The 70,095-nt window shown below is 44.9% G+C and overlaps 2 protein-coding genes and 3 pseudogenes across 2 annotated transcripts; all 5 read left to right on the top strand.

Moving 5' to 3' along the window:
* Window positions 1–24,337: 24,337 nt before the first annotated feature.
* Window positions 24,338–25,171, top strand: LOC137012228 (chemokine XC receptor 1-like). Its single transcript, XM_067375363.1, has one exon. The coding sequence runs from the start codon at window positions 24,338–24,340 to the stop codon at window positions 25,169–25,171; it is 834 nt and encodes a 277-aa protein (XP_067231464.1).
* Window positions 25,172–33,811: 8,640 nt separating this feature from the next.
* On the top strand, window positions 33,812–34,647 carry LOC137013146 (C-C chemokine receptor type 8-like; annotated as a pseudogene).
* An 8,303-nt stretch (window positions 34,648–42,950) lies between these two features.
* Window positions 42,951–43,783, top strand: LOC137012227 (chemokine XC receptor 1-like; annotated as a pseudogene).
* A 1,911-nt stretch (window positions 43,784–45,694) lies between these two features.
* On the top strand, window positions 45,695–46,484 carry LOC137012226 (chemokine XC receptor 1-like; annotated as a pseudogene).
* A 10,405-nt stretch (window positions 46,485–56,889) lies between these two features.
* On the top strand, window positions 56,890–57,995 carry LOC137012225 (chemokine XC receptor 1-like). The gene is made up of 3 exons (XM_067375362.1): window positions 56,890–56,959; window positions 57,107–57,847; window positions 57,943–57,995. The coding sequence occupies exons 2-3, from the start codon at window positions 57,160–57,162 to the stop codon at window positions 57,993–57,995; spliced, it is 741 nt and encodes a 246-aa protein (XP_067231463.1). The 5' UTR covers window positions 56,890–56,959; window positions 57,107–57,159.
* The last annotated feature ends 12,100 nt before the right edge of the window (window positions 57,996–70,095 follow it).

Here is a 70,095-nt window from a genome sequence, read left to right as displayed (position 1 = left end):
CCTAAGGTCCCCACTAGGGTCCCAGGTCCTATCGTTTTGGAGGCTTTTTATCCCCCTCTGTTTACTAATCCGGATCAGGAAAAACTTAATCTGCTGTGTCCTGTGAGGGCATTGGAAGCTTATGTTCACAGAGCTGCCCTGTGGAGAAAATCAGACCAACTATTTGTATGTTATGGGTCCCCGAGTCGAGGGGGCCCAGCGTCTAAGCAGAGGATGAGTAAATGGGTGGTTGAGGCCATCTCATTGTCGTATAAAGCCCTGGGGCGTCCATGCCCCTTGTATGTTAGGGCACACTCAACTAGAGGTATGGCTGCTTCAAGAGCTCACATGTCAGGAGTTTCCTTGGCGGATATTTGTGGCGCTGCTGGATGGTCATCACAGCACACCTTCATCAGATTTTATAATCTTAATGTGAGTAGTACTCCGGGTGCTTTGGTGTTACAAGATAGCAGCCAGGCACTCTGAGGCACGGCGTAGTGGGGACAGCGTTCCCATCACGTCACTGACGTAGCGTCGATAGTTCCCACGAAAGGGAACGTCTTGGGTTACGAGTGTAACCCTTGTTCCCTGAGTAAGGGAACGAGACGCTACGTCACGTTGCCGTACCTCCAGCATGCCTGGAGCGCTTACTTCAGACATATCACAGAAGCTAGCGTTCTTTGTTTCTGGGCATGCTTTATAGGTTCCGGTCCGCGACGTCGCCCGCCTCTGACGTCACGTTCTCTCATTGGTTGGATACAATAGTGCTTCACGAACACAAAAATGCAGAGGATTCCCATCACGTCACTGACGTAGCGTCTCGTTCCCTTACTCAGGGAACAAGGGTTACACTCGTAACCCAAGACGTTTTGTACATTGTAATAGAATAATTTTCCCCACAGCAGAAGCTTTAAGAGAGTATTCCTTATGAAAATTACCAAAAAAACAAAAAAAAAACAAACATGGTTATTATAGTTAAACTATGGTAACCACAAATTAGCCAGGGTTTTGCTACAATAACCATGTTTAAGTAAACTTAAGTAAGTAAACTTTTATTTATATAGCACCTTTCACAGATAAAATCACAATGTGCTTTACAACGTGCAACATTTATAATAAAAGAACTGTAAAACTTAGAAAACTATGAAAAAAAAACAAAAAAAAAACTACTAAGCCCAATCAGTGTCAGACACAGACGAGGACACAGATGAAGTAAGTGCAACAGTGTTTATTAACAGAGGTTTCAGACACAGGTGAAGACACAGGTAAAGAATCTTGACACGTAGAACTGGTGAATGGTATAACAATGTAAACTTTCCTTGGCAGATGACGATGGTGACACAGATGATGACGGAGGACTCAGGACTGGAGATGAAGACGATGAAGACAACAGTAGGTACAATGTTCAGGTAAGACGAGGTCGAGTGACGTGTAGGGATCGGTGCAAGACCAGACAATGAGTGAATGGGACTGGTGTGCTTATATGTGGCTCTGGTGATGATGCACAGGTGTTCAGTATTCCGGTGATTGTGAACGAGTGGGCGTGGCGTAAGTGTCCGTGTCTGAAGGTGCAGGTTGTGTAGCCGTGACAGTACCCCCTCCTCCACGACCGGCTCCTGACAGCTGGGAACGACGGCGGCGACGGGGTCTACCACGGCTTCGAGGAGCGGGACGGTCGGGATGTTCCTGGTGGAACTCGGTAAGTAGACTGGGGTCAAGGATATCCTGGCGGTTGACCCAGCATCGCTCCTCTGGGCCATAGTTCTCCCAGTCCACTAGGTATTCCTGTTGGGACCCACGTCGCCGCGAGTCAAGGATAGCTCTCACCCGGTAGATGTTGGTGTCTTCATCGATGGCAGGAGGAGGAGGTACGGCATCATCACCAGGCTCTGTGGAAGGAGGAGACAAAGGGTCAGTGAAGGGTTTGAGAAGAGAAACATGGAAGGATGGTGAGATGCGGTACTGTGCTGGGAGTTGGAGACGGTAGGTCACTTCATTCAGCTGCCTCTCGATGGTGAATGGTCCGATGTACCGGGGACTCAGCTTACGGCAAGGCAGCCGGAGGTCCCGAGTGGAGAGCCAAACTTGTTGTCCTGGTTGATATTGAGGAGTGGGTCGTCGGCGGGCGTCAGCTTGCTCCTTGTGCCTCCCGACTGCCTGCTGGAGGTGCACGTGAGCTGAGTCCCAGACCCTCTCGCTCTGTCGGAACCAGTGATCTACCGCTGGGATCTCCGAGGGCTCACCCGACCATGGAAACAAGGGAGGTTGGTATCCTAACACACACTGGAACGGGGTGAGCCCTGTGGTGGACTGCTGGAGGGAATTCTGGGCGTATTCGGCCCAGGGCAGATACTGGCTCCAACAGTCCTGGTTACGGTGACAGTAGACCCTCAGGAACCTCCCGATTTCCTGGATTTTCCGCTCAGTCTGGCCGTTGGTCTGAGGGTGGTATCCTGACGAGAGGCTGACGGATACCCCTAGGAGGCGGAAGAATGCGGTCCAGACCCCGGAAGATGAACTGTGGTCCGCGGTCAGAAACGATGTCTTCAGGTAAACCGAAGTGGCGGAAGACGTCGTGAAAGAGTGCCTCTGCCGTTTCGAAGGCCGTTGGTAGTCCCTTGAGAGGAATGAGCTTACAGGATTTCGAGAATCTATCCACCACAACGAGTATACAGGTGAATCCTTGAGAGGAAGGCAGATCTGTCATAAAGTCTATTCCAATGTGGGTCCAGGGTCGTTCTGGGATGGGCAGAGGCACAAGCTTTCCCTCAGGCAATCTCCTAGGGGTATCCGCGATGGCACAGACTGAGCAGCCCCTGATGTACCTGGAGATGTCCTGAGGCATGGATGGCCACCAATAATGTTGTTGAAGGAGCGAGAGGGTCCTTCTCCTGCCTGGGTGTCCAGAGCCCGGAGATGAGTGAGCTAAGTCCATGAGGGTGATACGGTGCTGAGGTGGTACGTATATCCTACCCTCTGGACCTCCCGGCGGAGCAGGTTGGAGGAGGTTCTCTTGTTGGATCTGTTGGTTGATGGTCCACTGGATTGGGCTTACGATCATGGCTGGAGGGAGGATAGGCTCTGGAGGTTCAGGATCGGGATCTGCTTGATGAAGACAGAGCATAGATAGAGCATCGGCACGGTTGTTCTGATCTCCTGGACGGTAGGTGACTTTGAAGTTGAATCTGGTGAAGAATAAGGCCCATCGGGCTTGGCGATGGTTGAGTCTTTTTGCGTCTCGTAAATATTCAAGGTTGCGGTGGTCAGTGATAACTTCGAACGGTTCCTTTGCTCCCTCCAGCCAATGTCGCCACTCCTCCAATGCGAGCTTGATCGCCAGGAGCTCACGATTGCCAATGTCGTAATTCTGCTCCGCCGGGGATAGCTTCTTGGAATAGAAGGCGCATGGATGGAGTCGTGGAGGATCCCCCTGCCGCTGGGACAGTACCGCTCCGACCCCGGTGGAAGAGGCATCTACCTGGACGATGAACTGACGGTTTGGATCGGGATGGACCAGGATCGGAGCGGACTTGAAGGCGAGTTTCAACTGATGGAAGGCGTTCGTGGCCGTGGGGTTCCAGGACAGAGACTTGGGCCGGTTACGGAGAAGAGAGGTGAGTGGTGAACTGAGCATGCTGTAGTTGTTGATGAAACGGCGGTAGAAGTTAGCAAAGCCCAGGAATCTCTGAAGCTCCTTAATGGTGTTGGGTTGTTTCCAGTGAGTGATGGCTTCCACCTTCCCCTGGTCCATCTTCACACCATTGGAATCAATGACATATCCTAGGAACTGGACTGAGGAGGTGTGGAATTCGCATTTTTCCAGTTTAAGGTAGAGTTTGTGTTCACGGAGCTTCTGGAGGACGAGTTTGACATGGTTCACATGGTCTTCATTACGATGAGAGTAGATGAGGATGTCGTCGATGTATACAATGACGAACTTGTTCAGATAATCTCGGAAAACTTCATTCATATAATTCTGGAACACAGACGGACTATTGGACAACCCATACGGCATCACCTGATATTCGTAATGCCCGGATGGGGTGATGAACGCTGTCTTCCACTCATCCCCCTTCCGTATGCAAATCAGGTTGTATGCACTCCTCAAGTCCAGTTTTGAGAAAATGGTGGCTCCACGTAATTGTTCCAGGGCAGCTGGGACCAGAGGAAGGGGATAGTTGAACTTAACTGTCTGTGAATTGAGATGGCGATAGTCAATACACGGCCGCAAGCCTCCGTCCTTCTTGGCCACGAAGAAGAAACTCGACGCGGCAGAGGAAGTCGATGGTCGTATGAATTCCTGCTGAAGAGCCTCTTGGACGTACTCCTCCATGGCCTTCTGCTCCGGGATGGACAAGGGGTATACTCTTCCCTTTGGTAACGTGGCCCCAGGCAGGAGGTCGATGGCGCAGTCCCATGGCCGATGAGGTGGAAGTTGAGTTGCCAACCGCTTACTGAAGACATCCTGGAACGCCCGATAAGCTGAGGGAATGGTTACTTGGACTTGGGTTTCTGGACTTTCAACTGAGGTAGATTGGATAAGTAGTGGTGGTTCTCTGGATGAAGATGATGATTGAAGAACTTTTACAGGTAAGGTGATGCAGTGTTCATGGCAGTTCTTACCCCACTTGAGGATTTCACCAGTTGGCCAATGGATGTGAGGTTGGTGTTGGTTTAACCATGGGCGTCCCAGGATAATGTCAGCGGTTGACTCCTCCAGCACCATAAATGTGATGTCCTCCACATGCAAGTGACCGACGCGAAGGATGAGTGTGGGGGAGAAGTAACGGACATGACCTCGGCCCAGCGGCTTTCCCTGTATGGTCGTTATTTCCAGGTCGACGGGGCTGCGTTGACGTTTGGCATTCAGGAGATTGAGAGTTTGTTGGCTGATGAAGTTCAATCTTCATATACCACGATCCATTGTTTAACTTCTTCACGTAATCCATGACGAAAAGCGGTGATGAGAGCGGTTTCATTCCAGCCGCTTATATAAGCGAGGGTGCGGAAGCGCACAGCATATGAACTTACAGTTTCATTCCTTTCTTGGCGAATGTTGAATAGCTGATCGTGAATGGATAAATCCGCTGTCTGCTGGCCGAAGACTTCCTTTAACTGGGAACAGAATGAGGATACAGAACCAAGGATCGCAGAATTTGCTTCCCATAATGATTGGGCCCATTGTAGGGCTTTACCTGATAATAGGTTAATGATGAACGCCACCCGGCTTCTTTCGGTGGTGAACAGATGAGCGTTGGCTTCCAGGAAAAGAGAGCATTGTAGTAGGAACCCGCTGCAATCCTCCGCCGCGCCGCTGTATGTCGCTGGTTTGGCCATGGGACTCGCAGGGGCAGCTGAAGAAGTGAGCGGTGGAGTAGGTGTTGATGATGACGGTGTGGTGGTTGTGGTATTTTGAAGGAGTGAGGACCGTACAGCGTTGACCAGTTCCAGGAAGGGATCCGTGGTGCGGTCCCCGCCTGTGCCTGAAGAGCTCTGCATCTGGTCTGGTCTTCTGTCAGACACAGACGAGGACACAGATGAAGTAAGTGCAACAGTGTTTATTAACAGAGGTTTCAGACACAGGTGAAGACACAGGTAAAGAATCTTGACACGTAGAACTGGTGAATGGTATAACAATGTAAACTTTCCTTGGCAGATGACGATGGTGACACAGATGATGACGGAGGACTCAGGACTGGAGATGAAGACGATGAAGACAACAGTAGGTACAATGTTCAGGTAAGACGAGGTCGAGTGACGTGTAGGGATCGGTGCAAGACCAGACCAGAGTGAATGGGACTGGTGTGCTTATATGTGGCTCTGGTGATGATGCACAGGTGTTCAGTATTCCGGTGATTGTGAACGAGTGGGCGTGGCGTAAGTGTCCGTGTCTGAAGGTGCAGGTTGTGTAGCCGTGACAATCAGCTAAAAGCCTGTCTAAATAAAAGTGTCTTCAGCTGCTTTTTAAAAGAATCAACAGAATCAGCCACTCGCAGTGACAGGGGCAAGGCGTTCCAGAGTCTGGGGGCGACTGCTTGGAAGGACCGGTCTCCCCTAGTTTTAAAGCGGGTTTTGGGGAACATTAGAAGGTTTTGACCTAAGGACCGAAGAGCGCGGGAGGAGGAGTAAGGGGTCAACAGGTCAGTGATGTACTGGGGGGCCTGTCCGTGCAGAGCTCTGAAAGTCAAGACTAAAATTTTAAAATCAATTCTAAATTTGACTGGAAGCCAATGAAGTGAGGATAAAACCGGTGAAATGTGAGCCCTTCTGTTGGTTCCTGTTAAAAGCCTGGCTGCAGCATTTTGCACCATTTGAGGACGACTCAGAGAAGATTTGTTTAAACAGGTACAAAGAGAATTACAATAATCAAGACAAGAAGAAATAAAAGCATGAATAATCATCTCCAAGTCAGCTTTAGACACTAATGCTCTCAGTTTAGAAATGTTTCTCAAGTGGTAAAAACAGTTTTTGACCAACTGTCTAGAATGACTGTCCAGAGACATAGATTGGTCAAACAGAACACCAAGGTTTCTGAGGCTCGACTGGACGGAAGAACCCAGGGAACCAAGGTGCTGTTTAATTTGTGGTAGTTTCTGGTCTGGAGCAAAAATTAAGGTTTCAGTCTTTTTTGTATTCAGTTGTAGGTAGTTATTGTTTAACCAGTTAATTATGGAGTCTTTAAAAGAACAGTACAACTGAATGTCATCAGCATAAAAGTGATGACACATTTTTAAAACCGTGAATTATTTCACCAAGAGGGCGTATGTACAGTAAAAACAAAATAGGACCTAAAACTGAGCCCTGAGGAACTCCATATGACAGAGGGGACACCTCAGACAGAATATTGTTAATACACACAAAATGATCTGTCACTCAGGTAAGAGGAAAACCAATTAAGAACTGATTCATTTTGCAGACGATTTATCAATATATTATGGTCTAGTGTGTCGAATGCAGAAGATAAATCCAACAGGATCAAGACAGAGTACTGCCCAGAGTCAGCCGCCATCATAATATCATTTGATACCTTCAGCAGGGCAGTCTCAGTTGAATGACATTTACGGAAGCATGACTGAATTTATAAAATGATTTCCATCAAGAAATGCCGTCAGCTGCTCCGCCACCACTCTTTCCAGGATTTTAGATAAAAATGGCAATTTAGAGATGGGCCTGTAGTTGTTTGGTTCAAAAGAATCCAAATTAGGCTTCTTCAGAATGGGGGTGACAACTGCTCGTTGATCAGCCGATACATATTTTTTGCCGATTCCAATTTTCTTTCTAAGAACTATAAATGACAACATATACAAACAAAAATCTACTTTTCATTAAAAAAAGTAAAAGTCAGTAATAAAATATAAACAGCTCAAATAAATGCAATAGAATAAAGAGAGCTATGAAACTAAATTTTTCGGGTTAACTGGGTTTTTATTCAGGTAAGAAATACTACAGAAATTAAAGTAATCAAATATAAAATAACACATTGTGTTATTTGGCATTGGTTACCTTAATTTCTGTAGTCTTTATTGCAAACAATTCTTACCATTCAAGTTATAAAACATATTCAGTCAAGAGCAGCAAGTGATTTTCTTTGTCTTTTGTTCGATTAACATGACAGACAGCAGCAGGAATATTGGACTGCTGTCCCTTTAAGAGTTTATGAACGGTGTTCTACGGACCTAATACCGTTACACACGACATGGGTTCACTTTCTTAGCTATTTAACGATTCAAAACTGACTGTGTTTATCTGTATACTCGCCAAGATTGCCTGTGACGCTGGTTTTGACATACTTTTGTATGTATTTGACAGTTTAAGCGCTGGAAGGCGCTTATTTTGGTACTTGTGACTCTGTTTGATTTCTGTCTCTGTTTGAGACTGAGCGTGGCTTGTTCGCTCCACTAATATAGATCAGTAGTGCGCACGCTTTCTGTGTGAGCGCGAGGCCTGCGGGAATGACTAAAATTAATGCACAATACAAGCACTACTTAACCGGAGTGAATGAGACCAGAGAGATCGGCGCCCGCGCGGGTGTATGTCACTTCACCGTGACAGAGAAGAGAGCACGCAGCTGATGTTCCCTTTCGTGGGAACTATCGGCGCTACGTCAATGACGTGATGGGAACCCTCTGCATTTTGTGTACGTGAAGCACCTCTGTATCCAACCAATGAGAAGATGTGACGTCAGAGGTGGGTGACGTCACGGACCAGGAAACTATAAAGCATACCCAAAAACAGAGAACGCCAGCTTCTGTTGTCTTCAGCAAGCGCTATCTGCATTTTGTCTGTCTTATTTACTGTTGTTTGTCCCTGCACATTCTGCACACACTGATCTCTTCGTCTGAGGACAAGAGTTTCACAAGCACAAAATAAGACAAAATATATATATATAAATAGCGGAAAAGCAGCAAAAGTTTACGAAGTGTGTTCCTCCCTGTCCGCGCTTCATTACGGACAGGGATACACACGATATGTGTGTAACATGCCTGGGAGTTGAGCACGCACAGGCAGCTCTCGAGGGAGCTGTCTGTGTACACTGCGAGAGGCTCACTCTCAGAGTGCTGCGTTCACGCCGGGCGCTCTTTCAGGAGGGCGCCGCGGCGAGTGTTCCCCGTGGGTCCGGTCCCACTGCTGCTGAGGCACAGCGAAGGCTGCGCTCGTGGGGTTCACAAATGGATTTAGCAGAGAGGGGAGAGACGGGTCCTGCTCTATCGCTCCCCTTACCTGCTGAACCCAGTGTCTCTCCTCTGGTGGCGGAAGCACGCGCTGCGGTTTCTTCCCCCCGGAGAGAGACACCGGCACTCAACATATCTTCCTCCGAAGAGATTGATGTGGAGGGTGCCGAAGAAGGAGATGAGGGACCGCCATCCTCATCTCCAGCGCACGAGGAGCTTTTGGAGGTAGTGACCAGGGCAGTTGAAAAGTTAAGCATAGACTGGCCCGTAGAAAAAAGTGAAAATCAGCCTAAGAGCAAACTTGATGAAAGATTTCTTCCAGCGCGGTCACTACCCCAGCGCCGGGGTCTGCCGTTCTTTCCCGACCTCCACACCGTGGTGTCGAGGTCGTGGAAGAGACCAGTCCAATACCGTGTTTACAGCCCCCAAACGTCATTATACAGTAACATCATGGGGCTGAAACACCACGGCTATGGGGCGATGCCTCGGGTGGAAGAGACGCTCGCGAGCTATCTCTCTCCCAAGTCTGCGTCGTCCCTTAATACCCCGACGTTGCCCACTAAGCCATTAAAAACAACCTCCAGCTTAGTGGGCAAGGCTTATTCAGCGGCAGGTCAAGCAGCAGCATGCCTGCATACAATGTCTATCTTGCAGGCATACCAAGCCGACCTGCTGGGGGAAATAGATGAGAGCGGGGAAGCATCATTTGAAGCCATACATGAACTTAGAGGGGCGACAGATCTAGCTCTCCGGGCCACCAAGGAGACGGCCAAATCAATCAGCCGCTCTATGGCAGCCCTGGTGGCCACGGAGAGTCATCTATGGCTCAATCTATCCGATATAAAAGAAAAGGATAAAAACGTCCTGATGGACGCGCCGCTGTCTCCTGGTGGCCTGTTCGGCGACGCAGTGACATCTATCGTCGACAGGTTCCAGGAGACACGCAACCAGTCAGCGTTTCAAAAGCTTCTCCCCCGTCGCTCTCATCCCCCCGAGACTGCTGGGCGGGACTGCTCCTCGGCGCACAGGGCGCAGCAGAAAGCCAGTGTAGCCACCCGGGCTCCCCTGCAGAAAGCTTGGGGACCGGGGCGGTCAGCACAGGCGAAGCCTTCCGGGGGTAGGGCGGATCTGAGGACCGTCATTATCTCCTGGAAGGCTTCCAAGAAAAGGTCCTGACGCCAGTCATTTGGGACCTTTGAGGGCAGTCCCCACCGGGGTAATTCAATTATCATCTCGGGCGCCTGTTCTACCCCGGTGCCCTCAGGGGGCCGTTCTGCCAACCCTGCCACCCAGTGTGCGTCAGGGCGCAGCGGTCTCCACCGATCCTCCGAGGGGGATCGGTCAGCGCTCGATTCATTTGTGTGCCGGTGCGCCGCGTCAGATGAACGAGCCAAGTGCTCAAAAAACACCAGAGACCAGTCTCGAGAGACTGGTTCCCTTAGTAGAATATATGGAAGAATGGAAACGTCTCCCGAACATTTCAAAATGGGTGCTGCTCATGATACAACAGGGTTACAGAATTCAGTTCAGTTCTCGACCGCCCAAGTTCAATGGGGTTCTCCACACAGTGGTAGCCCCAGAGCAGTCTCTGGTGATGGAACAAGAAGTTACAATGCTTTTGCAAAAAGGAGCTATAGAGAGGGTTCTTCCTCCCAGCAAAATGTCGGGCTTTTACAGCCGCTACTTCATTGTTCCAAAGAAGGATGGAGGGTTGCGTCCGATCATAGATTTACGTGTGTTAAATCGATCTGTAAAGAAGTTGAAGTTCAAAATGCTCACACTCAAACAGATTATCCCACAGATCAGGTCCGAGGACTGGTTTGTGGCAATAGATCTGAAAGACGTGTATCCATCCATCCTTCTAACAGGAAGTTCCTCAGGTTCGCTTTCAGGGGCGAAGCTTACCAATACAGGGTCCTTCCTTTCGGCCTATCTCTATCACCCCGCACGTTCACGAAGTGCGTGGATGCAGCGCTGGCTCCGCTGAGACTCCAGGGCATCCGCGTGCTGAACTATATCGACGATTGGTTGATACTAGCTCAAACAGAACGACTAGCAGTTCAACATCGAGATGTTGTTCTGTCACACATGAAGAAGCTTGGGTTGAGACTCAATGCCAAAAAGAGTGTACTGGTCCCGAGTCAGGCGCAATTGACTCCTGCTCGTGTGAATTCCATTCTCGGGGCCGTGAATGGGGTGAAGTTAGGCCAGTCACTCACTGTAAAACAGAGACTGTTGGGTCTGATGGCAGCTGCGTCCAACGTTATTACTATTGGCCCTCTGCACATGAGACCCTTAAAGTGGTGGCTCGGGACCAAGGGGTTTTCCCCCGAGGGGAAATCCTTTTCGTATGATCAAAGTCACGTGGCGATGCCTTCGTGCTCTGGTCATGTGGAAAAAGTCTTGGTTCCTGTCCCAAGGACCCGTGTTGGGAACTCGTCGTCGTCGCGTAATGCTAACGACAGATGCTTCCCTCACGGGCTGGGGGACGATCATGAGTGGTCGCTCAGCTCAGGGTCTCTGGGAGGACCATCAGCTCTCCTGGCACATAAATCGGCTGGAGATGATGGCGGTGTTTCTAGCACTAAAACACTTCCTCCCAGACCTGAGGGGACACCATGTGTTGGTCTGCACGGACAACACTACGGTGGTCTCATATATAAACCACCAGGGGGGTTTGCAGTCTCGCCTGCTGTGCAATTTGGTCAGCCGCATCCTCCTGTGGGCCCAGGGAAAACTCCTTTCATTGAAAGCAGCATATATTCCTGGGCGGTTGAATGTGGGAGCAGACGCTCTGTCGAGGCAGGGCGCGAGGCCGGGGGAATGGAAACTCCACACCGAGGTGGCGGAGTTGATATGGAAAGCCTACGGACGAGCTCAAGTCGATCTATTTGCCACAGAGGAGTCAACTCAATGCCCTCTGTGGTACTCTCTGGAGCACCCAGCACCCTTAGGGCTGGATGCTATGCTACAGACGTGGCGAGGCTACATCTGTACGCATTCCCCCCAGTCTCATTGCTCCCGGGATTCTGGACAAGGTTCGCTAGGAGAGGGCCGACCTAATACTGGTGGCCCCTTACTGGCCAACAAGAATATGGTTTGCGGACCTAATATCTCTCCTTCATGGCTCTCCAATGGAGCTTCCTCTCAGACAGGATTTCCTGTCACAAGCAGGCGGCACGATTCTCCATCCCCGCCCAGAAATGTGGAAGCTATGGGCCTGGCCTCTGAGGGGGCAAGGCTCATAGAATCTGGTCTCCCAACCGAGGCTGTGGAGACCATCCTTCAATGCAGAGCTCCCTCCACGAGGAAGCTGTATATGTATAAATGGAAACTGTTTGCCACATGGTGTGGCCAGCATAATATGTACCCTGTCCACTCTCCTATTAGCTGTGTGCTACAATTCCTTCAGGAAAAAATTTCAGAAGGCTTAACCCCTTCAACATTGAAGGTATATATCGCAGCCATCTCTGCTTATCATAATCCTATAGGGGGTTCCACGGTGGGTCGAGACCCCCTAGTTATACGCTTCCTCCGTGGTGCACTGAGGTTGAGTCCGTCGTTGCGCACAAAAACTCCAACCTGGGACTTATCTATTGTGCTCCAAGGGTTAGCTGAGGCTCCCTTCGAGCCAATAGAAGAAGTGTCAGATAAATTTCTAACACTAAAAACAGTCTTTCTGTTAGCAATTTCTTCCTTGAAAAGGATTGGTGATTTGCAAGCGCTGTCAGTCGCTCTATCATGTTTAGAATTTGCGCCTGGTATGGTCAAGGCTTTCTTACATACTAGACCGGGCTATGTGCCAAAGGTCCCCACTAGAGTCCCAGGTCCCATTGTACTGGAGGCTTTCTGTCCTCCTCCATTTGAAAATCAGGATCAGGAAAAACGTAATCTGCTTTGCCCTGTGAGGGCGCTGGATGCCTACACCCACAGAGCTGCCCTGTGGAGAAAAAACAGATCAATTATTTGTATGTTACGGGTCCCCTAGAAGGGGGGGCCCAGCATCCAAGCAGAGGATGAGAAAGTGGGTGGTCGAGGCCATCTCACTCGCATATAAATCAGTGGGACAGCCATGTCCCTTAGCCGTTAGAGCTCATTCTACAAGAGGTATGGCCGCTTCTAAGGCTCTTTTGTCAGGAGTGTCACTGGACGACATATGTGGTGCAGCTGGATGGTCATCCCAGCACACTTTTATCAGATTTTATAATCTTAATATAAGTTCTACTCCAGGTTCCTTGGTCTTGCAAGATAGCAGCCAGGCACTTGAAGATACGGCGTAGTTGGGACAGCGTTCCCATCACGTCATTGACGTAGCGTCGATAGTTCCCACGAAAGGGAACGTCTCGGGTTACGAGTGTAACCCCTGTTCCCTGAGTAAGGGAACGAGACGCTACGTCGCGTTGACATACCTCCTTCATACCTGGAGCGCTTTGCTTCAGACATATTCCAGAAGCTGGCGTTCTCTGTTTTTGGGTATGCTTTACAGTTTCCTCGTTCGTAACGTCACCCGCCTCTGACGTCACATCTTCTCATTGGTTGGATACAGAGGTGCTTCACGAACACAAAATGCAGAGGGTTCCCATCACGTCATTGACGTGACGTTATTGCCTGATTGTTATTGACGTTATTGCCTGATTCTCTGACTTAGTTTGTTTGCTGGTTTCCATGGCTGCAATACGTGGTGTTTTCTGCCAACTGGCAACCTGTGAGGTTGAAATACTATTGGATAAACTGGCAGCACATGGTTCCCTTTTGATACTCCCACTCATACTGCGTATGGGAAAAGCTCCTTTTTCCTCCTTGCTGAAGCCTTTTTCAATAGCGCAGTGTAACTGCACGTCTATTGGTTCAAAGGAATGCAACTCTTTGAACCAATGACAGCGCAGCGTAGTCGTGCGAGCCTATGGCGAAACAGCACGCCAGCAAGCCCGCCAAAGGGCGTGGCTTATGGCTATATAAGCTGGTGTTTCGCCATGGGATTCAGTTCTCTCTCCTTCAGCGACGACTGCACATCTCTTCGCAGTGTCCTACTGAATGCCTTCTCCGCCATCGAGGAGGCACCGCAGATGGACTACCTGAGACCACCGACTGCAGCAACTGCCGCTCTCGAGGCGCCCGCTTCCCGCTAACGGCCGCCTCTCAGCGAGTCTCCTGCCGCCATCCGGCGAACAATGTATGGAGCTATATCCAGCGGTTTTGGCCGCCTAAAAGAGCAATTTCTCTGCCGTTTTCACGGCGTTCTCTCGCTCTGCGGATCTTCGCTCTCTAGCAGCTGTTCACCGCGCCGCCCCCGTTCCGCCTTCAGCTCGTACCCTGCCGTCTTCTGCGGGGTGAGTACAAGCTTTTCTTCTATTCTCGCTGGTGTTTTCGTACGCCGCTCCTCCGAACACGTAATTTGCCGGGTCCGCCCCGCAAACCGCGTTCGCCGAGGACACATGCTCTCACTACGGGAGCACGAGAGCGAGCTCTCACTCTCAGCTGAATTTGACATGATGCTCTCCCCTGTTAGGCAAGACTCATGATACATTTTCAGTCTGATTGAGGGTATTCTCTGTGCACGTTCTTGCCGGTCACGCTCCCGCAAGCGTTCATTGAAAAAAATGACATGAATTTCTTCCCCGGCTTGTGCGAGAAACATGTTGTATACTCATTTCTCGTAATGTTAGCGATTGAGAAATATAACATGCTGTTCCCCCTCCTCTCGAGTGAGACCTGTTATATATATCATAAGCTGACATAGCAGTTTTCTGCCTAAGTTTGTTTTACTCAGCGCGTTGCTTGCCGGTGTCATCCCGCAAGCCGCGTTCATTGAGAAATGACATGACTTTCTTCCCCGGCTCGGGCGAGACTTGTTATATATATCATAAGCTGATATAGCAGATTTCTGACAAATATTTGATTCCCTTTCGTGGGAACTATCGACGCTACGTCAGTGACGTGATGGGAATCCTCTGCATTTTTGTGTTCGTGAAGCACTATTGTATCCAACCAATGAGAGAACGTGACGTCAGAGGCGGGCGACGTCGCGGACCGGAACCTATAAAGCATGCCCAGAAACAAAGAAGCTAGCTTCTAGCGCTATTTGTATCTTGTCTGTCTTATTTACTGTTGTCTGTCTACCATCTCGCCAGAAAGTGATCTCTTCGTCTGAGGACAAGAGTTTCTAACAAGTGAAATAAGACACATAAAAGACACATATATATATATATATATATATATATATATATATAAAGAAAATGACGGAGAAAAGCCAGCGTTTCACTAAGTGTGCACCTCCTTGCCCGCGATTCATCGTGGAGGGAGATACACACGAGATGTGTGTGAAATGCCTGGGAGTTGAGCACGCACAGGCAGCTCTTGAGGGGGCTGTCTGTGTGCACTGTGAGCAGCTCACTCTCAGGGCGCTGCGCTCACGCCGGGCGCTCTTTGCGGAGGGCGCCGCGGCGAGTGTTCCCCGCGGGTCTGGTCCCGCTGCTGCCAAGGCATACCAAGCTGATCTGCTGGGGGAGATTGAGGAGACTGGTGAAGCTACTTTTGAAACGATTCAAGAGTTGAGAAAAGCCGCAGATTTAGCTCTCCGTGCCACCAAGGAGACGGCCAAGTCAGTAGGCTGCTCTATGGCAGCCCTGGTGGCCACGGAGAGACATCTGTGGCTCAATCTCGCAGATATTAAGGATAAGGACAAACATATCCTTATGGATGCACCGCTTTCCTCCGACGGCCTGTTCGGTGACGCAGTTGCTACTGTCGTCGACAGGTTCGAGGAGGCGAAAAAACAGAAAGCGGCGTTCCAAAGATTCCTTCCCCGGAAATCTCATCCCCCTGAGGCTGCTGGGCGGGAGCAGACTCAGCCGATAGCCGGCTCCTCGGGATACAGGTCCCAGCAAAAAGCTAGTGTGGCCGCCCGTGCTCCCCCGCGGAAAGCTTGGGGACCGGTGCGCGCTGTACAGCAGAAGCCTTCTGGGGGTAGGGCGGATCTGAGGACCGTCATTATTTCCCGGAAGGCTTCCCAAAAGAAATCCTGACGGTCATGGGTCAGGGTTTCTGAGGGCAGTCCCCTCCGAAGGGGTTTGACGATTAACATCTATCGTTCCCCATCGGTGCCCTCAGGGGGCTGTTCTGCCAACCCTGCCACCCAGTGTGCGACAGGGCGCAGCAGTCCCCGTCGATCCTTCGAGGAGGGTCGGCCAGCACTTGACTCGCTTATCTGCCGGTGCGCCGCGTCAGATAAACGAGCCAAGTGCTCAAAAAACACCAGAGACCAGTCTCGAGAGGCTGGTTCCCTTAGTAGAATTTTTGGGGGAATGGAAACTTCTTCCGAATATTTCGAAATGGGTGCTGCTCATGGTAGAACAGGGTTACAGAATTCAGTTCGGTTCTCGTCCGCCCAGGTTCAGTGGAGTGATTCACACAGTGGTAGCTCCAGAGCAGTCTCTGGTAATGGAACAAGAGGTTACGACGCTTTTGCAAAAGGGGGCTATAGAACGGGTTCCCTCTACCAGGCTTTTACAGCCGCTACTTCATTGTTCCAAAGAAGGATGGGGGGGTTGCGTCCGATCATAGATCTTCGTATACTAAATCGATCTGTAAAGAAGTCTGTTCCGAGTCAGGTTGCCAACTATCTTGGGGTAATCTGGGATTCCATCACGATGCGGGCGCAATTGACTCCCGCTTGTGTGACTTCCATTCTCGGGTCCGTGAATGGGGTGAAGTTAGGCCGGTCACTCACTGTGAAACAGTTTCAGAGACTGTTGGGTCTGATGGCAGCTGCGTCCAACGTTGTTACTTTTGGCCTTCTGCACATGAGACCCTTACAGTGGTGGCTCAGGACCAAGGGGTTTTCTCCGAGGGGAAATCCTTTTCGCATGATCAAAGTCACGCGGCGGTGCCTTCGTGCTCTGGTCATGTGGAAAAAGCCTTGGTTCCTGTCCCAGGGACCCCTGTTGGGAACTTCATGTCGTCGCGTAATGCTTACAACAGATGCGTCCCTCACGGGCTGGGGAGCGATCATGAGTGGTCGCTCAGCTCAAGGTCACTGGGAGGTACACCAGCTCTCCTGGCACATAAATCGGCTGGAGATGCTGGCAGTGTTTCAGGCTCTGAAGCACTTCCTCCCCGACCTGAGGGGCCACCATGTGTTGGTTCAGACAGAAAACACTACGGTGGTCTCCTACATAAATCACCAAGGGGGACTGCGGTTTCGGCCACTATGCAAACTGGTCAGTCACATCCTCCTGTGGACCCAGGGGAAATTACTCTCGCTAAAGGCGGCGTATATTCCGGGGTATTTGATTATGGGGGCGGACGCTCTGTCGAGGCAGAGCGCGAGTCCGGGGGAATGGAAGCTTCACTCAGAGGTAGTGGAGCTCATATGGAAAACATTCGGTCGAGCGGAGGTCGATGTCTTTGCCACAGAGGAGTCAACTCAATGCCCTCTGTGGTACTCTCTGAGGCACCCAGCTCCTCTGGGGTTGGATGCCATGATACAGACGTGGCCGAGGCGACGTCTGTATGCTTTTCCCCCAGTCTCTCTGCTCCCGGGAGTTCTGGACAAAGTCCGTCAGGAAGGGGTAGACCTGATATTGGTGGCTCCTTTCTGGCCAACAAGAATATGGTTTGCGGACCTAGTATCACTTCTTCACGGCTCTCCTCTGGAGCTTCCAGTCAGACAGGATCTCCTGTCCCAAGCGGGCGGCATGATTTTACCGAGGTTGTGGAGACCATCCTTCAGTCCAGAGCTCCATCTACAAGGAAGCTTTATATGTATAAGTGGAAGGTTTTCGCTACATGGTGTAGCCATCATAGGGTGGACCCGGTCCACTCATCTGTCAGCTATGTGCTTCAATTCCTCCAAGAAAAAGCTTTCAGAAGGCTTAACTCACTCCACATTAAAAGTGTATGTGGCTGCTATTTCAGCCTATCATGTTCCTATGGGTGGTGTCTCGGTAGGTCGAGACCCCTTAGTTGTTCGCTTCCTTCGTGGCGCACTGAGGCTGAGGCCTGCAGTACGCCCAAAATCTCTGACCTGGGACTTAGCCATTGTGTTACAAGGGTTGGCTGAGGCGCCCTTTGAACCTTTGGAAGATGTGTCAGATAAAATGCTCACATTGAAGACTGTGTTTTTACTGGCCATCTCATCCTTGAAAAGGATAGGTGACCTTCAAGCTCTTTCGGTTTCACCATCATGTTTAGAGTTTGCACCAGGCATGGTTATGGCCTTTCTACATACAAGGCCTGGTTACATTCCTAAGGTCCCTACTAGGGTACCAGGTCCTATCGTTTTGGAGGCTTTTTATCCCCCTCCGTTTACTAATCCGGATCAGGAAAAACTTAATCTGCTGTGTCCTGTGAGGGCATTGGACGCTTATGTTCACAGAGCTGCCCCGTGGAGAAAATCAGACCAACTATTTGTATGTTATGGGTCCCCGAGTCGAGGGGGCCCAGCGTCTAAGCAGAGGATGAGTAAATGGGTGGTTGAGGCCATCTCATTGTCGTATAAAGCCCTGGGGCGTCCATGCCCCTTGGATGTTAGGGCACACTCAACAAGAGGTATGGCTGCTTCAAGAGCTCACATGTCAGGAGTTTCCTTGTCGGATATTTGTGGCGCTGCTGGATGGTCATCCCAGCACACCTTCATCAGATTTTATAATCTTAATGTGAGTAGTACTCCGGGTGCTTTGGTGTTACAAGATAGCAGCCAGGCACTCGGAGGCACGGCGTAGTGGGGACAGCGTTCCCATCACGTCACTGACGTAGCGTTGATAGTTCCCACGAAAGGGAACGTCTTGGGTTACGAGTGTAACCCTTGTTCCCTGAGTAAGGGAACGAGACGCTACATCACGTTGCCGTACTTCCAGCATGTCTGGAGCGCTTACTTCAGACATATCACAGAAGCTAGCGTTCTTTGTTTCTGGGCATGCTTTATAGGTTCCGGTCCGTGACGTCGCCCGCCTCTGACGTCACGTTCTCTCATTGGTTGGATACAATAGTGCTTCACGAACACAAAAATGCAGAGGATTCCCATCACGTCACTGACGTAGCGTCTCGTTCCCTTACTCAGGGAACAAGGGTTACACTCGTAACCCAAGACGTTTTCTATGTGCATTGCTTGCCGGTGTCATCCCGCAAGCTGCGTTCATTGAGAAATATAACATACTGTTCTCCCTCCTCTCGAGTGAGGCATGTTATATATATCATAAGCTGATATAGCAGATTCTGCCAAAAATGTGTTTTTCTAAGCGTGTTGTTTGCCGGTGTAGTACCGCAAGCCACGTTCATTGAGAAATATAACATGCTGCTCCCCCTCCTCTCGAGTGAGACCTGTTATATATATCATAGGCTGATATAGCAGTTTTCTGCCAAAGTTTGTTTTTCTCAACGCGTTGCTTGCCGGTGTTGTCCCGCAAGCCGTGTTCATTGAGAAATATAACATGCTGCTCTCCCTTCTCTCAAGAGAGGCCTGCTATATATATCGTCAGCTGTTATAGCATATCTTTCTCTTTAACACTTGCTGGCCCCGCCCTGCAAGCTACATTGAGAACATATGCGCTCACTGATAAGCGAGCTCTCTGCTCACTATCGCTCGAAACTATCGTATGTTCACTTTGCTTGCTGGCTCCGCCCTGCAAGTCGTGTTCATTGAGGTAGAGCGGTCTCCACACCGCTCGCAAAACCCTTTTACGTCAGTGCAAAGACCCCTGCACAGCAGTCTGTCACCAGACGCTATCCAGCCCCTTGTCACACGGGTCGAGGCCTGGCAAGCCATCCCCGGAGTGTCACAGTGGGCCATTGGGACCATATCCCGCGGCTATCGGTTCGCCCGAAGAACCCCGCGCTTCAGCGGCGTGGTAACCACTTCAGTCAAAATAGACGACGCTCATGTCCTCCATGCAGAAGTGATGTCTCTGTTAAAGAAGGGAGCCATAGAAATCGTTCCCCCCGCAGAAAGCGAGTCGGGCTTCTACAACCGCTATTTCATTGTCCCCAAGAAAAATGGTGGTCTCAGACCCATCTTAGATCTCAGACTTCTGAACCGCTCCCTCATGAGATGGAAGTTCAGAATGTTGACATTGAAGCAGATCCTCGCGCAGATCCGCCCCGAGGACGGGTTCTTCTCACTGGACCTGAAAGACACGTTCTTTCATATCCAGATAGCCCCCCACCACAGGCGATTTTTGAGATTCGCCTTTGAGGGTGTGGCCTATCAATACACGGTCCTTCCCTTCAGTCTGTCTCTAGCTCCCCGCGCTTTTACCAAGTGCATGGACTCGGCGCTTCTCCCTCTGTGAAAGATGGGAATCCCAGTCTTGAACTACCTCGACGACTGGCTCATATTGGCCCAGTCTCGTACCGAGCTAGAGCACCACAGATCCGTGCTCCTCAGCCACCTTCAGTGCCTGGGACTCAGGGTCAATTTTGCCAAGAGCTCGCTGCTCCCCAGCAAACGTATCATGTTCCTGGGCGCAGTCTTCGGCTCAGTCCAGATGAGGGTTGCAGTCTCACCAGAGCGCGCTCTGACAATTCGGAAGCTCTTGGCATCTATCAGGAACAATGTCCGCTACTAGGGGTGTAACGATACATCGATATAGATCGATACATCGATCTAATGTCTAACGATCCAATGCATCAATGCAATGCGTAAAAAATCGATACCTGTGGGCTATTTATAGAGGCATCTTTGTTTTAACACTCTCCACATTTTTCACATAATATCAGTCTATGCATTATCGCCAACGCGTGCATTCTCATTTAAACTAACTTTCAGAACTTGTGAAAGACACTCGGGACAGTAGATGGAACTGTCACTGGCTGATCGGTACAGTAGATGGAACTGTCAATGGCTGATCGGGCCGGTGCTAAATCTTCACGAAAATTTATAATTTGCTTGTGTTTAAAGCCTTGCAAAAAGCAGGGCACACACATCTCAAACAGTGTCCATTAGATCACAACACTGGAGAATAGAGTGCTATGAATCGTTCTTCACACACACAGTAACTGAAATTAAAACTTTTAAAAGAATATGGTCAATAAACTGCGCCACGCGCTGTTACTCTGTGTTGCTTCAAGCACATCATTCTGCACACGGGGTGCGCATAAGTGCTTTGTGCCGCTCTGTATTGGAGCCTTTATAATAAATTTGCACAATGAAAGAATGTTAATAGCCTGTCTTGTTTTGTCCTACCTATAATATGTTGTTGCTTCATTAAAAACCTGCGCTATACATTTAAAAGAAATGTCTTTAAATGTATTTAAATTTAAATTATGTGTGTGTGTGTGTAGCCTATGTATTCCTTATTTATCAGTTTTTTGACATTACACATTTTAGCACAGAACTAAAATACTTTCTTGACTGTTGTCATGTCATAAGCTGTCATTAGATTACTGTGTGAATTTTTTTATTTGTGGATGACCCAATCAGGGTTCAGGATGTGAAATTTTGAAATAAATGTTTGTTATATAAATTGGTTGCAGTGAGTTAATAAAAATGTAACTGGTTGTGTAAAATAGTCTCAAAATATCGAAATATTAATCGAATCGAATCGTATCATAATCGTATCGCAGAACTTTTTAAGGTATCGGAAAATATCGAATCGCTGGCTATGAGAATCGATATTGTATCGAATCGTGATGAACTGTCCGATTTACACCCCTAGCCGCTACCCTCTGAAGATTATTCCAGAGGATGTTAGGACTGATGGCTTCCGCCTCCCCGGTACTGCAGCTCGGCCTCCTCCGGATGCGGCCTCTGCAATACTGGCTGAAACTCAGGGTTCCACCGCATGCTTGGTGGCACGACCGCTTCCTAGTCAAGGTCAATCAGGCCTGTGTCACAGCCCTGAGACCTTGGGCCCTTGCCGCGTTCCAGAAGTTCCTGAGAGGACACCACGTCCTGGTCCAATCGGACAGCATGACGGTCATGTCATATATAAATCATCAGGGAGGCCTGTCGTCCAGCTGCCTTTGTGCCCTGACGAAGCGTCTCCTCGAATGGGCAACTCTCAGGCTGCGGTCGCTCAAGGTGACGCACATACCTGGGAAATCGAACCTGGGGGGAGACATGCTGTCCCGGAGCAACGTCCCCTCAGACGAGTAATGGCTCCATCCCCGGACGGTGCAGAAAATATGGGAGATCTTTGGGAAGGCAGAGGTTGACCTCTTCGCCTCAGAAGACGACTCTCATTGCCCAACCTTCTTCTCAAAGAAAATGGATGCGCTGACCCACGACTGGCCCAGGCTCCTCCTTATGCCTTTTCCCCCGATCATGATGATTCCTATGTGTCATCAGACGAATCAGGGAAGACAAACACAGAGTCCTCCCCTGAGACGGGACTTCCTTTCTCAGGCAAACAGGATGATCTGACGCCAGCCAGCATTATGGGCTCTGCACCTTTGGTCCCTCGATGGGAGCCGGTAAGCCTCCACGGGACCATTCTGCACACCATCTCTCAGGCTAGAGCTCAGTCTACCAGGCGTCTCTACGCTCAGAAATGGTCAGTCTTTGTTGACTGGTGCTCAGCACGCAATGTTGACCCTGTGGAGAGTGACGTATCCCAGATACTGTCTTTCCTCAAAGAGCGACTGGACAGAGGTCTCACCCCATCCAAGCTCAAAGTCTACGTTGCAGCCATCGGAGCATTTCACGCCCCCATCACTGGCCAGACAGAGGGCAGAAACAGCCTTATTGTGCGTTTCTTGAGAGGTGCTAGGTGGCTTAATCCCCCTAGACCACTCACAGTTCCCACCTGGGACCTTTCCACTGTCCTTGCAGCCCTCAAGGGTCCGCCCTTTGAACCGCAGCGGTCAGCCGACCTCCGGCGCTTAACGATCAAAACCGCGCTGCTACTAGCATTAGCATCGGTCATGCGTGTTGGTGACCTGTGAACCCTGCATGCCTTGAATTTGGGCCCAACGACTCTAAAGTCGTTCTGAAACCCAGACATGGCTATGTCCCTAAGGTGCTCTCGACTCCATTCAGAGCAGAGGTCATTTCCCTCTCTGCGCTACCTCCTTCTTCGGATGAGCGAGAGGTAGAATTGCTTTGCCCCGTCAGGGCATTGAGAGTCTATGTTGAGCGGTCCAAGCCACTTAGGCAATCTGTCCAGCTCTTCGTCTACTTTAGTGACTGCAAGGGGTCTCCGGTCTCACAGCAGCACCTCTCGCATTGGATAGTCGACACAATTGCTCTATGCTACTCCTCTATGGGCCTCGATTGCCCCATAAGAGTAAGAGCTCACTCCACTAGAGGCATGGCCTCATTATTAAGACATCTGTGAGGCGGCCGGCTGGTCCTCGCCGTCCACGTTTGTCAAGTTTTACAACTTGGACATCCCGACCTTACATGCTCGGGTCCTTCCCATGGCGAAACACCGGCTTATATAGCCATAAGCCACGCCCTTTGGCGGGCTTGTTGGCGCATTGTTTCGCTATAGGCTCACGCGACTACGCCGCACCGTCATTGGTTCAAAGAGTTGCATTCCTTTGAACCAATAGACGTGCAGTTACACTGCGCTATTGAAAAAGGCTTCAGCAAGGAGGAAAAAGGAGCTTTTCCCATACGCAGTACTCGTTCCCGTATCTCAGGGAACCGAGGTTACGTACGTAACCGAGTACGTTTTTTCACAGACCAAAACAAAAACAGACATTCCGACACGGAACGCATATTTTCAAAGTAGAATATCTGGCTGTAGTTTTCTGAGAAACAAGTAGGTGAACTTAGCATGTTTTCTAAATATCTGCAAACATATTAGGGTATTTTTATGCTTTATTAAAGTAAAAATCTTACATAGAGCCCCTTTAATTAATTGATTTTCTTAAACTTTTGAAACAGCAGTGGTGTTAGAGTAGGGATTTATTGGGGATGCTATAACACATATTTTGAACAAAAATAAATGCATGCATTGTACAAAATTTAAACTGATGTCCCTGTTTTAGTGTTACAAACTACTTCATGCTGCTCTTCTCGGTTACAGACAGACATTAATTTACACCATAAGCATAAGTTAGAAATTCAGAACATCTTCAAATTCCATAAAATTAAAGTTAGAGCTATAATGTAAAATCATGGCATTGCAGACATTAAAGGAAACAATTCTAATCATGTGTAAAAACTTTTACACCAGCCATTAAAATCAACAGATGAAATCAGGAACGTAGTGCAATTATTTTATTGTTATTTTGTGTCAACAATTGGAGTAAACACACTTTAACTTCATTCTACTTACAAGCTCGTCTTACGTCACTTCTTTCACAAATTTTACATGTATTTCAGTTGCCACATTGGTGACTTTCTGTACAGTGCCCCCCCCCCCCCCCTTACTTTAAATATTTGCATGTTTTTGTTTTTTTTTTGGTTGTTTTTTTTTTTCCTGTCATGTGCTTATATTAATATATATATATTTCGTGAAGTCAGTCTATGAGCACAGAGATGCATATATACATCCAGAGAGACTGAGCTTTCACTATTCAGGTGACAAACTTCTCTTTTAATTTAATTTTCTTGTTTTTAACCTCAACGATACTGCAACAATGTCACTTTGTTGACTGAAATTACAAGGGGCAAATTTACCTCTTTAAGCTATTGAGTAAAACAACTTTGAGCTCTTTTTTTCTTTTAACAGAAGTAAAAGTTTAAAATTACATCACCACATTTTGTGAGCTGCTGAACTGAGAAGACAAACACAGAGGACATGAATAACTTCACCACACCTGAAAAATGTACAAACTTCACGACCCAGTCCTCTGGGCTAATGGAGAATCTAGAAATCTGTATGTACAGCATCAATTTGTTTTTTAGTCTTCCTGCAAACTCCTATGTTATATGGCTCATCATCACAGGACCACTAAGTGGAGTTGCATCAGAGTTCTTCATCCTCAATCTCTCTGTTTGTGAGCTTGGTATCTGTCTGAATGGTTTGGTTTTTATACTGTCAAGGTGGATCTCAAGCCTTGAGATAATAGATGTTTTTTTAATAGGACTTTCATTCACCGGTCGTCCTCTGTTTCAGTGTCTGATCTGTGTTGAGCGTTACCTGGCAGTGGTTCATCCTGTAACCTTTCTGAAGTACAAACCTCTCAGATATAGAGTGATCTGTTGCACTGCTATTTGGTTTATTAGTCTTGGCTCATGTTTGGTCTGCATGTATAATTTAGCCTCAGACAAAATTTGTGCACATGCATGGTTCTTGACCATGCAGCTTACACTGATCATCTCCATCCAGTTATATTGTCTTGTAACTGTTCTCAGAGCTCTGAAGCAGTCAGGACCAGGAGAGAGAAGGAGAGAGAGAGAGGAGGAAAACCACATGAAGAGAAGAGCGTTTCATCTCATTCTAGTAACTTCTGTGACCATGATTATCCTATATTTCCCACTTGCAATCACAGGAATCTCTGTCATTCTGACAACAGACTATTCTCCAACAGTTTGGTTCACTAGTTTGACTTGTTTTATTCTGGCTGGTTTTGTTCAGCCTGTTCTTTATCTGCACAGAACTGGAAAACTCTCCTGCCTCTGTTCATCATAAAATCTGCAATTTTAATATTTTACAAATTTAGGCTTACAACCAGGATTAGGTGCTTCTACATCAATGCAATTCACCTATCATTTTAGGGAGAAGTTATGGGTAGGGACAGGGTGAATTTTTCACTAAATTTCAGCACTACATTTTTGGGCAGGAATGTTGTTCCAGGATCAACAAAATATGTTCATCCAGGAATATATGTCTTACTTGGCAAAATCAGCATGACAATATGTCACTGGGCACGTCTGTTTTCTTCAGCTGTCCAGTTATCACAAATGGCAACACTGTGTCAAAAAGATAACATGGAAATGTGTGTTAAACATTGTGATTCCTGTGTGATTATACTTCAGTTTCACATTAAAAGCTCTGTCTAAATGTACCTTGTCATAATGTTTATGTGGCCTTTGCAGTGTGAAGTGCATGGCAAAAACTGTTTTTTTGACTTATTTATACAAAGGTGAAGTTAATTCTAAGTCTACTCATCAGATATGTTATATATAAATGCTTGCTACCAGTCTGTAATTTTTCCCAGTAATGATTAAAAAAACTGGAGATAATAGATCATGACTTTATTTTGCCAACGCATTTTGGCACACAGGCCTTCGTCAAAGCTAAAAGGTTACAGGTGTGTGTAGGAGACAAAATTCAAACTTACAATGAACCAATGAAAAAAAAAAAAATGTATATAATAGCATCCACCAATCGCAAAATTTAAAATTACAGTAGTTACTATAGTTACTGGTGAAATTAGGAACAGCTTTCAGGTTAATATGCATGTTTGTACTGTGGTCATAATATAATATTATGGCCATTTTATTACATATTTTAGAAGTAAATAAAAATTGTGACAAAACTCTATGAAATAGTGAATAGATGTTCAGGGTAACGTGAAAAATATAAATAAATTAACTATGAATTAAATAAAAAAAAAACATTAAAACATACATTAAAATAATTATATATAAAAAATATAAACAAGCAATGACTGTATCTTTGTACACTCTTAGAAAGGATGTGTCAAAACTGACTCAAAATGTGTGAGTTTAGGGACAACACTTGTTGTGTTAATTCTGACTTCTGACACATTCATTGAGTCAATGATTTTCACACGGTGAATGTGTCAGGAAGGTTAACCAGAGGTGTAGTGATGAACTTCTGCTGTTAACAGGCAGAATCATTGTAGGAAAGAGGAAAACAACAACAACAAATAAAACACCTTTGCTACTTCTGAACATGAGGATCAAATTTGCAATGGTCTCTTTGTCAAGTCCAGTCAAAACCTCACTTATACATCAGTGCTTGTGTTTTGGGACAACACAACACAACACAACACAACACAACACAACACAACACAACACAACACTTGTGTTAATTCTGACACGTTCACTGTGTCAAACATATACATTCAGAATGTCTCAAAAAGCATATGTTAAAAACCGACTCAAATTGGCTATATTCTTACACATCAGTGTGTGAGTTTAGGGACAACACTTGTTGTATTAATTTTGACACATTCACTATTATGGTTTTAACACAGTAAATGTGTCAGGAAGGTGTTCTGCTGTTAACAAGCAAAATCACCAAAGAAGAAAATCACATGTTTAAGCTACCATCATGGAGATCGGTGTTTGCTTTAGTTGGGCTCTTGACCCTTGACTTTTTAATATTAGATTTTGTTTGGGCTGTTGTATCTGGATTATAAAAGCCAGACAAGCAAAGAAAAAAGATGATCAGGTGGTGTTGGTTATGTTTCCACATGATCATTATTTTGAAGTCTGTATGTCAGCAGCGTTTGAAATTGCTGCCCATAATTATTCTCAAGAAAACAGTACGTTTTGTCCATTTAAAATGGCTGTCAGTCAAATGCATGTTAAGGCTGGAACACACCAAGCTGATGCAGACAAACTAGTGGCGACGAAAGCAGATTGAGGATTTGGCTTACGTTGGCAGCTTCTGTGTCCAAAGTTGGCCTGACACACAAAACCAACGCTAGACAGCCGACGGCCAAGTAGCACGTCAGTTCTGCGCCTGCGTGAGTTGAAATGCCTTTCCGAAACAGCAGGTGGCAGTATCTGAACAGCTAATCAGAATGATCAGATGGCCCGATGGATTGACGAGCTCCAATGCCGATTCAACATCAAAGCCACTGGAAGGCAAGCCTGCAACCTTTAGCCAAAAAAGCGTAACGGCTAATGCTAATGCTCCGCCCCCCGCAGTACCCTGGGAATGAGACCAGAGGCTGTTTTTTGAATGGAAGGCAATGGATGAGAGGCTTCACTATGCTGATTAAACAGCTTTTGTGGGGAAATAGCTTATTATTTAATTAATCGACAGCCTAATTTTGACACAATACAATACTTTTGTTGGAAACTATATATATATATTAGCTTGATAAAAATGTATTTTTTTAAGAGAAGGCAGACTAGGGAATGTTGCGACTGACGTTACTGCCATTACACGATAGGCTGAGAGGTGCCACACGTGATTAAGTTACGTTACGTTTTCTCCAATGGTAAGAGATACAGACCCTCTTATCTCCCCATTATATACAATCTCTATCAACATTTCGAATCGGCCGAAAAAAAGCAGACAAGAACCAACTTCAGCTGACGGTGCGGAACACACGGAGAAAACTTAGTTGGCCGACGAACAAAAACTGCCAGAAGGCAGACCGTCGGCTTGGTGTGTTCCTGCCTTTAAACACAGTAAGCGTCTCTAATAGTCATAAAATAATCTTCTTCGTGACCTTTTTGCGATTTTTTTTTCTGATGAACTTGAGAGATTTTTTTAACATTTGTAATCTGTGGATGTAAGATTACACACAAATAAAAATAATAATGATGTGCACAGATCTGTAACATTACATATTACAAAATAAGAATTGTTAAGTTTAATTTCATGGTGACTTCAGTGTTGTTTTTGGTTGCCACCATCATTGCGATTTGTGCATTAAAATATAGAGTCTATATTCGTCCATATAAAACTAATTTGGGCATGATTAATAGAATTGGTCTTTACTGTTTTTAGTAAACTCTTTGAATATTTGTTTTTCCACTGGGTCTTCTCAGTAAGTATGGTTTATAGGTGACCATCTATATCGCGTGTAGGATGGGCTGGTCTTGACGACGACCCAGTGTCACCTTTCCTTTATGGAGGCTTTCCACTGAGATTGTTGTATTCAACTTGACACCCTATCATAACAGATGATTAAAGAGTTTATCTCTTTGCATATTTGGTGTTGATTGAGTGGCAGGTGTGCTGGCCAGTGTCAGACATATAGATAAATTCTGATCTGTGTTGAGCGTTACCTGGCAGTGGTTCATCCTGTAACCTTTCTGAAGTTCAAACCTCTCAGATATAGAGTGATCTGCTGCACTGTGACCTGGATAAAGATTCTTGGCTCTTGTTTTGTGTGCATATTTACTTTCATTAAATCATTCTTTACAATGAGAGAGAGGAGGAAAACCACATAAAGAGAAGAGCCTTTTATTTGTTCAGCCATTTCTTTACCTGCGGCGGGCTGTTTTTTTATTTGTATTTTTTTTTTTTTTTGTATTATTTTTTTTTAATTACTTGATTTTTTTTTACTTTTATTTTTTTTTAACTTTTGAGACAGCAGTGGTGTTGGGATAGAGACTGATTGGGGATGGTATAAAACATATTTTGAACAAGTATGTTTACTAAAATACATGTATGTTCTGTACAAAATTTTAACTGATGTCCCTGTTTTAGTGTTACAAACTACTTCATGCTGCTCTTCTCGGTTACAGACAAACATTAATTTACACTGTAACACAGTTCACGTTCGTGTATGGGAAGGAAGAGGACAGGGATGGCAAACAACTGCTGACTGAGTTTTTATTGAAACGAATGTTCAACAGAAAGGCCGTGTAACGCACAATAACAGAAACACAAATAATCCACAAAGGGCTTCACTCCAGGTTCGGTAAACACAATCCACAAAGGGCTTCACTCCAAATAACTCGCTGGTTCTCAGTCAGCAGTTCCCCTCTCTCTCCCACACTCCTGCTTCTCACGGTGTCTTATCCTGTTTCTGCGCCAATCACTAGAACGAGAAACAGGTGTTCGTGATTTGCATCCAACCCACTCACTTACCAAGCGTCTCCCGCTATTCTCTCCGGTTGCAGACCTCGCTGAAACACTCCACCCTCGCCACATACCCCCACCGCCCGACTCAGGCCGGGGAGCTGTCTGGCCTGCAGACCACAGCCATCCGAACACCCGGCCTGTGGACCACCTTGAACTTAAAAGTCTGTAGAGCCATATACCAACGAGTGATCCGCGCGTTGGTATCCTTCATGCGGTGGAGCCACTGCAGGGGAGTGTGGTCCGAACAGAGAGTGAATTCCCGTCCCAGGAGATAATAGCGGAGGGTGAGGATGGCCCACCTAATAGCCAAACACTCTTTTTCCACGGTGCTGTACTTAGCTTTTCTCTTAGAGAGCTTACGGCTAATGTACAGCACCGGCCGCTCATCACCCTCTATCTCCTGGGACAGGACAGCACCCAGCCCCCTGTCTGACGCATCAGTCTGCAACAGAAACGGGAGAGAAAAGTCAGGAGAGTGAAGCAATGGCCTGCCACATAGAGCAGCCTTCACCTGGGTAAAGGCCTGCTGGCACAGCTCCGTCCACTGGACCGTATCTGGTGCATCCTTTTTAGTTAGATCAGTGGAAGCCCAGATACCTTACCTCCACGCGCCCAATTGCACAATTCTTCGGGTTGGCCGTGAGCCCAGCCCCTCTCAGCGATCTCAGGATGGCCCTTAAATGCTGCATATGCCGCTGCAGGTCATTACTATAGATAATATCATCTAGATAGGCAGCCGCATATGCACCATGGGGCCGCAGAAGGTAGCCAGTGCCCCAAACAGCCCGAACGGAAGAGTAACGAATTGGTGTCGTGAAACGGCGTCTTTTCTTTGGATAATGGTGACAAGGGGATCTGCCAATATCGTTTTGTTAAGTCCAGTGTCGAATAAAATCGAGCCACACCTAGCCGGTCAAGCAATTCGTCTGCCCATGGCATTGGATATGCGTCGAATTTCGACACTGCATTCACCCTGCGATAGTCCACGCAGAAACGAACAGAGCCGTCTGTTTTGGGAAACAAAACTATCGGGCTCGCCCAGTTACTGCTGGACTCTTCTATTACTCCCATCTTAAGCATTGCCTCTAATTCGTTCTGAACTACCTTTTTTTTGTGCTCAGGTAATCTATACGGCCGGCTGCGAATAACCACGCCCGGCTCCGTCTCAATATGGTGCTGAATGAGGTTGGTACGGCCCGGCAGGGGAGAGAACACGTCTGCAATTTCTGCCTGCAGTTTAGAGGAGAGGTGATCTCCTCCTGGGGTCAGAGCGAGGGATTGAGTTTTTACATTCGCCTCTGGCCCGAGATCATCCTCCCCGCTAATCACTGTCGCCAGCATCACTGATTCTGCCTCATTCCATTTTTTAAGGAGATTGAGGTGATAAATTTGACGTGCCCCCGTCCCTTTGGAGGCTTGCGGGACCTCTCACACTTCGCGCAACGTGCGTGACATAAACGCCGTGCCTTGATCAGTGAGGATTTCTTTTGGAATCCCCACTCGGGAGATTAGGCGAAACAGTGCATCCGCAACACTCTTAGCGGAAATGTTGCGGAGAGCCACTGCTTCAGGATATCGCGTTGCATAATCAACAATGATCAATGCAAAGCGATGTCCCCGTGCTCACCGTTCCAATGGCCCGATGAGGTCCATACCAATTCTTTCGAAGGGGACCTGCATTAATGGGAGTGGGCGCAATGGCGCTTTTGGGGTGGCCGGTGGGTTTACCAACTGACATTCACGACAAGACGCGCACCACCACCACGTTCTCATGAATGCCCGGCCAGAAAAATCGGGTCATGAGACGATTTAGTGTCGCTGCCTGTCCTAAATGCCCCGCCATCGGATTAGAATGAGCTGCGTGGAAAAGCATTTCCCTGCGGCTCTTTGGAACTAATAACTGGGTGGTATCCTCTTTTGTCTGAGTGTCTTGGGTCACTCGGTACAACCTATCTTTTATAATCGCAAAATACGGATAAGCAAGCGGACGTCCAGGCTGGAGAGACTGATCATCAATCACATAGACCTTTTCAAACGCATGTTTTAGCGTCTCATCCTGAGACTGCTCCAGGGGAAAATCATCGCGCTCCGGAAGAATTAGTCTTCCGGCTTCACTCTGTTCCCCTGCAGCAGCGCTCCCCGGTCCCTGCTCAGTCTCTCCTACCTGCACCCGCTCCTGCTTACCCTGCATCCGAGCATAAACATCCCAATAATTGACTGAACACAGGCCAATTTGTTCCCAAAATTATCGGATGCTGGAGGTGCGGGTTAACTGCAACCTCCACACTATGCTTTTGTCCCCTGAATTTAATTATGACGGGCATTACAGGATATTTCACCACATCCCCGTGCACACACCAAACCCCAACCATGCGGCCTCTATCCAATGCCCCAGATGAAATCAGGCTTTGATGAACAGAGGTTTGGTTACAGCCGAGTCCCGAAAGCAGGGAGTCCCGCCCCCCTGGGTGGGGCTCTAGGTCCATAGAGCAGCGTGGTGGCCGCTCCGCCCTGGGGGCGGGGCGAAAGAGACCTGGGAAGAGGGAAAGGTCTAGAGAAAGGGGGACAAAAGAGAGGGAGAGAGAGAGACAGCTGGAAGGGGTTGGCACGCCACCATGTCGTCCTCCGCCAATTGGATGGCTGAGTCCAGCGATGTGGGGCGGTGGCACTGGACCCACTCGGCCGTCTTCTTTGGGAGCCGAGTGATGAACTGCTCCAGCACCACGCGATCGATGACCAGATCCACGTCGCCTCCCTCAGCCAGCAACCATTTGCGGCACGAGTCCCGGAGCTGTTGGGCCAACACGAAGCGTTGACGATGCTGTTCCGGGGTCCGGCCGACCCGCTGGATGATGGCCCGCCGTAGGTCGTCATACACCAGGAGGTTCTGGACTGGCAGCTGCTGTGCCGCCACCTGCGACTCTCCTGAGAGGAGCGGGACCAGCCTCATAGACTACTGGTCCCACGGCCATTCACTTGCTTCAGCGGATCTCTCAAAGAGCTCGAGAAAAACTTCTGGATCGTCCAGGGGGCCCATCTTATTTAGGGGCAGGTGGACAGGTACAGCTGGCTGCCCGCTGGGCTCCCGCGAAACCTCCCGGTGAATCCAGCTCCGGAACGCCTCGTGGTCCTCCTGCTGGGTCTGGAGGATGGTTTGCCAGCACCGTTCCTGGTCTTTGCGCAGATCCAACAGGGCCTGGTGTTGTTCTTGGTGCAGGACCGCGAGGGACGCGATGACGTCCGCAAATGGTGGGGAGGACGATTTTTTGCATGTTTGCATGGCGGCGTACTCCCGTCTTCCTTCCCGGGTTTCGGCACCAGTGTAACACAGTTCACGTTCGTGTATGGGAAGGAAGAGGACAGGGACGGCGAACAACTGCTGACTGAGTTTTTATTGAAACGAATGTTCAACAGAAAGGCCGTGCAATAACAGCAACACAAATAATCCACAAGGGCTTCACTCCAGGTTCGGTAAACACAATCCACAAAGGGCTTCACTCCAAGTAACTCGCTGGGTCTCAGTCAGCAGTTCCCCTCTCTCTCACACACTCCTGCTTCTCACGGCGTCTTATTCTGTCTTATTCAACCCACTCACTTACCAAGCGTCTCCCGCTATTCTCTCCGGTTGCAAACCTCGCTGAACCACTCCCCCCTCGCCACATACACCATAAGCATAAGTTTGAAATTCAAAACATCTTCAAATTCCATAAAATGAAAGTTAGAGATATAATTTAAAATCATGAGTTGCAGACATTAAAGGAAACAATTCTAATCATGTGGAAAGAACTTTTAAGTCAGTCAAAGATCATTAATTCAACAGATTAAATCAGACACATAGAGCATTTTTTATATTTTTATTTTGTGTCCATAATTGGCGTAAACACACTTTAACTGCACGTCTAGCAGCATTTTTTAGTTTTCACTTCTTTCAAAGTTTTCACATATTTCAGCTGCCATGTTGGTGAGTTTATGTATATATATATATATATATATATATATATATATATATATATATATATATATATATATATATGTGTGTGTGTGTGTGTGTGTTTCGTGAAGTCAGCAATGAGATGTCTGGGCTTTCACTGTTCAGGTGACAAACTCCTTTATTTATTTACATTTCTTGTTTTTTACCTCATCAATACTGCAACAATGTCACTTTGTTGATTTGGCACTGTACAGGGCAAATTTAACCCATTAAAGCTATTAAGTAAATGAGTTTGAGCTCTTTTTGACAGAAGTAGCCGTTTAAATGAAACCCATTCATGGCAAATATGATATTTTGCACTTGAAAGTATATGAACTTAAATTCTACTGAATATAGATCCATATTTTGCAGTCATTTAATAAGTATGCACTCTGGTTATTTGGGTTTAAATTGGAAATGTTGTAGAATTGCAGACTGGATTGTTTGTTCATCAAACATTTATTGATTAAAACTATACCTGGTTCACACTTCTCTCTTTTTAGATCATGGTTACATTACCACATTTTGTGAGCTGCTGAACTGAGAAGACAAAAACAGAGGAGATGAATAACTTCACCACGCCTGAAACATCTACAAACTCCACAACTCAGTCCTTCGGGCTAATGGACTTTCTGGAAGTCTGTGTGTTCAGCATCAATTTGATTTTTAGTCTTCCTACACACTCCTATATTATATGGCTCATCACCACAGGAACAGGAAGCGGAGTTGCATCAGAGTTCTTCAACCTTAATCTCTCTGTTTGTGAGCTTGGTATCTGTCTGAATATTTTGGTCTTTATACTATCAAGGTGGATTTCAATTCTTGAGATATTAGATTTGTTTTTAATAGGACTTGCATTCACTTGTCGTCCTCTGTTTCAGTGTCTGATGTGTGTTGAGCGTTACCTGGCAGTGGTTCATCCTGTAACCTTTCTGAAGTACAAACCTCTCAGATATAGAGTGATCTGCTGCACTGCTATTTGGTTTATTAGTCTCGGCTCCTGTATTGTCTGCATGTATAATTTAGCCTCAAAAAATCTGAATGCACATGTATGGTTCTTGACCATGCAGATTACACTGGTCATCTCCAGCCAGTTGTTTTGTCTTGTAGCTGTTCTCAGAGCTCTGAAGCAGTCAGGACCAGGAGAGAGAAGGAGAGAGAGAGAGAGGAGGAAAACCATATGAAGAGAAGAGCATTTCATCTAATTCTCATAACAACTGTGAACATGATTATCCTATATTTCCCATATTCAATCACAGGAATCTCTGTCATTCTGACAACACTCAGTAATCCAACAGTTTGGTTTACTGCTTTGACTTGTTTTATTGTGGCTGGTTTTGTTCAGCCTGGTCTTTATCTGCACCGTGCTGGAAAACTCTCCTGCTTCTGTTCTTCATAAAATCTTGTAATATTTTACCTACTTAAGTTACTAAATCTACATATTGTTACTGGGTAAATATCTTACTGTGTATGCAATTTTTTTTTCAGTTGTCCTCTAGAATTAATAAAAATTAAGAAATGGCAACACTGTATCAACATGCTAACATGTAAGAGCCTGATAATCATTGTGATTCCTCTGTAATAATACTTGAGTTTTGCATTAAAAGCTCTGTCTAAATGTACCTTGTCATGATGTTTTGCCTCTATCATTCAGTTTTTATTTAGAGAGTGATGCAACACCACAAACGGATTTTTAGTTGTACTTTTGATAAGTCTGTCTATTTATATGAAAGTTAAGTTTATGAGTGTTCTTGTCAGATATGGTTGATATAAATGGTTGCTACTAGTCTGATTTTTTTTTTTTTTTTCTTCTTCAGTAAAATAAATGAAGCATATATACTGTAGCCTATCCAGTGACAGGTAACTTTATGAAAATGCACTAATAATTTAAACTAATGGATACTGGTAAAATTAGAAAAATTTAACATTAAGCTTTCAGGTTAATATGCATGTTTGTGTTGTGGTCATAATATAAATGGCCATTATGGCCATTTTATCACATAGTTTAAAAGTAAATAAAAAGTGTGACAAAATGCAATAGTGAATATTTGTTCAGGGTAATGTAAAAAAAATAATAATAAATGAACTATAAATTAAATTAAATATTTAAACATAAAATACACACACACACACACACACACACACACACACACACACACACACACACACACACACACACATATATATTTTATATATATATATATATATATATAAACATGAGCAATAACAGTATCTTTAGGTTAATGTCCATATTATTCACTCATACTTTTATTCTGTGGGACTTGTTGTATCTGTATGTCAGCAGCGTTTGAAATCACTGCCCATAATTGTTTTGTTGTTTTGTTGCCCATAAAAGTTTTGTCCCAAAAAATTTCACACAAATAATAAAATAATAATAATGTACACAGATCTGTAACATTCAATAAAAATAGGAATTGTTCTTTTTAATTTCATGGTGACTTCAATGTTGTTTTTGGTTGCTACAGTCATTGTGATTTGTGCATTGAAAGAAGAAGTCTATGCTTGTCTATATAAAACTATTTAACATTTCATGGGCATGAATGGTCTTTACTGTTTTAAATAAACACTTTGGATATTTGTTTTTCCATGAGGCCTTCTCAGTAAGTGGTTTACTAGGTGAAGGATGGGTTTTGTTGACGACCCAGTGTCACCTTTCCCTTATGGAGGCTTTCCACTGAGATTGTTGTATTAAACTTGACATCCTATCATAACAGATGATTAAAGAGTTTATCTCTTTGCATATTTTGCATATTTGGTGTTGACTGAGTGGCAGGTGTGCTGGCCAGTGTCAGAAATATAGATAAATTCTGATCTGTGTTGAGCGTTACCTGGCAGTGGTTCATCCTGTAACCACCTTTAAAGTCAAATCAATTTGGTAAAGTTTTAAAATGTATCAATAAAATATCCCAACTTTTCAGTCTGTTTTTTTTCTTTCAATCATTTTATAATTTAAATAATTATAAAATGAAAGAATTTCCTCCTTCTGTTCCTCAAAAAGTTTGTAGTACTAGGTTAAGTTACTGAATCGTGTGCAAAGTATTGATAACTTTCAATAATGTCTGAGAAAGTAGAAATGCAACACAGGTATGTGTACATTTCTGATGATTGTGATTCCAGTGCATTTGTGTCACAATAAATAGTATGTGTAAATGTACCTTGTCATGGGATACATCTCATACATGTCATAAAGACTTCATTTTCAGATGTATAAAAACTTAATTTCAGTGTACTCAATCTTTATAAGTTAGTAGTACTGTTCGGGATTACAGTGTGGAGCTTAGGTCAGCAGAGGCCTCAGTAAAATTACTCTCTAAAATGAGAGGAGGCCGAACACACTCAACCTAAATAACAATCGTTCAAGATGGGGGCTCAGATGTGCAGAGGCCTAGGCAGAATGACACTCAACCTAAAAGACTCAATGTGGGGGGCCCTGATGATTTGATAACAAATTCAACTGTATAGATACACAAAATACATTAATGAAAGTTGTTCTTCAAAGTTCTTTAATTATGATTTCAGTTTAATAATAATAATAATAATAATTTTTGTTGTGTTTGGAAAAAAGGTGCACAAATTGATGTGATTTTTGTAAAGCAAAAAAAAAAAAAAAAGAGCTACAATTGTTTTGTCTTAAAGTTTTGGTTGGCTGTATGAACTACTGTGAAAACATATACGAATTATATGCACAGTGTTTTGAGAAAATTATGCATGTGATTTGCAATTTGCATGAAATAAAAGAAAATTTAAAAACCTGTTTAGGACAATGACGTTTTCAGATCACTGTGTTAACGGTTTTGAAAACAATGACCTGAGTTTGGAGAAATGTATCAAATCGATTGAGAAAAACTGTAATGACATTGTCTAGACAAAGCCCAAGCATGCAGAGATCTCAACCAAATGATCCTCAGATCTGAGAGAGGCCAAACCGTACTAAACACAGCTCACCACAGTGGCCCAGAGAGGGCCGACACACTTAATGACAGTGTCTAGAGTTCAAGCATGCAGAGGTCTCAACCGAGTGATCCTCAGATCGGGATGAGGCAAAACCACACTAAATGCTAAAAGACAGCTCACCACAGTGGCCCACAGAGGGCCTACGCACTTAGTTTAACTGTCTAGATGGAGCTACCCAGACATCAACATAGTGTGGCCCAGATCCGGCCCACATCACGCGGACCAGATATCTGGGCCGTCACTATGTTGCTATCAGGGTAAGATGAGCTGAAGCCTAACTTTTGTTTAGCTTTTTAGCAAGAGGAGGCCCAGCATGCTCAATCTCAGCCACCAACCTTTACTACTCAACTTAAAAGCTTATAATTCTTCAGAATTACACAAATAAATCAAATAGCAGTAACAGAGCTAGCAAAAAGAGATTAATCAATATTCCTGTTTGACTCCTGCCGGGCTCTGCCTACAACTCGATCGCATCTACCTTAAAGGGTTAGTTCATCCAAAAATGAAAATTCTGTCATTTATTACTCACCCTCATGCCGTTCCACACCCATAAGACCTTCATTAAACTTCGGAACACAAATTAAGATATTTTAGTTCAAATCCGATGGCTCCGTGAGGCCTTCATAGGGAGTAATGTCACTTCCTCTGTCAAGATCCATAAAGGTACTAAAAACACATCCAAATCAGTTCATGTGAGTACAGTGGTTTAATATTAATATTATAAAGCAACAAGAATATTTTTGGTGCACCAAAAAAACAAAATAACGACTTATTTAGTGATGACCGATTTCAAAACACTGCTTCAGAAAGCATCGAAGCGTTATGAATCAGTGTATCGAATCATGAATCGGATCGTGGTTCAAACCTGCCAAACGGCTGAAGTCACGTGACTTTGGCGCTCCGAACTGCAGATTCGACACACAGATTCACTGTGCTCCAATGCTTCCTGAAGCATTGTTTTGAAATCGGCCATCACTAAATAAGTCGTTACTTTGTTTTTTTTTGGAGCATCAAAAATATTCTCGTTGCTTTATAATATTAATATTAAACGACTGTACGCACATGAACTGATTTAGATGTGTTTTTAGTACCTTTATGGATCTTGACAGAGGAAGTGACATTACTCCCTATGAAGGCCTCACGGAGCCATCGGATTTGAACTAAAATATCTTAATTTGTGTTCCGAAGATTAATGAAGGTCTTACGGGTGTGGAATGGCATGAGGGTGAGTAATAAATGACAACATTTTCATTTTTGGGTGAACTAATACTTTAATAGCGGCCGCGGGACTTGAGACACAGAGAGTAGGAGCTTAACTACCTCAAGAGAGAGTAAGCCTGGGTGGAACAAAAACAAAGCGATCACATCACACAACGCACATTTGACTCCTTCGGGAGTGAATTGAGCTAAATACAAATGCCAGAATCATGCAAGAAAAGCAATGAATGCATCGCTGTGTGTACCTTCAGCCCCCTTCAGAGCCGAACACGCTCGTGCAAATGCTAACTACTATCCCTCAGGAGAGAACAGAAAAGACCAAGCTCCTTACCTGTCTCTATAGATAGTTATACGAATGCATCCTATTCAGCACATTCCAGCATCTTTGATGAGTCGAAAGTATTCCACCCAACCACACGTCCCACATCCATAGGAACACGGACGACGCGAACTGAGCATTCATTTAGAAATCCTCACAATGCACACATTCAGCTCTCTCGAGAACTAAACGTGCATGCTCCTCACTCATGCACAAAGCAGATGCTTCCTGCAAACACTTGGCAGAGTATTTGTCCATGATAATTGCGTTCGCACGTATGCAGACATACGTCTCCTGAAGACAAAATAAACTGTTGACGTGTACTACAGGTCGCACATGTAGCCACAAGGATGTCGTTTCTTGGGACCCAGGAGTGTTCCTCGGGGCCGTATCCTTCCCAGTCGACTAAGTATTCCAGCTGACCACCACGACGCCGGGAGTCCAAGATCTCATGAACCTCATATGCCACGTCGTCCTCCAGGATGAGTGGAATGGGGGGTTCGGCGGGATCCACGTCAGGTCCTGTGGAGAGAGCAGAAGGGTAGTGAGGTTTAAGGAGTGAGACGTGGAAAGTGGAGTGAATACGCTACCCTTGTGGCAGCTGGAGTTGGTAAGTGACTGGGTTGACCTGCTTGATGATGGGAAATGGGCCAATGAACCTGGGACTCAGCTTTCTGCAGGGCAGACACAGTCTGATGTCCCGGGTGGACAGCCAAACCTTCTGACCGGGCTGGAAGACTGGAGTGTTGGAACGGTGAAGGTCAGCTGTCATTCTGCGTCTGCGCAGGGCTCGTTGCAGCTGATGGTGCGCTGAGTCCCAGACCCTCTCGCTCTCTCGGAACCAGTAATCCACTGCCGGAATGTTAGAGGGTTCCCCGGTCCAGGGGAACAGTGGGGGTTGGTAGCCGAGTACGCACTGAAATGGTGTGAGTCCTGTAGTCGACTGCCGGAGAGAGTTCTGGGCATACTTGGCCCAACCCAGGAACTGGTTCCAAGAGTCCTGGTGGTCATGACAGAAAGTACGGAGGAAGCGGCCGATCTCCTGGACCTTCCTTACGTCTGCCCGTTCGACTGCGGATGGTATCCCAAAGTTAGGCTGAAGGCCACACCTAGGAGGGAATGGAATGCCTTCCACACTCTGGAAATGAACTGGGGTCCTCTGTCTGATACTATGTCCTCTGGTATTCCGAAATACCTGAACACATTTCATTGACCCCTGGGTGACTAGTGCCTAGTGACGTGTGAGTGGAGTGGATGGTTTGAGTGCGTCGTGTCCGGGTGATGTAGAGCAAGCCGGGTGGACAGCCCGGCGGAGGATTTGTGGAGGCATTGGAGGAGGGAATGGTCTCCTCTGACCAAGTGATGGGGCTTACAATGAGTGAGCTCGGGATGATAGGCTCTGGTTCTTCTATCTTTTCTTCTGGAGCATGGAGACGGGAGAGAGCATCGGCTTTTATGTTCTTTGAGCCTGGACGATAGGAGATGGTGTAGTTGAATCGGGAGAAGAACATGGCCCAACGGGCTTGTCTTGGATTTAATCTTTTTGCAGAATGAAGATACTCCAGGTTTTTGTGGTCGGTTAGCACCAGGAATGCATGTTTGGCTCCCTCCAGCCAATGCCTCCACTCTTCCAAGGCAAGCTTTACAGCTAGGAGTTCCCTGTCACCGATGGAGTAGTTGACTTCCACCGGGCTGAGCTTGCGGGAGAAGAAGGCGCATGGATGGAGTCTACTTGGCGTCCCCTGCTGCTGCGACAACACCGCTCCCACTCCAGTGGTAGAGGCGTCTACCTCTTCGATGAAGGGTTGTTCTGGATCGGGATGAATGAACAAGGGAGCGGTGGTGAAGGCTTCTTTGAGGCGGTTGAATGCGTTGGTGGCTGCTGGGTTCCAGGACAGAGACTTAGGTTTGTTACGGAGAAGGCTGGTGAGTGGATGGGTGATGGAGCTGTAGTCTTTGATGAATCGACGGTAGAAATTAGAGAATCCAAGGAAGCGTTGCAGTTCTTTGATGGTAGTGGGTTCTGGCCAGTTGGTGATGGATTCCACCTTCCTCTCGTCCATCCGGATGCCACTGTGGTCAATGATGTATCCGAGGAATGAGATGGTGGGTTGATGGAATGAATACTTTTCTGCTTTGAGGAATAGATGGAACTGGCGTAGATGGGTGAGGACCTCTGCAACGTGTCGTCGATGTTCGGCCTGGCTCCGGGAGTAGATGACTATATCGGTGTGGAGGCAGCTTGGAAGCCCTCTGCGGGCAGAAGACATCGCTGAAGGGGGCGTAACACTTGGGGATGTCGATGGAGCATTGTTCAACTGGACTCTCGATGGAAGTTGCACAGAGGGAGAGATCAGAAGATGGAGAAGATGGCACAGGAAGTTCAGTTAGGCAGCGAGAGAAACAGGTGTCGCCCCACTTCAGGATTTCGCCCGTCTTCCAGGAGATGGTCGGGTTGTGCTGCTCCAACCAGGGGTGCCCTAGAACCACGTCAGCGGTGGAATCCTCCAGAACCAGCAGATGTAATTCTTCTTGATGAAGTAGACCGACTTCAAGCTTGAGGGGTCCTGCCACTGTACGAACACTCTTGCGGCTGAGAGGCTTGCCTGTTATGGAGTTGATCTGGTAGATCGGCGGAGAGGTCTTGAGACGTAGCTGCCAGCAGAGTGTGCCGGAGACGAAGTTGCCGGCTGACCCTGAGTCGAGGAGAACAACCACTGTAAGGGAGATATCAGTGGCAGTAAGATTGACGACAGTGGTGAGTGGTTTCATCTTATGAGTAGAAGGAATGATGGCACTCACCATGGGTCGAGGAGGTCGTGTGGGGCACGCCGCAATCACATGCCCATGAGCGCCACAGTACAAACATAAGTTCAGGGTCAGCCGACTGCGGCGCTCAGTGGGAGACAAACAGGAGTTTTCTACTTCCATTGATTCGTTGGCTGGTTCTGGGGAGCTGACAGGTTCGGATCAGCAGAGGAGCATGTTGAGAAAAGACGGGTCCTGGTGCTCTTGGAGGCACGCCTGCATGCGAGTGCCACAACGAATGGAGAGCTGGATGAACTTCTTAAGGCCGATGGAGTCCTCGCATGTAGCGAGATGCAGCCGTACCCGAGGTTCCAATCCTTAATGATATGTAGTGATGAAAGCTTGTTCGTTCCATCCGCTAACTGCAGCAAGCGTTCTGAATTGCAAAGCATAATCATAAATAGACACTGATCCTTGTTTTAAATTGTAGGGTTTCTCACCAGCCCACAAATCTGTAATCGGTTTTCCGAACACCTCCTGGAAGTGGGAAATAAACGCCAGATAGGACTGTGTTATGGCACCATGTTGTGACATAGCAATGACTGTATCTTTGTAGATAGGTTAATGTCCATATTATTCGCTCATACTTTTATTCTGTGGGACTTTTTGTGTCTGTATGTCAGCAGCATTTGAAATCACTGCCCGTAATTATTCTCGAGAAAAAAAAAGTTTTGTCTCTTTAAAATGGTTGTCAGTCAAACATGTGTTAAACACAGTAAGCATCTCAAATAGTTGCAAAATAATGTTCTTGACTTATTTTTTAATTTTTTTTTTTTTAAACGTGTAATCTGTGGATGTCAGAAAACAAGGGCACACAAATTAAAAACAAAAGCAAAAATACAAATGTCACCTTTCCCTTATGGAGGCTTTCCACTGAGATTTAATTTCAAACCTCACTGAATTTATGTTTGCTTCACCACATTTAAAATTAGTCAAATGAATGTCAATAAAATAACCCAACTTTTCAGTCTGCTTTTCTACTACTTATTTCAATCATTTTATAATTTAAATATTTGCATATCTGGTGTTTCATATGACATGCAGCAGATGAAGTTGTACACATCTATTCTTCTGACAGCAGTGAAGTCAGTCTGTAAAACACAGCACAGAGATTTACACACATCCAGAGAGACTGGACATTCACTCTTCATGTGATAAACTCCTGTTTTAATAAATAAATAAATAAATATGTCTTAGCTGTTGTTTAGATGTTTAATCTCTGGTTATTTGAGTTTAAATTGGAAACTTTCTTGAACTACATACATACATTCCATGGTTCATTTATGCCTCTCTTTTTTCCCATATAGACCACAGTAAAAAAAAAAAAAAAAAAAAAAATATCTTTTGTGGGTTACTGAACTGAGAAAGCAAATACAGAGGAGATGAATAACTCTACAGTGAACTTCACCACACCTGAAACATCTACAAACTCCACAATGCATTCAATTGGGCTAATGGACAGTCTGGAAATCTGTGTGTACAGCATCAATTTGTTTTTTAGTCTTCCTGCACACTCCTATATTTTATGGTTCATCATCACAGGGACAGGAAGTGGAGTTGCATCAGAGTTCTTCAACCTCAATCTCTCTGTTTGCGAGCTTGGTATCTGTCTGAATAGTTTGGTCTTTGTAACATCAATGTGGTTTCAAGTCTCTCAAGATTTTAACTGTTTTTAGTAGGACTATCCTACACTGGTTGTCCTCTGTTTCAGTGTTTGAACTGTGTTGAGCGTTACCTGGCAGTGGTTCATCCTGTAACCTTTCTGAAGTTCAAACCTCTCAGATATAGAGTGATCTGCTGCACTGCAGCCTGGATAATTATTCTTGGCTCTTGTTTGGGTTGCATGTTCTATTTAGTTTCGCAAAACAGATATATACATACATGGCTCTCGTCGATACAGATGGTACTGGTCCTCTCCATTCAGTTGTTTTGTCTTGTGGCTGTTCTCAGAGCTCTGAAGCAGTCAGGACCAGGAGAGAGAAGAAGAAGAGAGAGAGAGGAGTTAAACCACATGAAGAGAAGAGCGTTTTATCTCATTCTGATAACTACTGTAAACTCGATTATCATATATGTCCCATTTACCAGAACAGCTTTATTTACCGTCCTGTCAGGAAAGAATTTTAGTAGTTTGACTTATTATTTCCGGGCTGGTTTTGTTCAGCCTGTTCTTTATGTGCGGCACACTGGAAAACTCTCCTGCCTCTGTGCTCCATAAAATCACTGCATACATTATTTCTTCAATTGTGCACTAGAATTATCATATTAACATTATGTCAAGAATTGTTTTTGATTGTGATTCCTGTGTACATTTATTTATGACTGTATGTATTTATGAATGTCTGTGCTGCACTGAAAAGCCTGTATGCACATTTTTGTGATATATACTGCATCAAAAGCAGCTTCTATGCTATTTGTTCTGTGCTGGCTGTTATGTTGTTGCTATTATTTTGAGTTTCCAATAAAACACTTCATCATTAATTTAAAAAAAGCCAATTATTGCATTTAACCTGACATATTATTTTTACTGCCATCATTTTTAAATACTTGGTGGTCTAAAAATTTGCATATCAGGTGTTCATTGAATGACAACTGTGTGCTGGCCAGTGTCCAAAAATATCTATGAACAAATTTACCTTTTTCTAATAAACCGTGAAGTTCATAGTTTGTGAAAGTTCAAATGTTGAGATTGTTGTAGAGAATAAAGGTTTTGCATGAAACATCTTTAGGTCTCTTTAGGTCTTCAATTCAAATTTATTTAAACTGTGTATTCTCTTCGGTTGGCATTTGGTAAAAACATAAAAATGTAAAGGATATTTCACGATGGCTTTAAATAGGTTAATTCTTGGATAACTTGTTCAATGAATTTACCAAATAATTTGTGGTTACGCCACTCAGGATCACGTTTTAAATGGTAAAAATTATACTTCCTCGAAATGAGTGCATGCAACTTTCGGTAACTGTATACATAGCTATGTCAGTAACAGCCTCATAGAACAGTAAGAGTTGGGTTGCTTTGGGAATCATCTCCTTCCAGCATTAAATTAAAAATAAAAAATAAAAAATCCACTATTCGCCTATGCTATTGACGAAAAATCAGACTAAATGGTATGTGTGACCAAACAGTATTGCAGTGAGATGCGTAATACAATTTTATAAAGGTTTTAACAATATAAAACAACTATGGTTTAAACTAAAATAAAATCTTTGCCAGAAAAAATCACTATCTTAGGTGTTCTAAATAATTCCAAACATTATCATGAAATTTGTTTATATACTGTAAAAATGTAAAAAAGAATGAAACCACTCAAAGTCTTGTTTAGGTTCAAATATGTGAACCAACTTTCCTCAGACTGTTGTTCATTTTGTCCCACTTTTTGTGAATTAATGAATTTATTAATACACACACATAGCAATTTTCCCATGTGCTTCAACTCTTCACAGTCTGAAATAAATGATGGATACTTGCTGTTGTTATCTAGTAGTAATGCAGTAAGGGACAGTAATGCAGTGAGTTATGCAGTAAGGGACAATTATTTCAATTTTGTGCATAAATTGTGCCTTGGTGAACAATTTCAAACCCAATAAGTTATATATTTGAACCTTTAATTTGTTTACTTTGAATATTTGCATATCTGGTGTTTTATGTGATGTCTAAAGATGAAGTCTTGCACATATATTCTTATTACAGCTGTGAAGTCAGTCTACAAAACAGCAGAGAAGATATATAGAGAATATACTAGAGATCAAAACTCTAGAAAGACCAGAAACTCACTGTTCAGGTGATGAACTCTTTTTGATTCAATTTCTTGTTTTTACAGTTAATAGGAAGAAGCATTGCACTGTTGATTTGAATTTTAGGAAATATTAAATAAGTAAATAGAAATTAAGCTCTTTTTACTTAACTGAAAAGAAGAAATCACTTCAGGATAGAAACCGAAATTTGGCCAGTTAACTGAAGATATGAAATCACCTTAAGTACTACTGAATTTTATGTTGGTTTGCTCTGATTATTTCAGTTATAATTTAGTATTTAATTACCTGCACTTCTCTTTTCCCATTGATCACAGCTACATATTTTTTTTTTTTTTTTTTTTTTGTGAGCTGAAAGAAGACAAACACAGAGGAGATGAATAGCTCTGCACTGAACTTCACTAAACCTGAAACATCTACAAACTCCACAACTCAGTCCTTTGGGCTTGAGGAAATTCTGGAATTCTGTGTATACAGCATCAGTTTCCTGGTTGGTCTTCCTACTCATTCCTATATCATATGGCTTATCATCACAGGAGCAGGAAGTGGAGTTGCATCAGAGTTTTTCATCCTTAATCTCTCTGTTTCTGAGGAGTGGAGTTTAAACTATTTTTAGTAGGAATAATTACTACTGGCCGTCCTCTGTTTCAGTGTCTGATGTGTGTTGAGCGTTACCTGGCCGTGGTTCATCATGTAACCTTTCTGAAGTACAAACCTCTCAGATATAGAGTGATCTGTTCTGCTGCGGCCTGGATAATTATTCTTGGTTCCTGTTTGTGCTGCATGTATACTATAGACCCACACAACACTGTACAAATGTGGTTCTTGTCAGTGCAGTTTCTACTCTTCTTCTTCATCCAGTTGTTTTGTCTTGTGGCTGTTCTCAGAGCTCTGAAGCAGTCAGGACCAGGAGAGAAAGGGAGAGAGAGAGAGTAGAAGACAACCACAAGAAGAGAAGAGCATTTTATCTCATTCTAATAACTACTGTGACCATGGTTATCACATATATTCCATATAGTATTGGAGGATTTTTTACCATTGCCAGAACAAATCTTATTCCTGTATATTGGTTTCCTGGTTTGGTTTGTTATGTGCTGTCTGGTTTTGTTCAGCCTGTTCTTTATCTGCACCACACTAGAAAACTCTCCTGCCCCTGTCTCATATAACACCTGCTATTGTAATATATTATGGAATTAAGTTACTCAACTATACCATGAACTATGTTGTTGTTCTTTCATATATGCACTACATTATTTCACTGTGCAAATGCACCTTTTTATGGCATATATATACTACTTCAGATGTGGAGTTTTGCCACATTAACAGTTTTGTACATTAGCAATTACATTATTTACTGTTTATTCAGTGACTTATTACTGTATCTTTGATTGTTCTAGTCATGTTTATTCTGTTTATTCACATATACACATATAAGTGTTTAAGACATGAGTGGTTACCTACTTTTTCATAATGTGGATTGTCACAGAGATTACATCAAACTTGACATCCTGCCATTGCACAGATTTATATTGTTTGTTTTTCTTTGTTCACTAAAATAATGTTAATATCAGGCATTGAATGAGCACATACTGGCCAGTGACGGATATATAAAGAATGAATTTTTGAATCTACACTGATTTTATCTGTGCACATCATGCTTCAAAGATGATTACTGATTTTACATAATTTTGTGCATGAATGAAAATTATTTTAAAATGTAAACATTTTAAACATTTCAAGTTAACCTATTCTCTATAACAGTATGCTGTATTTTTGGTTCAAATGTTTAGTCAAGTAGCAGATAAGGCCGATAGCGTTAATGCTTGTTACAGCTTTAAAGCCAGTCTACAAAACGTCTCAGGTTACAGATGTAACCCTGGTTCCCTGAGTAGGGAACGAGACGCTGCGTGGTAACGCATTGGGAACCTTCTGCGTGATGTCGTCACTGAAGCACTCATGTATCTAGCCAATCGCGTAGCGAGACGTCAGAGACGGGTGACGTCACGGACCAGGAAGCTATAAAGCACACTCGAATGCAGAGCACGCCAGCTTCTAAGTAAGTCTGAAGCAAGCACTCGCAAGTGTGCAGGGGTACGGCAAGAGACGCAGCATCTCGTTCCCTACTCAGGGAACCAGGGTTACATCTGTAACCTGAGACGTTCCCTTTCGTGGGAACTATCGACGCTGCGTGGTAACGCATTGGGAACGCAATCCCAACTGAGCCGTAGCTCAAGCACTTGCCAAGGTTATCTTGACAGGACAGAGGACCCCGGAGTGGAGCCAACATCAAGGTTATAATATTTAATAAATGTGTGCTGGCATGACCATCCAGCTGCATCACATATATCACTCATGGAGACTCCCGACATCAGAGCTTTTAATGCCGCCATACCCCTGGTCGAATCGGCGCGAACATTCAAGGGAGAGGGCTGTCCGGCCGCTTCGCATGCAAGTGAGATGGCCTCGACCACCCACTTGCTCATTCTCTGTTTTGATGCTGGGCCCCCTTTTTTAGGGGACCCATAACAGACAAACAACTGATCTGACTTACGCCACAGGGCAGCTCTGTGGACATAAGTATCCAAAGCCCTTACTGGGCATAACAGATTCAACTTTTCCTGATCCGCAGATTCAAATAGAGGAGGATAGAAAGACTGAAGCACAATGGGGCCTGGGACATTGTTAGGGACCTTTGGGACATACCCTGGTCTAGGATACAGGAATGCCTTCACCATTCCTGGAGCAAATTCAAGGAAAGAGGGAGCGACAGAAAGTGCTTGTAAATCTCCTATCCGCTTCAGAGAAGTGATAGCCAATAAAAGAATCGTTTTCAGAGTGAGGAACCTCTCAGGAACCTCCTCTACTGGTTCAAAGGGAGCCTCAGCTAACCCTTGTAAGACCACAGCCAAGTCCCAGGTTGGCACCCTTGTGCGCACTGGAGGCCTCAACCTCAGTGTGCCACGGAGGAAGCGTGTGAGGAGGGGGTCTCGTCCTACCGAGATATTCCCCTCAAGAGGTGCATGATATGCTGAGATTGCTGCGACATAAACCTTTAGGGTTGAGTGAGATAGACCCTCCGAGAATTTTTCCTGGAGGAATTTTAGCACACAGCTAATGGAAGAAAGGACAGGGTCCATATTTAAATGTCTACACCAGGTAGAAAACAAATTCCATTTGTAAGCATACAACTTCCTCGTGGCGGGAGCTCTGGAGTTAAGAATGGTCTCCACAACCTCAGTTGGGAGGCCAGCATCTACGAGCCTGGCCCCCTCAGGGGCCAAGCCCATAGTTTCAGTCGTTCTGGGCGGGGATGTATGATCGTGCCGCCCGCTTGGGACAGGAGGTCCTGTCTGAGAGGAAGCTCCATCGGGGAGCCGTTGAGTAACGACACTAGGTCTGAGAACCATATCCTGGTTGGCCAGAATGGGGCTACCAGTATTAGATAGGCCCCTTCTCGGCGTACTTTTTCCAGAACTCCCAGGAGCAGGGCGATCGGGGGAAATGCGTACAGGTGCAGCCTCGGCCATGTCTGTACCATAGCATCCAGACCCAGAGGTGCTGGATGTGTTAGGGAGTACCAGAGCGGACACTGGGTTGACTCTCCCGAAGCAAACAGGTCGACTTCCGCTCGACCGTAATTTTTCCATAGGAGACTCACCACTTCTGGGTGGAGTCTCCACTCCCCGGGCCTTGGCCCCTGCCTCGACAGGGCATCTGCTCCCACATTTAGATGTCCCGGGATGTAAGCTGCCCTCAGCGAGAGCAGCTTCCCTTGGGACCACAGGAGGATCTGACGGGCCAAGTAATATAGTCGGCGAGACCGCAGACCCCCCTGATGATTTATATATGCAACCACTGCAGTGTTGTCCGTACGAACCAACACATGGTAGCCTCTCAGGTCTGGGAGAAAGTGTTTTAAAGCTAGAAACACTGCCATCATCTCTAGCCGATTTATGTGCCAAGAGAACTGATGGTCTTCCCAAAGGCCCTGAGCTGAGTGACCACTCATGATCGCTCCCCAGCCCGTGAGGGAGGCATCTGTTGTAAGCATTACTCGACGAGTAGGGGCCCCCATCACGGGTCCCTGGGACAGGAACCGGGGGTCTTTCCACATGGTCAGAGAACGAAGACATCGTTTTGAGACTTTGATCATGCGAAAAGGATTTCCGCTCGGGGAGAACCCCCTGGTGCTGAGCCACCACTGTAGGGGTCTCATGTGCAGAAGGCCAAAAGGTATTACGTTGGACGCAGCTGCCATCAGACCCAGCAGTTTCTGGAACTGTTTTACAGTGAGTGACTGGCCTAACTTCACCCCTTTCATAGCCATAAGAATGGCACTCACCTGAGCGGGGGACAAATGTGACAAAGATAGTTGGTGGATTGAGCTGGAACTAGCACACTCTTTTTGGCATTGAGCCTCAGCCCAAGCCTCTTCATATGGGACAGAACGGCATCTCGGTGCTGAACCGCTAGTTGCTCTGACCGAGCTAGAATCAACCAATCGTCGATATAATTCAGTATGCGAATGCCCTGGATCCTCAGCGGAGCCAGAGCTGCGTCCACGCATTTCGTGAATGTGCGGGGTGATAATGATAGGTCAAACGGAAGAACCCTGTACTGGTAAGCTTCGCCCCCAAAAGCAAACCTGAGGAACTTCCTGTGAGAAGGATGGATGGACACATGAAAGTACGCATCTTTCAGGTCTATTGCCACAAACCATTCCTCGGACCTGATCTGTGGTATAATCTGTTTGAGTGTCAGCATCTTGAACTTGAGCTTTTGTATTGAGCGATTTAGCACACGTAAATCTATGATAGGTCGTAGACCTCCATCCTTCTTTGGAACAATGAAATAACGGCTGTAGAAACCTGACTGATTGCTGGGAGGAGGAACCCTTTCTATAGCTCCTGTTCGCAAAAGTGTCGCAACTTCTTGTTCCATAACCAGAGACTGCTCGGGGGTTACCACTGTGGGAAGAACCCCGTTGAATCTGGGCGGGCAAGACCCGAACTGGATCTTGTAACCCTCTTTTATAGTGAGCAGCACCCATTTTGATATATTCGGGAGAAGTTTCCATTCTACCAGAAAATTTACTAAGGGAACCAGTCTCTCGAGACTGGCCTCTGGTGTTTTTTGAGCACCTGATTCGACGCTCTGAAGCGGCGCACCGGCAGAGAACAATCGAATCAAGTGGCCGGCCCTCCTCGGAGGGTCGGTGGAGACCGCTGCGCCCTGACGCACGCTGGGTGGCAGGGTTGGCATAACGATCCCCTGAGGGCGCCGAAGGGGAGCGGCTGTTAGATGTTTTTTTCGCCGGCTCCCTTCGGAGGGGGCCGCCCTCATCGGTTCCTGACCCACAGACATCAGGACCGCTTCGAAGCCTTCCGGGCCAGGATAACGGCGCGCAGGTCCGTTCTGCCCCTAGAAGGCTTCGGCTGAGCGGGCCGACCCGATCCCCAAGCTCTCTGCGGGGGAGCACGGGCGGCCACGCTGATCTTTTGTTGCGCTCTGTGGTGCGCTGAGGAGCTCGTCGACGGCCGAGGCTGATCCCGCTCATCAGCCTCGGGGGGAGGGATTCTTGGTTTGCGGGGGATGAACCTCTGGAATGCCGCAGATTGTTTCTTAGCCTCCTGGAACCTCTCGACGACTGTTGTAATGGCGTCGCCGAAGAGGCCCGCAGGAGACAGCGGCGCGTCCATAAGGGAGGATTTGTCACGCTCCCTTATGTCCGAGAGGTTCAGCCACAAGTGCCTCTCCGTAGCCACCAATGCTGCCATAGAACGGCCGATTTCTTTTGCCGTCTCTTTGGTGGCACGGAGAGCCAGGTCAGTTGCCATCCTGATTTCCTGGATGCACTCATATGTGGCCTCCCCGCTATTCTCCACTTCCCCCAGTAGGTCAGCTTGATATGCTTGTAAGAGCGACATGGTATGTAAGCATGCCGCCGCCTGACCTGCTGCCGCGTAAGCCTTGCCTTGCGGGGTTTTCAGCGACGATGCAGACTCGGGAGAGATAGCCAGCAAGCGTCTCTTCCACCCGAGGCATCGCCGCATAGCCTTGCTGTTTCAGCCCCACGATGTTACTATACATTGAGGTTTGAGGGCTGAACACACGATAAGACGCCGGCTTTTTCCATGACCTCGAAACCTCGGTGTGGAGGTCAGGAAAGAAAGGCAAACCCCGACGCTGGGGTAGTGACCGAGCGGCCGCTCTGCTGGCCAGTCGATTTTTAATTTGGCCACAGCCCTAGTCACTACCTCCAGGAGCTCCTCATTTGCTGGGGAAGAGGATGGCGGTTCCTCTTCCCCCACGCTCATCACATCAACCTCCTCGGAGGAAGAGAGATGAAGCGCGGGTGCCTCTCTCCGGGGGGAAGAAACTGCTGCGCGTGCTTCCGCCGCCTGAGAAGAGGCACTGGGGCTGGCCGGTAAAGGGCGAGATAAGGCTGGGCCCGTCTCAACCCCCTCTGCCAGCTCCATTTGCGAACCCCACGAGTGAAGCCGCTGCTGCGCCTCAGCAACAGCGGGACCCGACCCGCGGGGAATGCCAACCGGAGCACCCTCTTTATTGTTAAAGAGTGCCCGGCGTGATCTTAAAACTCTGAGGGTGAGCCTCTCGCAATGAACACAGACAGCCCCCTCGAGAGCTGCCTGTGCATGCTCAACCCCCAGGCAGACAACACACATCTCGTGAGTGTCCCCATCTGGAATATATCGTGTACATGGGTGAACACACTTTTTAAATTGTCTGTCTTCTGCCATTTCACTCGTGTCTTATCACTATATAAATATATATATATGTGTGGTGCGCGGTAACACTCTTGTCCTCAGACGAAGAGATAATGTTTTCCAAATAAGCAGGACAAACAACACCAAATAAGACACACAAGATAACATAGAGCGCTTGCTGAAGACACAGAAGCTGGCGTGCTCTGCATTCGAGTGTGCTTTATAGCTTCCTGGTCCGTGACGTCACCCGTCTCTGACGTCTCGCTACGCGATTGGCTAGATACATGAGTGCTTCAGTGACGACATCACGCAGAAGGTTCCCAATGCGTTACCACGCAGCGTCAATAGTTCCCACGAAAGGGAACACAGCACAGACATTAATATTGTGTAGCATAAGTTACTATGGCGATGAGAGGGGAACTGTCAGGGCCCTCTAGAGGGCCTAAACTATTGTAAAAATAACCTTTTAAATAAAAAGTCATCAGTTCTAAAGTTATTTTTTGGAATTCATAAATTGACAATAAACATCAACATTGTTTTGAGGAAATAAGCTCTTAAAATCTGCCTATTCAGTTTGTTTTGTGTTGTGTTGTGTAGATGAAAATTTTCCACCTAACTCTTTCAGGTCTGTGATTGGTGGTTCAGCTATGAAGTTACAGAGGGCCAGGCAATAGCAAGTCAAAGAGAGACTCATTTCAAATTACATGAAAATTGACCAATCATATTCTAATGGGTCCCGTCAAATGGGTATGACAAGTTCCGCCCGCTGTGGGAAACACAATCTGAAAAAAGAAAAGAAAAGAAAAGAAAAGAAAAGAAAAGAAAAGAAAAGAAAAGAAAAGAAAAGAAAAAAATGCTGATAAAAATGTTAACAAGGAAAACATTGTTGCTACTTTATCTTTCACACAGTTTTCAAGATTAACTTTTAAAGAAAAGCTGGAGTTAATTGGCAAAGGAAGACCTACACCAGAGCTTAATATGGTGCAGAAAGCCAAATCTTTTGAAAGCATTTTCAACCCCAGCAATTATAAGCGATACCCCTGGATGACAGCTTTACTGGTGAAATTGTTTGCTGTCTGGCTTGGTCACGAACCAACCGATTTTATTCTGGCTGCAGCTGCCACTGTTTTATATATGTTAAGCTTAATTTGAGAAAACAGTCATTTTGCAGAATTACTGGTCAATCTGTAATTTTACCAACTTAGCAACCATTATATACATTTGCTGTAATTCTGCATAATAGTTACATTTTTCCTAAATCATAAGTTTATCACAATCTGTTACATTCATTTAATTACCTGACTTGATTGCCTTATATGATGCCACGATTGCTGTTCACTGTTCTTTGATGCAGAAATGTCATTGCATTAAAGGGATAGTTCACCCAAAAATTAAAATTTTGTTATTAATTACTCGTCCTCATGTTAAAACCTGTGAATATGTTGAAGAAAATGAAATCTGTTCATCATATAAAGCAATCAAGTCTCTTCAGAAATGTTGGACTAAACCACTCAATATATATGGATCAGTTTTAAGATATCTTTATGGATCTTTTGAAGCGGTGTAGCTGTCAATGGAGGGACATGAAAGTTCTCAGATTTAATCAAAAAGTACTTCACTTGTGTTCCAAAGATGAACGAAAGTCTTATGGGTTTGGAATGACATGAAGGTGAGTAATGACAGAATTTTCATTTTTGGGTGAACTAACCCTTTTGTGTGTCACATGCTTTGCAACCCTGCTAGTTGTCACCATATTCCAATGAAGTGCACACACCGATTGTGTGATGATGCAGTTATTTGTAATTAGGAATTGAGGATAATGAGTATTTATTACCTTTTGTAGTAACACTTTATAAATCATGCTATGAATCATTAGTAAAGAGTTCATTCATTTACTGGGGCGTTGGAAACAGAGTACACATTGAAAGGGTGTGAGACCAGTGGTGGGTTGCTGGAGGGAGTTCTGTGCGTACTCTGCCCAGGTGATGTACCAATTCCAGCTGTGTTGGTGACTCTGGCAGTAAGACCTCAAGAAGCCACAGATTTCCTGTTTGTTTTATTCTGTTTGTCCATTTGCCTGGGGGTGGTAACCAGATGATAGACTCACTGACACACCCAGGAGCTGGGGAAAAAAAAAAGAGTTTCCATAACCTAGAGATGAATTGTGGGCCACAGTCCTACATAATATATTCAGGCAGGCCAAAGTTTCTGAAGATGTGGTGAAACAGGGCTTCTGCAGTTTTCATGGTGGTATAAGCCCTTCATCCAGATCAGGCGGCAAGCTTTGGAGAACTGGTCTACTACTATTAGAACACAGGTGAAAGAATCAGATTTGGGGAGGTCAGTAATGAGATCAGCTCAAGTGAGTGGCTTCAGCAATTTGAGCATCCATGGTCCACTGGATAGGACTGATTATGACGACTGGAGGGAGTATGGGTTTGGGTGACCCTGTAGGGGTGTCGGGGGCATGCATACCAGACAGCGCATTTGTTCTTATTTCCAGGTTGGTATGTAATGGTGAAAATAAAACAGGTGAAGAATAATGCCCAACGGGCTTGTCATGGTTTGAGGCAGTGTGCTTCCAGGAGTTACTCTAGATTATGGTGGTATGTGATGACCTCACCACTCCTCTAGAGCCAACTTGATGGCTAGCAAATCCCTGTCGCCAATGTCATAGTTTTACTCCACCAGGGACAGCTTCCTTGAAATGTAGGTGCATTGATGGAACACTGCTCCCACTCCTGTTATTGATGCATCCACCTCCACAAAGAATGATAGTGCTGGATTCGGGTGAACCAGTGTGGGAGTGGTGGTGAAGGCCTCCCTTGGTTGGTGGAATGCTGAGTTGGCAGTTGATATTCAGGACAGAGACTTGTTACGGTGTTACGGAGCATGGTGGTGAGTGGAGAAGAAATCTTGTTGAAGTTGGCATTGAAACAAGAGTAAAAGTTGGCAAATCCTAAGAACCTTTGAACGCCATTTAAAGCGGAAGGAAGTGGCCAGTTCTGGACAGGTTGAACTTCCCCTGGTCCATCTTGACTCCAGTAGTGTCTATGATGTAGCCAAGGAACTGGATAGAGGGTTGATGAAACTCACATTTCTCTAACTTGACAAAGAGATGTGGAGACAATGGTCGGTCTTGTTCTGGGAAAATGGAGAGTGAGTTGGACAGGCCATACGGCATGATCCAATATTCGTAGTGGCCTGTGGGTGTTATGGAGACGGTCTTCCACTCATCACCCCTCTGAATCCGAATGAGGTTGTACGCGCTGCACAGGCCCAATTTTGTGAAGATGTAGGCACCCCTCAATATCTCCAGGGCAGCTGTGACCAGATGAAGTGGGTATTGATATTTGACTTTGTTTGTTGAGGGTTTGATAATTGATAAAAGGCTGCAAGCCTCCATCCTTTTTTGCCACAAAAAAAAAAAAAAAAAAAAAATTGATGCAACAGATGAATCAGAAGAACAGATATATATGCCTGACGCAGTGCCTCATTTACATACTCCTGCATGGCCTTTTGCTCAGGGATGGAACTGGGGTAGAACTTCCCCTTACGCAATGGGGCCTCAGGCAGTAGCTCAATAGAACAGTTCCTTGGCCAATGAAGTGAGAGCTTAGAGGCCATCTGCTTGCTGAATAGATCCTGGAACGCCCGTTATTAGGCTGGAACTTCCACTTTGCAACCTTGATTGAAGATGAGAGACCCTGTAGGTATGCAGTAATCAGAGCTGCTGTGTTTAGCCTGCTAGCAGCCGCCAATGTGCGGAATTGTAGAGGATACACAGTAATTGATGATTTTCCCTGACGCAGCTTTTACAGTTGATCATGGACATGAGATTGACCCTATAACCTCCTTAAAATGGTTTGTGAATGCTTCAAGTGATTGTGTGATGGGGTTGGCTTGATCCCAGATAGTCTTTGACCGTTGTAAAGCGTGGCCGGTGAGCAGACAAATAATGGAAGCTATTTTAGCTCTATCAGTGGGGAACCGCTGCGGCTGCATTTTGAAGAGGAGTGAACACTGAAGTAGGAAACCGCTGCAGTCCTCCGCCGGACCACTAAATGTTGCTGGATAAGCCATGGGACTGGCTGGTGCCATTGCTGAGGAAGATATGGATTAAAGAAGTAGCTCTTGTCAAATCTGTTGCAATAGGTAGGTGAAGGGATTTGTGTAATCGGAAGTGGCAGCCCCAGAATCCATATAAAACTTTCTCTCTCTGGTCTTCTGTCAAAATAGAAGAAGGCAGACAAGAGCATGGAATCAACAAGACTTTAATAAAGATACTTCAGATAACAACCACTCAGGAACATAAGCGATGTAAAGAATCCACAGAGGTAACTTAGCTTGGTAATCAGTCTTTGTTTCTTTTTGGCAGGTTCCAGGACATAAGAGGGTCCCGAGGCTGCTAGGCCGATGGTGAAGAAGAGGACAGGCTGAAAAGGTTAGCTGATAAGTAGTCGAGTGAGTCGATAGGTGTGAGCGACGAGACCAAACAATGGTGTGAATGTGAGAGTGGTTTAAATAGCAGGCCATGACTGGTGACAGCAGGTGCAGGTGGTTAGTATTCTTGGGAATGGGAACAAGTGGGAGGAGCTGAGGAGACTGGTGCTGAGGGATCAGATGTAATCGTGACAGTTTGAACCTTTAATTTGTTTACTATAAATTTTTGCATATCTGATGTTTTATGTGACATGCAACATATGATGTTATGCACATATAGTCTTGTGGCAGCTGTGAAGTCAGTCTACAAAACACAGCACAGAGATTCATACACATCCAGAGAGACTCTATGAGGTGATCTTCAGGTGATAAGCTCCTCTTTTTGATTTAATTTCTTGTTTTTACAGTTAAGATGAACCATTGTCACAGTGGAAATACAATAGAAACAAAGATTTTGCCTATTAATGCAGGTTTGATGAACATACAAAATCACCATAAATACTACTGAATTTATAGAATCATATTTTGTAGTAATTTAATATTGATTTACTATGGATATTTTATTTTGTATGAATTACCTAGCTCATGTACACTTCCTTTCCCCCCATGGATTACAGCTACATAATAATAATATTTTGTGAGCTGAAAGGAGAAGACAAACACAGAGGAGATGCATAATTCTACAGTGAACTTCACCACACCTGAATCATCTACAAACTCCACAACTCAGTCCATTGGGCTTGTGGAAATTCTGGAATTCTGCGTGTACATCATCTGTTTCCTGTTTGGTGTTCCTACACACTCATATGTTATATGGCTTATCATCACAGGAGCAGGACGTGGAGTTGCATCAGAGTTTTTTATTCTTAATCTCTCTGTTTCTGAGATTGGTTATTGTGTGAATTGTTTGACCTTTGTACTATCAGTGTGGTTTTCATTTATAGTGGAGTTTAAACTATTTTTAGTAGGAATAATTACTACTGGCCGTCCTCTGTTTCAGTGTCTGATGTGTGTTGAGCGTTACCTGGCAGTGGTTCATCCTGTAATCTTTCTGAAGTACAAACCTCTCAGATATAGAGTGATCTGCTCTGCTGTGGCCTGGATAATTATTCTTGGCTCCTGTTTGTGCAACTTGTATACTATAGTCCCACACTACAATGTGCATATGTGGTTCTTGTCAGTGCAGTTCCTACTCTTCTTCTTCATCCAGTTGCTTTGTCTTGTGGCTGTTCTCAGAGCTCTGAAGCAGTCAGGACCAGGAGAGAGAGGGAGAGAGGAGGAAAACCACATGAAGAGAAGAGCATTTTATCTCATTCTAATAACTATTGTGACCATGGTTATCACATATGTCCCATATAGTATTGGAGGAGTTTTTAGCATTTTCAGAAAAAGGCTTACCGCTGCATACTGGTTTCCTGGTTTGGTTTGTTATGTGCTGTCTGGTTTTGTTCAGCCTGCTCTTTATCTTGCACCGCACTGGAAAATTCTCCTGCCCCTGTCTCTTAAGACCTGCTATTGTAATATATTGTGGAATTAAGTTACTCAACAATATTTTATTTAGAACTTGCTTGGGAAAATTATAAATTACTTTTTGTCCTTGTTGTATTTTTTTCCCATATGTGCAAATGCACCTTTTATGGCATATATGCTACTATAGATTTGGCTTTTTGCCACATTTTTGGCTGTTTTGGGACTCTCTGTCATTCAGTTTATTCAGTAACCTTTATTTTTGATTGTTCTATTCATATTTATTCTGTTTATTCTGATTCTGTTTAAGAAATGTGTGAGTGGTTACATTAGTTTTCATAATGAAGATTGTCACCGAGATCAAACTTGGCATCCTGCCATTACACAGATTTATATTGTTTGTTTTTTTTTTTCTTTGTCATGCTCATTATAATAATGTGAATATTAGGGGCTGACTGAGTGGCACCTGCTGGTTAGTGACACAGATGTATAAATATTGAATCTTTGAATTTCCACTGATTTTATCTGTGCACATCACACTGCAAAGATGATTACTGATGATTACTACACAAATATCTGCATGAATGTAAATAGTGTTTTGAACATTTTCAAGTTAACCTATTCTGTATAAAAATTATACTGTATTATTTGGTTCAAATGTTCAGTCAGGTTTTTCTTCACTTTTTTTAAAATTTAAATATTTGCATGTCAATATTTGTGTTGCGATGAGTAACAGATAAAGCCGATAGCATTAATTCTTGTGACAGCTTTAAAGTCAGTCTACAAAACACAGCACATACATTTATACTTTGTAGCATAAGTTACTATGGTGATGAACACTGCTAAAAGCAGAGCCACTTTCATGGTGCCTAAAACACATGGTGCAATCTAAACTGAAACATACCTGGGAAACCACTTAAACCAGCTTCAAGCTTTAGGCCCAAGTTCGAAGAAACGACTTCAATCACTTGCAACGAGTCAGTCGTGATTTAGAGCTATGATATAAAAGAAAGTATAGAATTCAGTTCTTTTCTGGTTTGTGAAAAGTACCCAGAAGAACTTGTTTGTAAACAGTAACTTAATCCTTTTAAACAGAGGTCAACACACAGCTATTAAAAATAAAAATAAAAGGTTTCTTGTATGTATACATGCATGGTTTTGATTGCACAGTTGGCACTTCAACCACTACAGTGGACACTAGTACATCATCCTGTACACTGCCACTGAGGTAAGCTGTTGTATATGGAATTTTTTTTTTCTCCAAACCAACATGGTAGATGTCCAGTGTGAAATGCAAGTTGCTATTCTATCTTAAGAGACTCTTGCATGTAAAAAGAAAATGTAACATGAAGTAATATCTATGAAGTCACGTTGTTAAATTTTCACCAATTATTGTTTTTAGATTTGGAGGAAATTCTGATTAATCTTTTGTCCCACTAAATTGGAGTTCATGTATCACTAGCTATATTTCTGTCATTCTGGGTTAAATTGAGCAAGCAAGAGAGAGGATGTAAATGCTAGGAAGTTTAATAAAACCACAAGGAAACAGGGAAACACAAGGGAACTAAGCAAAGTCATACAACAACGGACCAACCACGAGTGAAACAAAAGCACTAGATACACAGACAAATAAGCTAAACAAGAAAACAGTGGTGCGTGGTTAAATGGGAAACACCTGGGAAGAACTAATCAACTGGGAAAACTACAAACCATGACGCAAGACAGGAAACAGTACAAAAGTCCACAAAACACAGAGGGAGTATATGACATTTTTTTTAGGGTGACTGTTGTTCTTTTATAGTGCAGTTTAAACTATTTTTAGTAAGACTAAACACTACTGGTCATCCTCTGTTTCAGTGTCTGAGCGTTTCATCTCATTCTGATAACATCTGTGAACATGACTATCCTATAGGCTATGTCTCATTTTCTATCACAGCATTTTTTATCTTTCTGACAAAACATTCAGGCACTTTGAAACACAGTTTTAGCTTTTTATGTTCTAGCTTGTTTTGTTCAGCCTGTTCTATATCTGCACCAGGCTGGAAAACGTACTTGGTTACTAACGTAACCTCGGTTCCCTTTCGATACTTCACTCGTACTGCGTATGGGGAAAGGTCTCCTTTTTCCCCGTTACTGAAGCCTTTTTCAATAACACAGTGTAACTGCATCGTCATTGGTTCACTCATAGACAAGTTGTTGAACCAATGACGGCGCGGCATAGCTGCGCGACCTATGGCGACAGAGCGCGTGAATATTCCCGCCAAAATGGGTGGGGTTTAGGGCTATATAAGCGATTTCAGGTCATTCGACTGAAGCGACGACACTGAAGCCGCAGCCTTGTGGCGCGGCATGTAACGCAGTACTCGTTCCGTATCTCAGGGAACCGAGGTTACGTTAGTAACCGAGTACGTTCCCTTTCGATACTTCACTCGTACTGCATATGGGGAACAAATTCAACCGCGCCGTGCCACGGCAGGGAACGACTGGACTTGTCTTGGGCTCCGTGAGGGAACCAGAGGACAAGTGAGAAGGCCGGAGCCGTCGAACCCTCGTTACACTACAAAAAGGGAGTTAACTCCCAGAGTGGCATGAAGCGGAGCTCGATAGAGGCCGCTGGATCATACCGAGAGGACCCGAGCTTGTAAGGTCGGAACGTCCAAATGATAAAATCTGACAAAAGTAGACGGTGAGGACCAGCCGGCCACCTCACAGATGTCTTTAATCGAAACTCCACTAGACCAGGCCCAAGAGGAAGCCATTCCTCTAGTAGAGTGAGCTCTAACTCCTATGGGGCAGTCGAGGCCCATAGAGGAGTAAAAAAGAGCAATAGCGTCGAATATCCAACGCGAAAGACGTTGCTTTGAGACCGAAGACCCCTTGGTGCGGCCACCAAAGCAGATAAAGATCTGATCAGATTGCCGAAAAGGCTATGATCGATCAATGTAGGTCCTTAATGCCCTGACAGGGCAGAGTAGTTCCAACTCTCGCTCGTCCGACGAGGGAGGAAGCGCTGAGAGGGAAATAACCTGTGCTCTGAATGGAGTCGAGAGCACCTTAGGGACGTAGCCATGCCTAGGTTTCAAAACGACTTTGGAGTCGTTGGGCCCGAACTCAAGGCATGCAGGGCTCACGGAGAGGGCCTGCAAGTCACCAACTCGCTTAACTCATGCTAATGCAAGTAGCAGAGCAGTTTTGAGCGTCAGGGGCCTGAGGTCAGCTGAACGCAGCGCCTCAAAGGGAGGCCCTTTAAGAGCTCTGAGGACCAAAGAGAGGTCCCAGGTGGGAACAGTGAGAGGACGAGGAGGATTTAATCGCCTAGAACTTCTCAAGAAACGCACCACGAGGTTGTTTCGTCCCACTGACTGGCCAGCGATAGGAGCGTGAAACGCTGCAATGGCTGCTACGTAAACTTTGAGCGTTGAAGGGGTGCGACCCAGATTCAAACGCTCCTGGAGAAAAGACAGTATCAGGGATACGTCACACTCCACTGGGTCTATGTTGCGTGTAAAACACCAGTCAACAAAGACCGACCATTTCTGGGCGTAGAGGCGTCTTGTGGACGGAGCTCTCGCCTGAGAAATGGTATTCAGCACGTCTCCGGGGAGGTTGGCAGACTCCCGTCGAGGGACCAGAGGTGCAGAGCCCAGAGTTCTGGCTGGGGATGCCAAATCATCCTGTTCGCCTGAGAGAGGAGGTCCCGTCTCAGGGGGATCGGCCACGGAGCTTTTGTGGAAAGCCTGAACAGCTCTGAGGACCAAACTTGGCTCCTCCAGAGCGGGGCCACCAGGAGGACTCTGTGCTTGTCTTCCCTGATTCGTCTGATGACCTGTGGGATCAGAGCGATCGGGGGAAAAGCATAAAAGGAGGGTGCTGGGCCAGACATGGGCCAGCGCATCTTCCTCCTTCGAGAAATAAATTGGGCAGTGAGAGTTGCCTTCCGAAGCGAAGAGGTCTACCTCTGCCTTCCCGAAGAACTCCCAGATCATGAGAACTGTCTGGGGGTGGAGCATCCACTCGTCTGAGGGGACATTGCTCCGAGATAGCATGTCTGCTCCCAAGTTTGTTCTCCCGGGTATGTGAGTCGCCCTGAGCGACTGAAACCTCGGTGATGCCCATTCCAGAAGATGCTTTGCCAGAGCGCATAAGCGGCTGGACGAAAGACCGCCCTGGTGATTTATGTATGACACCACTGTCATGCTGTCCGACTGGACTAAGACGTGGCGCCCTGTCAGGTGTGCCTGGAACGCATGAAGGGCTCGAATCACTGCCAACATCTCGAGGCAGTTGATGTGCAGATGGCATTCCTCGTGAGACCACGAGCCGAAGGCTGGTCTGCCCTCGCAAAGAGCGCCCCAACCTGTGTTGGACGCATCCGTTGAGAGCACCGTCCTTCTGGACACCGCCTGTAGGGGTACTCCTTGGCTGAACCATACAGGGTTCATCCAGGGTTTCAGAGCTGCCAAACAGGCCTGATTGACCCTGAGATGCAGGCGGCCATGCCGCCAGGCGTGAGGAGGGACCCGGAACTTCAACCAGTACTGCAGAGGCCGCATCTGAAGAAGGCCGAGCTGCAGAACCGGGGAGGTGAAAGCCATCAGCCCTAGCATCCTCTGGAAAAACTTCAGAGGGAAATAGGCTCTGTTCCTGACCGATGCCGCGAGCTGCTGAATGGCCAGAGCGCGCTCTGGAGATACTACAGCCGTCATACGGACTGAGTTGAAAACTGCACCCAGGAACGTTATACGCTGGCTGGGGAGCAGTGAGCTCTTGGCAAAGTTGACCCTGAGACCCAGGCACTTCAAGTGGCTGAGTAACACGGATCTGTGATGCTCCAGCTCGGCTCGTGACTGGGCTAGGATGAGCCAGTCATCGAGGTAATTGAGAACCGGATTCCCATCTGTCTCAGTGGGGAAAGCGCCGCGTTCATGCACTTGGTAAAAGTGCGAGGAGCTAGGGACAGTCCGAATGGAAGGACTGTATATTGGTAAGCCACACCCTCGAACGCGAATCTCAAGAATCGCCTGTGATGGGGGGCTATCTGGATGTGAAAGTATGCATCTTTCAGGTCCAGCGAGCAGAACCAGTCCCCGGGGCAAACCTGTGCGAGGATCTGCTTCAGCGTTAGCATCTTGAACTTCCGTCTCATGAGGGAGAGGTTCAAGAGCCTGAGATCTAAGATGGGTCTGAGACGCCATCTTTTTTGGGAACTAGAAAATAACGGCTGTAGAACCCCGAATTGCTCTCTGAGGGGGATACTATTTCTATAGCTCCTTTCCTCAGAAGAGACATGACTTCGGCTCGGAGGACATGAACGTCGTCCGTGTTGACTGAAGTCTGAAGCACCCCGCTGAAGCGCGGGGGCCTTCGGGCGAACTGAAGCGAGTAGCCTCGACTTATGGTTCCCAGAACCCAGCTTGACACTCCGGGGATGGCCCGCCAGGCCTCGGCCCGCGTGACAAGGGGCTGAATGGTATCAGGTGACGGGCCGCCAATCGGGGGCCCGTGCACCGGAGAGAGTGGAAGAGGAACTTCGCTCTTTCTTAGAGAAGGTAGAATATTCATAGTGTTCGCCATAAGAATAGCGTTTTGCATGGACGCAGCACTGGGCCCAGTTAGCACAACACTGAACATATCTCCTAAGCCCGGAGCTGAACAAGGCGGAGGGGGGGTGGAACGAAAGAGCTTTTGGGGTGGTCCGGCTGTGGCGAGACTTTGCCCCATCCTCTTCCTTCCTGAAATATCAGGAGAGCTTAGGAGAGCGTTTTACTGCAGCACAAGAGTCGTCTCAGGCTATGCGACACTTCCTGCCTAAACGCCCTAGCCGAGACGGCGCTCGAGGCGGCAGTCGACGAGGACGCCGGCGCTTCTTCCTCTGCGAGCTCAGCAGTCCGCTGCGGGAGCCTCTTCGACGGCGGCGAGAGCTTCTTTCCAGGCGAGCTTCTTCCAGGCGGCGAAGGCTTCAGCCGGAGATCAGCGAGGAGCGTTGTGAAGTCGTCGCTGAAGGAGAGAGAACTGAAATCCTATGGCGAAACGCCCGCTTATATAGCCCTAAACCCCGCCCATTTCGGCGGGAATATTCGCGCGCTCTGTCGCCATAGGTCGCGCAGCTATGCCGCGCCATCATTGGTTCAACAACTTGTCTATGAGTGAACCAATGACGATGCAGTTACACTGCGTTATTGAAAAAGGCTTCAGTAATGGGGAAAAAGGAGACCTTTCCCCATACGCAGTACGAGTGAAGTATCGAAAGGGAACTCTCCCAGCTAGAAATGTGATTGTTATAAGAATGTTTTGAGAACATTATGCTATGTTATGGTAATGTTTTCAGTGGCAAGTTTTATTTTTGTTCCCAGAATATTCTCCTAAAAAGGTAGGATAACATTATTTAAAAACATTGCAAAAATGTTTTGTGATAACATTGTTAGAACATTATCCCCTAACATTCTTATATGTTACATATAATATTCTTATATGTTACTCTATAAACAAGTTTTTAGAGGGAAGTTTCCCATTGGGCGCTGGATGTGGACTTCAACATCACCCATAGACTTCAAAGTTTGATTGAAAATGAAAATCAGGTTGATATCTAAACACACAATTGTTTTGATGTCAAGCTCCAATGTCATTAAACAACTCCACAAACAGCATTGCAGCTTCACATTACTAACCAGATTGACTTTTATTTCTAATATACATCTACAAACATTGTTATTGAGAATTACCAGAGGTTTAGATGTTGATGATTTGTTGAAAAGAAGTTTGGTTTGATGTCACCGTGATCGAGGTCAGCACTTACTTCAGTTATTCAGTTTGACTCTGGACTGTTTTAACGTTAGTGCTGTTTGTTATGGCAAAATGTGGTCAGTTGTAATCATCATTTAGTAGCTCAACTTACTGATCTAATGACTGAGCTTTTTATGAGCAAAATGTGATTAACTTGGTGTTTGATCTCTTCTAGAAATCAGAAAATTTAAAAAACACATTGTTCACTAAACACTTCAAACCTTCTGTAAGAGTTACTTACACAGACATCAAGAATCAGCATATGACAATGCTCAACAATGGTGACATGCTTCATGCTGCAATGCATTCTGGGAGCCATGGATGAGTTTTGTATGAAGCACCCAGAATGCGACAAATTGCGGCATGAAGCATGTCACCATTGTTGAGATTCATACGCTGATTCTAGATGTTTCTGTATGAATAAAACTTGCAGGTGTTTTGAAGTGTTTAGTGTACATTGTATTTTCAGATTTATTATTTTGATCTGATTTATTCAACTGTTTCGTTATTCTAGAAAAGGTCTAGTTCAAACTTAAACACATCATAAAAAGCTCAGTCATTAGATCAATAAATTAAGCCACTAATTAATGATTATATTCTTATCATTTAACAGCTGACCATATTGTTTCTTGCTTTTCTTGTTAGAAAAAACAGCAAAAGCAGCCAGAAAAACACTAAAACAGTCAAGAGTCAAACTGCTTAAGTTGAAGTAAGCGCTGACCTCGATCACGGTGACATCAAACCAAACTTATTTTCAATAAATTACCAACATTTAAACCTCTGGTAATTCTCAATAAGAGCGTGTGACAGAAATAAAGTCAGTCTGGTTAGTAATAAGTGAAGCTGGTAATGCTGTTGTGGAGTTGTTTAGAGTGATTTTATGTCTTTTATCTTCAGTTGATTTCATCGAAGGCTGTGGCTGAAGTCGTAGTTCTTGTTGTTTCTCTGTCCTTCAGTGATTCTGCTCATTATCACTTAATTATCTCATTAACTCCAGTATGTTACTGTGTTACATTTAACAGCCTGTAGCAGGGCTCTCAAGTCTCACACATTGGGCGTGAGACACACGCATTTCAACCTGCTCACACGCCACACCTTGTATTTCTCACGCAGAGAAATCTCCAGGATAATGCAAAACAAGTTGCACCGCTATTAAAGGAATCAAGCGAGCTCCCCATAGAGTTCAGAAGGCCCTGCCACGCACCAGTTAATCTAATAAAAAAAATATAGCTACCGAACAGCCAATCAGAAAATAGAATTACTGTATCCGTGTAAGATTTAGATATTCCCGCCACAAAAATATTTATGTTCTGATTCCAACGACACATTCTGTGATTCACGGGCTCGCGCACTGATTCAGATGCTGAAGTAGTTAGCTACAGAGGAGGACATCTGTCAGTCACATTGATTCACATCTGGCTACAGACTGATCGTGATCGATGTGGGACCATATCCTATGAGTACAGTAAGTCATCTCATCAAATTGCTGGGGAATATTTGTGTCCAGGCAGCTGGTAGGTTAGTTAACAGTTTGTCCAGAGTACTTTTACGTGAACTTACCTGGCTAGTAGGGATGGGCATTTTTCCAAAATATTGTATTAGAATATTTGGGCTAGTAAAAAAACGAATATTCGTGTATTTAAAGCTGTAGTCCGCAACTTTTTTTGTGTTAAAAATGTACAAAAATTATATAATGAGAATATACAACATGAATCCATTTTCCAAACCGTGTTTCTGTCTTATCCTGAATCATTATGGTACACTTATAATAAGTGTTTATATTCGGACTATTTCAGACCGTATGTAACTTCGTGACTCGCCATAGACATACCATGAGACGGAAATACACGGAGAAAGTAGCTCCAGTTAGAATGTTCCTCCGCAAGACGCATGCAGTTCTGTTTATTAACCGCTAGAGGGCCAAAAATCGCGGACAGCAGCTTTAAATTACGATTATTTTGAGAAAATGAGAGACGTTTTTTATTTTTATTTTTTATTCAAGTTGTTGTAACCATTTCTGAACAAACTTATGATTAGGTAATACACACAACAAGTTTGTGTTTTATCTTAAGGTTTTCATTCAGTTTAAAACATTAAACAATATGTGTAAACAAAAAATATAGGCCTAAAGGACAAAAGCATTATAAGCTCAAGCTGCGAGCGGGAAAAAACACTAGTAAAGCAGAGCGCGCTAGTTATCGTGCCGAACGTAACGTATATATAAGGTACACTAGAGTAGGAATATGGTTACCATGTTTATATTGTTTCACATTACAATGTTGAGGAAAAACAACAATATAATGTGTATGATTATATTACCATTATCTATCTCTCATACTCACTCACTCACTCACTCACATACACACAAAAATGCTGAATTAAATAAATATTTTTTTATTTGTACGAATGTGTCATTTTTCATATCAGACCCCCGCCCCCACCCAAACCCCTGTCGCCACCGAAATCTCACTCTGAACTCAGTTCAAAACTTGAGAGCCCTGCTGTAGTGTGCACAATGAGCAGTGTTCAGTTCCATGGAAGCAATTAAAAAAAAACTATAAATGTCATCAATACATTCTTTGTGGAACGAACAAGTACAACTGATAACACGTTACATTAATGTGCAACTTTATCAGCCTTGCTGATACATTTGTCATCATAGTCTAACCTGTCTTAGTTATACATAGTGTAATACTTTTCCATGTAGTCATTATTTCCATTGTACAAACCTGTTTCAGTCTCTGAATCCACTGAACCAAGCCTGGAGAATATTCTTCCTTCCAGTGCACTGTTAACATATTTTAGCTTTCAAATAACAATATCCATAAAAATTTATTTTCCTCATTGAACATTTTTCGGGCAATGCTCCCAACAAACACCACTGCACCTAGAGGTATTTCTACCTTTAGTACTGTATCTTGTCATTTTTTTTTTTTTTTTAACACTTTTTCCAAAATTCATGATTTTTTTGGGGTTATTTTAGATTTTAGTATATATATACTAAAATTTAAAAATAAGTGCCCAAAAATTCAAGAATTTTGGAAAAATGTTAAATAGAAAATTTGAATTTATAGTGTTACTTTTCCGAAATGAGACATCCTTGATAATATATGACAAATGGAACCTCCAGAAGACACAGTCTTCGAAATGAGACAAAGGCTGCATCTGAAATTTCATACTTCCTTGCTATTTAGTAGGCGAAAAACATTATGTGCCAAAATAAGTATGTACGAATTCACAGTATAAATATTAGGCAAATAACCTGCTTCTTCTGGCAAGATTCTGAAGTGTGCACATGATGGACATTTTACTATTCCATGAGGCCATGGGAGAGGATCTGTGTATGGCAGTGACACACTAACTGACACTGATACACTGTAAAATGTAAGTTGCGTTTACTTAGAAAGCTTAATTAAACTGTTGGGTTTACATAAAAAACTTAAGGAAAGCGATTGCCTTAAATTTAGCAAGTAAGTTAACTCATCATTTTGAATTGATACAACTAGCTACCACACAGTAAAGGCAACTTAGAAATCTTGAGGATTGGTAATTCAGTTTTACTAAATGAGTACTTAGTTCAGTCAACTTAAAGATTTATGTACACTGAACTTAAAGTTAAAATAGTTTTCTTAAAAATCTTGTTCACATTATGTAGAAACGGCCTTACATTTCTCAAGCATTTTTTACTCAAAGTTGCAACATTGGACCATACATTTATTTATATTTATTAAACTGGAGATACTGTTGAAAATAATAAAGTTTGATGTCACCATCATGGTGGAAAGTGTTTGCTTTAGTTGACCTTGACTTTTAACGTTACTGTTTTTCTGGCTGCTGTAACTCTGTGCTTATGAAACACCGCTGTTCTGTTGAGAAAAAAAAAAAAAAAAAAAAAAAAAAAAAAAATTCCACAGGTTTCATCCCAAGGTTTATACTTGATCAAAAGTGTGGTTTGTCATTAAAAACAATTAAAAATTGTTTTATAATCACTGAAACTAAAGCAAGAGGCCAAGCACTGTTGAGATCATAAATTTTTAAAATCATATTAGGTAAAAAAACATTTTGGGCTACTTTTATGTCTAGACACACAGAGACATCAAGAATCAGCGTATAAATCTCAACAACGGTGACATGCTTCATGCTGCAATGCATGCTGGGAGCCATGGATGAGTTTTATACTATTGATGGCTTGCTCCCAGCATGTATTGCATGTCACTGTTGTTGAGATTTATATGCTGATTATTGATGTCTGATTATGAATATTTTAAAAAGTAGTTTACTCAAATTACAAATACTCAAATTATGTAATCCAGATTACATGTAATCCATTTTTCCCAGCTCTAGTGGTTGTGTTCACGTACTGTCAAAACACACTTATGTCCAAACACCATGCAAAAGAGGATTTTGCATAATAGGTGCACTTTAAAACTTTTAACTGCAGAGGTAAAACATAAGCTAAAATTATTGTGACAGATGTGAAGGTGGAGGAGAACATGCGTCAGGTTTTACACTTCTGCATAGAATATACCTGTGCATCCTCACTCTTAGCTCCTCTGGAAGCTTCCTCATTGTTCCTCTTGTGCTTACAGTGCATTCAGAGAATTGAGATGTCCTTCAACTTGTATCGGTTTCTGGGTCAGGAGGATGGATGAACAAAGAAATGAGGATGGATCCATTTAAGTATTGAGAAAACCCCTCTACTATTTCTACTCTTACATCACAAATGTTGTCATCATCATACTGAAGATAAGTGTCAGTAAGTTAAATGTTGTGTGGAAATGTGTCTTGATGAATAATTGAGCAAATAAGTGGAAGTCAGTTCAAACCTGTTCAGTTTAGTCAGATACTGTCTTTTTTTTAACCTTATATCTGTTTATTTTATATATTTGCATATTTTAAGCAGATTAAGTCATATTCTGTGACAGCTGTGAAGTCAGTCTACAAAACACAGTACAGAGATTTATACACATCCAGAGAGACTGGACATCCACTCTTCAGGTGATAAGTGTTTAACTCAGATTTTCTATATGAATGTAAAGGTTGAAATTTTATTAGAATCTCAATATTTGTGTTGTTTTTACTTGTACAGAAATGTATTGAAAATCAAAATTTACTTTAGTTGACTTGTTTTCATTCTTATTTGAATAGGGTAAATGATATAAAGTTTGGTATAGGGGTGATATAGGAAGAGATTTATTTATTGGTTGAACACAATTAAAGGGGCAGTCACACTACCCTTTTCATACCTTTGACTTCCATTTATATGTAAGAGAATGTGTCACACCGCAAGTGCATGCTCATGCGAAAATTTCTGCATTTTGCTGTGCTCCAAAGTTCAAATTTGGTGAAATCTGAG

Source organism: Chanodichthys erythropterus, chromosome 22 (genome assembly GCF_024489055.1).
Source record: "Chanodichthys erythropterus isolate Z2021 chromosome 22, ASM2448905v1, whole genome shotgun sequence".
NCBI lineage: Eukaryota > Metazoa > Chordata > Actinopteri > Cypriniformes > Xenocyprididae > Chanodichthys > Chanodichthys erythropterus.
The sequence above is the reverse complement of the archived record's forward strand: the minus strand, read 5'-3'. Positions and strand labels throughout refer to the sequence as shown.

Coding starts and splice junctions, on each gene's coding strand:
- LOC137012228 (XM_067375363.1), top strand. CDS start 24,338: ATGAATAACTTCACCACACCTGAAAAATGTACAAACTTCACGACCCAG.
- LOC137012225 (XM_067375362.1), top strand. CDS start 57,160: ATGCATAATTCTACAGTGAACTTCACCACACCTGAATCATCTACAAAC. Junction 57,848..57,942: donor TATCACATATGTCCCATATA/GTATTGGAGGAG, acceptor GGTTTTGTTCAG/CCTGCTCTTTATCTTGCACC.